Source organism: Phragmites australis, chromosome 5 (genome assembly GCF_958298935.1).
Source record: "Phragmites australis chromosome 5, lpPhrAust1.1, whole genome shotgun sequence".
NCBI lineage: Eukaryota > Viridiplantae > Streptophyta > Magnoliopsida > Poales > Poaceae > Phragmites > Phragmites australis.
This window is the reverse complement of record NC_084925.1, coordinates 7864055-7935891: the sequence shown is the minus strand read 5'-3', so window position 1 is coordinate 7935891 and position 71837 is coordinate 7864055. Positions and strand designations below refer to the sequence as shown.

The following is a 71837-nucleotide window of genomic DNA, read 5'->3' as shown; positions in this document are numbered from 1 at the left end:
ATTTACTTCACATAAAACGGGTAATATTCCCTCGACTAGATGGATTGATTGGTTTTCAAAGGGATCAACATTTAAAAAAATATTTTATATCTTCATAAAATTACATAGGGAAATAGAGATCTATAGATCGGATTGATTCATAAAATCATGAAGCCATTTTGTTTGGCAGAACTTTGTCTAGATCCATTATAGATCCGGAGGCCTGCCAAACACACCTGCTAAAAGACGTTCATGCTCCAGTACGAAGAGCGGCATTGCAAAGCCATATTTTGATTCATATAAATAATCTTCCAAAGGATATATGAATATGAATAATTTATATAACTTGTGAAGAGAGGCATTTCAAAGCCATATTTTGATTCGTACTGTCTGTATTTCTTTTGAGATCTTGCTCCTCATTGTGTCCACAAATGTGGCTAGTCAACACATGTGAAAAGTAAGTAGGTGATCGCACCAGTTTTCTCGTGAGGGCACGATATAACTATATTACATTATTCCGACTCTTACGAAAGCAATGAAATCATGCAGCGAAAACTCTCAACAACTCATCATCTTTTTTCTACGAAAAAACTTCAGATTAAGATTAAGTCATGTTATTACCGTTATATTATGCTTTCAGATAACTATGTTCCTGTAGTAATATAAGTTCCGTAGAATGTTGGGAAATATCTAGCGAAAAGCACATATTTTGTGCAATGAAGACCCCTACAATTTTTTTGCCCTCCACAAAACATGACATTATGTCCTTTCTTCATAATTTGTCAATGTCGTTTCTTACAAATAAATTGAGTTTGATCTTAAAATTTTAGTTGGTCGTATAATACCACCCCCTACGTATGATTTTTTTTTTGAAACTTCTAATCATGTTTGTTTCAATGATTCATATTGGTAATCGGAGTCACCAAAACAGGGGAAGCCTTCGGCCCAGAGAGAGAAAGAGCCAAAGGCGCAGAGACGCAACACGTGTTTGTGAGTGATGAGTAAACTAATTGTTCTCTGTCCAATCAGTTATAGTATCGACCTATTTATAGCCCCTAATCAACCACTCCGTGCCATAATTTACAGCGTTACCCCTCTAATTGTCACATTCTTGATATATTCGGGGGCATTTTGGTACCATTCAGTACATTTGCACATTTACAATTATACCCCAAACCGCTACACGGGCCCTCATGGCACCTTCGTCTAGCCTTGGCGATGCGTCCCGAGTCACCCTTCGATCTTCGCCTGAAGTCCCACCAGAGGCATCGCCTGCACTGATACTTGGCACCGCGGGTCGACCTTCGGTCTCCATGTGAAGGCCCGCTAGAGGCTTCGCCTGTACTGATACTCGGCGCCGCGGGTCGACCTTCGGTCTCCATGCGAAGGCTCGCCAGATGCTTCACCCGCGTTCCCTGAAACACAACTGTATTATTCGTCATTGAATAACCACCAGTGGACTTCGCCTCAGGATCCAATGAGGCATGTAAGATCATCCCCCAACAGTAGCCCCCTACAGGTAAGGTTCATCTTCGATGGGCCGAATCTGTGAATCAAATAATATAGCTGAACGTCGTCCCCTTCGGCCCGTTGAAGATCTCTGAGGGCTCATTTTACCTTTTAGCAGATAGTTGCCACATGCTCATCATCCTTTTTATTTATTTTTATTATTTTTAACTAATTTTATATATGCGAGGATGTGACCATTATGCCCTCAAACAACGACCAGGGCTCGATGGCGTGAGGTGTCTTCATCTCAAACCGAATCGTCTTTTACGGCAATGGTTCAATTTACGACGCATCTCGTTTCAACCGCCATAACACTCATTTTCACTGCTATAAAAGCGCTCCACCCGTCGCTTCAATTTTCACCGCTTGAATCTGCTAAAACTGCAACTCCCGTACGAAGACCCTCGCAGTCACACTTCTTTCCAAAGCCCAGCGCGGATGGCTCCGAGAGGCAAGACAAGTCGCCCGAAGACCTATGGGATTGGGAAATCCAAGGTTGATGAAGAAGTCATTGTTGGACTAGTGAAGGAGGGTTTGATAGGTAATGTTTTGAAGGTTAGGCTCCTGAAGGGCCAAGAGACTCCGGAGCTTGAAGATGACGAATCCATTGTCTTTGTTGACTACTTTCGAGCAGGGCTTCGCTTTCCTTGTGATGAGATGGTGCCCAAGGTTTTGAAGCTTTTTGAAATCTACCTCCATCAGCTGACGCCGAACGCCATCGTTCGGCTCGGCCTTTTCCCTTGGGCGGCGCATTCCAAAGGAATGAAAGCATCAGCCAGGGCCTTCGTCGCAGTCCACAGGCTCTATCATTAACTGAAGTTGGTTTTTGCGCGTAACATGCAAAGCGAAGCCCACTATGGCTGTCTGAACTTCACTTATCGCGTCGACCTGGCCACGCCAGTCGTGGCATACAAAAACAAATGGCCGAAGGATTAGACGATGTGGTGGTTCTACCACAAGGTGGGCTGAGAGGAGTTTCTCATGTCCAAGTGTGAAGAGGTGAAGGGAAACCGCACCCCCGATGTTCAGCTGAAGGCCTCTCAGAACGCGTCATTTGAAGCATTCATCAGGTGCGCGAAGCATTTGACCATGCGCTATCTTGTCAAAGTGTTCGTGGCATCCGGGGTGTGGCCCCTTAACTAGGGCTGGATCATCCCAAAACTTGGTGACAAGGACCTGGAGGGACTCTGCCGTCCCCAGCCGGACTTCCGAGGCTTCACAGGTATTCTCTTTTATCATGTTGTTAACTACACTTAGGTTCTGTTATTTCCTTACATTGTTTACTTTGTTGCAGACTTGATGGTGGCTGAAGTGGAGACTAAGGCCATCCTTCTTCTTGGGAAATTTACTCAGGGCGAAGCCCAACTCTGCGCCAACCAGGGCTTGGATTTTCGAGTCACGAGGCCTTGCCTATAAAGACATGCCGATGGTGACTATACTCTCTTTAGGTCAAGGCGAAGGAGAAGGCTCCCCGAATGCTGAGGCCGACGGAGAGTCTGCTGGTGGCAGCCAAAAGAAGTGGAAAATCGCCAACCCTTCGCCGCAAGCAGGTAAAAAGAAGAAGGGGCTTGCCTTGAAGAAAAGATCTCGCGAAATGGCCCTCGACATCTTGGGTGAGGAAATGACCCTCGAAGCCTCAATGGACATTCGAGCTGTGCCCCTTCGACAGGAGCCTCTGATGAGCACACAGGATCCTCCCTCCTCGCTGAAGCCTGCCTTTTCTACGCGCGTGGACCTTGCCACGCTAATTCTTAGCAACGAGGAGGATGAACTTTCTGATCCATGCGCTACTGCCGACATAGCGGGGGGAAGGGAAGCTGAGGAGGCCCAAGGGGTAAAAATTTCCAAAGAACCTGGAGCTGAATCAACCTCTTCCTCTTCATCTTCGAGCTCTTCGTTTAAGGACAGTTCGTCCGGAGGCCACAGGGCCACAAAGATCGAAGAGGAAAATACCTCGCCACCCCTGCCGCACCGTGGCAGAAAGGGGCTTACTCGACGTGAAGGCTATTGACACCGAAGCCTTCAAAATTTCTTCATTTGAGCCAAGCTCGGGGGAAGTTAATGACGCAAAGAAGATGTTTGGCAGCTTCGTTCTCCCCGAACTTAAGATTTCTCTAGCGCGAAAGCCCGTTGTCGAGCTCATTGACGCCTCCGACATGGCCATTGCAAAGGTATTTCGCATCACGACTTCCGCTTCTCTTTGCTTACTCGTTCTGACACCTACGAGCTATTGCAGGCTTTGCTCATTTCGCACACGTAGCACAAGAAGGTAGAGCATTCCGAGGCCCGCGCGAAGAATGTAGAGGCACAAAGGGCCCTGCTTCAAACCTGGGTGGAGAAGGCCGAGGCTCAAAAAAGGGAGTTCGTGCGATGAGCGAGGGAGGCAGAACTGCGCTTGCAGCAACTTGAAAAAGAAGTGAGCTCCCTTCGCTCAGGCAAACAGAGCATGGAAGAAGAGATCACCTATCTTCTCCATAATCTAATGGTGTCCGAAGCTGCAAGCCCTGTGCACCGCAGAAAAAGGTAAAGCGCAGTGGTTGCACGAAGAGCTGGATGAGGTGAAGGCGCTATCTGATGATGCCCTCATTGTGCTAGGAGAACCGGAGCCGAGGGCCATTGTAGCCTGCGAAGCAATTAGCAACACCTTCGATGGAATCGGTGCTTTGGCCATGCCTCCAACGCTTGACCTTGTCGGGCCGGGTGGACTTATTGGATGGATCTGCGAAACTAGCGGTAGCCTTTTGCACGTGGCCTAGCTATACGACGACTTCTGCGCCATGGTCTCAGCCAGGAGTTTAGTCCAGTCAATTCAGATGAGTGGCTGCGACCATTATGCTGCACTCTAAAAAACAACCTTCTGCTATCCTTTGGATATGTTGACTTCGGCTGTGTTGAGAGCATTGAAGGCCGCTGCACGAGTGTTCACCACCAACTACTGGTGTAAGCATGGTTACGAGCTCACCCTCTGGGAGGTGGAAATCAACCGCCAATGAGTACGATTTTTTCTTTTTTTTTTTTGGCTCTGGTTTTGAGATTTTGCCACCTACGTATTCACGGATGCTTTGTTCTGCAGGCAAAATTGAAGGATGATCCTTCCGCCAAAGTGACGACAAGGCAGTCGAAGAGAATGGGAAGGTGTGAAGAATGCACAAAGTGTTATTTTTTGGTTTTGAACATTTGGTTACCAATCAAAATATATTGTAATATATACGCTTTTAGTTATTGTCAATTGTTTTGACTGCCTTCGCTCCCTGTGCAGGTCCTCGCTTCGAACACTACGCAGATAGCCGAAGATGCTGTTCCCATCACTGTGATGCGGGATAATTTTTTTTATGTCTTGGTCTTGCTGGGACTCCTTCCACCGTCGCCACCCGACTATTGATTTCGGGAGGTATTGGAGAGCGAAGCGCAGGTCCTATGACATAAGGAATGCTAACTCCAAAGCATTCTGGAAGTCATTTAGCCCTTCGGTTTTAGAGACCTGAAGGGTTGAGCGCGAGGCCTGCAGGATTGCGCGCGGAGACTTTGAGCCTCCGCATATGTTCATCGATCCGAAGCATGAGCCGAAAGACGATAATCATGAATATCTACCCCGTCAATTTCAATTTTGCTACCTCCAAGGACCTTCGCAAATAGTGTGACATGACGAAGGCATGAGCGCCTTGGCTACATCTTCGTCTACCACTTCATCTAATTATATCAGGTCACCCTTGGATCCAACGATGCCTTTTCATGATAGCTAGGGCATAGCCTTTCAATTTGGCTTTAGTCATTGGTATAAAGATTTTGTAGATCCTGACATTGATGAACTTACTGAATAAAGTCGTTATCGATGGTCTTTCATCAATTTGGACCTTCGGCTGTATCGCGTTCGAAACGTGACCGAAAAACACTGTCCCCCTGACTTTGAAACTGTAGCGACCTTCGGTAGAACCGCACACGAAGCGCCATCTGGAAAATGCCGTCCCCCCCCCCCCCCCCCGACTTTGAAGCCGTAGGGACCTTCGGTAGAACCGTATGCGAAGCGCCAAGTGGAAAACACCGCCCCCCTCGACCTTGCGGCGATGGTTATCCAAGCTTCAACTTTTATTTTGCTGAATTTTCACGTTTTGTACGTTGTCCGTGTTTCGGGATTAACGTTAGGTATTATGTGCCTTCGGCGCAGGGAAGGCTTTCTCATCCCCCGAGGAGTGCGCAGCCTTCTTTGAAAGCTGAGCAACACTTCAGCTTTTTTTTTTCCTGAAGGTACGTTTTGCCTTCGGTGCGGGGGCAAACACTCTTTGCCCATAACTTTTAGTCGAGAGGTGTGCCGCCTTTTAGGTCGAGCAGCACTTCGGTTTTTTATTTTTTTCTCCCCAAGGTACGTTTTGCCTTCGGAGCGGGGGCAGACACTCTTAGCCCTTGACTTTTAGTCGAGAGGTGCGTCACCTTTTAGGTCGAGCAGCACTTCGGCTTTTTATTTTTTTTCTCTCCCGAAGGTACATTTTGCCTTCGATGCAGGGGCAGACACTCTTAGCTCCCGACTTTTAGTTGAGAGGTGCGCTGCCTTTTAGGTCGAGCAGCATTTCAGCCATTTATTTTTTCTCCTGAAGGTATGTTTTGCCTTCGGTGCGTGGGCATGCACTCTTAGCCCCTGACTTTTAGTCGAGAGGTGCACCGCCTTTTAGGTCGAGTAGCACTTTGGCTTTTTATTTTTTCTCCTGAAGGTACGTTTTGCCTTCGGTACGGGGGCATGCACTCTTAGCCACCTACTTTTAGTTGGGAGGTGCGCCGCCTTCTTTTAGGATGAGCAGCACTTCGGCTCTTCTTTTTATTTTTACTTTTTTTTAGCATTACACAGATTCATGTAACTGAATCATAATAACCTTGCCTTGTGGGTGAAGGCGCTGCAGAAAGAGATGCTTTAAAATATGGACAACTTCGAAGCGAGTGATAAGCTTCAAACTTTGCTGCAGGTTTACGCCCGTCTAAAGTCGAAAGGTAAGATGTCTTTCTTTGACATTCCATACCTTGACTTTTATGGCGAGTTCTCGGCTCGCCCTTTGTCGATTGGTGTGCTTCCTTCTTGTGAAGGTTTTCAATGCTTCGACGATGAATTATGCATAATTTTGAAAAAAGTACATGTTTTTTTATGGGGGTGATTCCATTTATATCAGAGTTTTTACAAAGGTTACTGCCTCGTTAAAAACGTCACACCCTGACAAAGGGTTCCCCCTGTGAGGAAAAGAGTCCAGCACCCGTACTGTTTTGTTTGAACTGCAAAAAAGAAAATTACATAAATGCTACATTGATTCATGTACGTCGACCGCAAATGCGAAGACTTCTTCTATGGTTACTACACATAAAACTTGCGAAGGTTGTCGGCATTCCAAGTGTGCGGAAGCTCTTCCCCTTCAATAGTGGCCAGTTGATAAGACCTGGGCCTTAACGACCTCTTCACCAAAAAACTTTCGTCCCACTTACTTTGCAGTTTTCCCACGGCCGAAGTATTGGTGAGCCTCCGAAGTACCAAGTCTCCAGGAGCGAACTCCTTCGAGGACACTTTCTTGTCTCTCCATTTCCTAGTTTCCTCCTGGTATCTGGTCAAGTTTTTGGTGGCCTCCATTCTCACTTCCTCCAGTGCATCTTTCGATTCTGGTTCTTTGTTCTGGGCTGATTCAGCCGTGACTCTAAATGATTTATTTTTACATTCCTCTGGAGTCATCGCCTCTTCGCCGAAGAGCAAACAAAATGGCGTGAACCCTGTTGGTCTTTTAATGTTGTTCTCACAGACCACAAGACCTTTGATAGCTCTTCCACCCAATTTCCTTTTGGCAGACCTTGTAGATGCCTTGAGACACCAGTTAAGACGATGTCGTTTGCCCTCTCCACAGCTCCATTTGATTGAGGGTGATATACTGAAGCGAAATGGACTTTAATTCCCAAACCTTTGCAGAATTTTGTGAATCCTTCACTGTCAAACTGCGTGCCGTTATCAACGATCACCTCGCGAGGAACGCCGAAGTGGCAGACGATATTTTGCCACAAGAATTTTTGGACATTTTGATGTTATGTTCACCAGCGGCATCGCCTCTACCCATTTCGAGAAGTACTCGACTGCGACAACGGCGTAATGCAAGTTTCTGGGGCGACTGATAACTGTCCGATAATGTTGATTCCCCACTGTATTAATAGCCAGACTAGTGGTATGAGTTGCGTATTTGTCGAAGGCCTGTTTGAACCCTTGGCCAAGTATTGGCACTTCACGCAGCTTCAGATTATGTACTCCGCATCAGAGACAACCTTCTGCCAAAAGAATCTTTGCCTGTATACTTTCCCGACGAGTGCTGATGTGCGAGCCACACAGTCCTCCATGTATTTCTCGAAGCATGTTTTGACCCTCTCCTTGGGATATGCATCGAAGCATTGGTGCACAAACTCCCATCTTGTACAATTCGGATCCCACGATTTTGTAGTTTCTGGCCCGTTGCACCATGCGCTTCTCCTCAACATTATCTTCGAGCTCGTAGTAACCACGAAAGTATGCCATTATAGGGGACCACCAATCTTTGCTTTCAATTATATTCACCGATCATGCCGCCTGCAAAGGGGCCTCGATAGCTGGCACCTTCACCTTCTGATAAAACATATTTGGTGGTATCGACAGATGTTGTGCTGCAGCCTTTGCGTGGTCGTCGGCCTCAAAGTTGTCATTTCTCGATATGCTCTTGGCTGTGAACCCCAGGAAATGCTTTTCCATGCTTCGCACTGTTGCCATGTACTTGACCAGTTCTGGCTCCTTCACCTGGAACGTCTTTTCAGTAAGGGACCACCTTGGAGTCTGTCTTAACTAGGACCCTTCGGGCGCCCAACGCCCATGCCTTATGAAGCCTGAGGAGAACTGCTTCGTACTCTGCAATGTTGTTTGTCAATCAAAACTCGAGCCTGGCGGCGTATCACAACTTCACTCCCGAAGGTGAAGATACTACCGCCGCCACGCCATCACCTATAGCCCCACAAGCTCCATCACAATACACGATCCAAACTGGGTCTAACGGTGCCTCATCTAGAGCTTCAGCCTGCGACGTCCAGTCTGCCACAAACTCTACTAATGCCTTAGACTTTATCGTTGTTCTTGCGACAGAAGCTATCATGAACGGTGCAATCTCTGTAGCCTATTTTGCAATCCTCCCTATAGCTTCACGGTTTTCAAACATGTCACGAAGGGGGTAAAGAGGTGGGCACTGTTATCTTGTGAGCTGTAAAATAATGACAAAGCTTTCGCGATGCCATTACTAGCGCATATGCCATCTTCTCCATTTTAGAGTAAAACCCCTTCGGCCCTGCCAAAGCCTCCAATAAATAGTATACCAGAAATTGCTTTAATTTGTCACCTTCTTGCCTTTCTTGCACAAGTACAACACTTACTGCGGTAGGGGATGCTGCTATGTACAGCAACAACTCAGCCTCGGGACCCGGGCTGGACAGGGCCATGAGCTTCGTCATATACTTCTTCAACTCGTCGAAGGCTTCCTGCTGCTCCATGCCTCATTTGAAAGGGTTAGATCCTTTTAGCGTTTTGAAGAAAGGTAGGCTTCGCTCGGCTGATTTTGCGATGAACCGGTTCAGAGCTACCAATCTCCCTGCTAGGCGCTGTGCTTGTTTCCTGCTCTGGGGATGTCTGATGCCAATTATTGCTTGAATTTTTTGAGGATCTACCTCGATGCCCCTTCGCGAGACTAAGAAGCCTAGTAACCTTCCTGATTGCATACCAAACGCATATTTTTCTGGGTTTAGCTTTAGACCTGCACTTCACAGGTTTTCGAAAGTTTCTCAGAGGTCATCGAGGTGTGTGTCTTCTCTGATGCTTTTGACCATTATGTCGTCGACGTATGCCGAGACATTTTTCCCCAGCTGTGATTTCAGCACTATTTGTACCAACCTGGCGAATGTGGCACCAGCATTCCAAAGGTCGAAGGCCATTCTTACAAAACAATATATACCGAAGGAGGTTCTAAAACTTGTTTTCTCCTCGTCCTCCTTGGCCATCCAAACTTGGTGGTACCCAGAATATGTATCCAAGAAACATAACATTTCACAGCCCGCAACGGAGTCCACCAGCTGATCAATTCATGGCAGTGGAAAGTCATCCTTCGGACAAGCTCTGTTCAGGTCTGTGAAATCTACACACATCCTCCACTTGCCATTACTTTTCTTGACTAGCACCGGGTTGGCCAGCCACTCAGAATACAACACTTCGTGCACCACTCAGGCATCAAGCAACTTTTGCACCTCAGCTTTCGATGCCTCTTCCCTCTCCTTTGAAGCCTTCCGAAGCTTCTACTTCTTGGGCTTCGCATTGGGGTCTACATTTGGAGTATGTTGAATGATATCTCTACTGACTCCTTGCAAATCCTTCGTAGACTAGGCAAAGATATCTTCGTTGTTGCATAGGAACTATATCAATCTTTGCTCAGCTTCCTCTGTGATTTCTGCCCCAATGACAACTTTTTTGTCTGGCCTGTCTCGACATAGCAACACTTTCTTGGTCTGGCCTTCGCCATTGTCTGTACTTGCAGTTGCTCTTCACGTCCTTCAGGATTTACCGAAGGTCCAGCCACTACGTGGACATTTCACCGACCCGGAGTATTTCCGACTTCAATTCTACGGGCCACTTGTTGATCTCCAAGCACTGTTATGACACCTCCGGGGCCAAGCATCTTGATGCACAAATATGCATGGTGTGGTATTGCTCCAAATGTATTTAGGACTCCTAAAATTGCATTATTGGGATAGTTGATATCAACCGCATCGAAGGTGATGTCCTCTGTTCGAAAGTTTGATCCTTCGCCAAATGACACCGGGATTGCTACTTTCCCAAGGCGTTGATTGCTTTCTCCAGCAGCGGGGACCCAGCTTGCTGAAGGTTACTTTGTTGCAAGCCCATCCTGTCTATAGCATCGGTGAAGATGATATCTGCCGAGCTTCCGCCATCTATGAGTCTTCTGTGCACTTCATTTCCTGAAATGTTTGTAGTAATGACGAAGGCGTCCGTATGCGGGTTATCTAGAACCCTCATGTCTTCCTGTGAGAAGGTAATGGGCACATGAGACCATTTCGATTGAACATACGTAGGCCCTACACTAACATGGTTAACCCTTCGCACTTATTCTTTTCGTTGCCTCTTCGATTCAGTTTCCTGATTAGATCCTCTAGTGATTGCCAATACAACATTGTACGCACGGTTTACTGTGCCCACCAATTTGCTAGTTTCTGGAGGGGCTTCGATTGCTAGTCTTGGCGGAGGTGGTGGGAGTTCTCCTTGGAAAGTCGTCAGCTGACCAATGGTATGGTCTGGCGGAGCCGAAGGTACAAGAATATATTGCTATGTCGGCTTAGCCATTGGTCACCATTGGTTAGCGAATGTTGTGCATGGGTCGCGGGTCTGATTGGATTTCCATGCTTCGCCCTGCCCAGAATGTGTGGCATGATGCACAACTCTTGCAGGGTTGTTTTGCTAAGCTTTCCTTCATGGCCATGACCTGTGGACACTACTTAGTTCTATGACCGGCACCTTCGCCATGTAACTCACAATATAATGTGGCTGGGTCCCGCGGATCCCGTCCTTGACCCCCTCGGCCTCCACGGCCTCTACCACTTCGGCCTCCCTGAGCTCCCCCGCCTTGTGCTTCGGTGAACTCTTGAGTGACCTCGCTTGGTCTGGAGTCTATCTAGTTGATTTCTTTTTGTTTCTACATGTATTCAAATGCTTCAGCTTTTTCGACATGCTTCGTCCTGTCTCTGGACTGGCCAGTGTTTGTGTCTCTGGTTGATGCATTTATCTTAGACATTTTTTATGTTGCCATCTCACTCTTCCTCCGCAGGTGGTCCAACTCGGACCTTGCGTATTCTTCCATTTTATTGAAGAGCACCTGCACACTCTCCGGCCTCTTTCGTATGAGCTTTCCTGCCAAAAGCCCCCCTCTGATGCCCTGAATAGCAGCATCGATGATGGTGTCTTCGCTCAAGCCCTTCACCTGGCAGTGAATATGAACGAAGCGACGCATATAACTCTGTAGTGTCTCTGTTGGCTGTGGCTTTAGTGCTAAGAGGTCGCTGGCGGTAACCTTCTCTGCTTGATTTCCTTGGAAATTACTATATAGGGCATTACGCAACTGCTCCCATGAGTAAATGGATCCTGGAGGCAACACGGAGTACCACAACCTCGCTATCCCTTTGAGCGCTAACACAAAGGCCTTCACTAGTGTCGTGTCGTCTCCTCCAGCGGATTCAACTACCGCCTCGAAACTCATAACGAACTCCTTCGGATTCGACTCTCCATCAAACATTACTACCCTAGGCATCTTGAAGCCCGAATGCCATGGTCGGTTCTGCAGGCCAACAGAGAGCGGTGATTCTGGATCACCCGCGCATGACCTAAGCCGAAGGTCCTGTGCCGACCGCGCTGCAACTACTGACAGAGGAGTCATGTGGCGAATCGGTTCATCTGTGCGCTGCGACATGTCAATATCTTCTTGCATTTTCTCTAGTGTTCTTCTAGCCTCATCGGCTAGCCAGCGATACTCCGTGGCCTTCTGACTCGCTATCAAGCTATCCAGTGTGTGCTTTTTCTGCGTAATCTACCTCTCCAATTCTTTGGCTTCTAGCCTGACTGTTTTTTCCTCTTCTATCTCATCTTTATCTTCATATTCTTTGAAGTTATCAAGGTCGTCCAACTCTTCAACAACATGTGCCTTTCCTCTTTCTCCTGCCGACGCCTCGAACCGGGCGCAAAGGTTAGCTTCTACCCTTCGCATTGCTGCTGCTGCTGCGTCTTCTTAGAGAGCTATTTCGTGACGATCTCGGTCCTCTGGGGGCACCTCACTCACATCATCGTGTCCTTGCTAGTTGTTGTCAGCTCCACTAGTCGAAGTGTTGACCGGCTCTGACAGCACCGAAGGGAGTGTGTCGGCCAAAGCCCCTATTGGGATCAGCTGCTCTGGCAATGTTGCTGATATACCAAGTGGCTTCGTCTTCTTTTTAGGCGGCATGGCTTCGAATTGTTCAATCCCCACGGACGGCGCCAGCTGTTGGTAATTGAAGTCACCAAACTAGGGGAAGCCTTTGGCCCAGAGAGAGAAAGAGCCGAAGGCGCAGAGACGCAACACGTGTTTGTAGGGGATGAGTGAACTAATTGTTCTCTGTCCAATCAATTACAGTGTTAGCCTATTTATAGCCCGTACTTAACCACTCCGTGCCATAATTTACAGCGTTACACCTCTAACTGCTACATTCTCGGCATATTCGGAGACATTTTAGTACCATTGAGTACATTTGCACATTTACAATTATACCCCAGACCGCTACACGGTCAGGGCACCTTCGTCCAGCCTCGGCGCTGCGTCCCAAGTCACTCTTCGGTCTCTACCCGAAGTCCCGTCAGAGTCATCGCCTGCACTGACACTTGGTGCCGCGGGTCGACTTTCGGTCTCCATGCAAAGGTCCACCAGAGGCTTTGCCTAACTGATACTTGGCGCCGCAGGTCGACCTTTGGTCTCCATGCGAAGGCCCGCTAGATGCTTTGCCCGTATTCCCTGAAACACAACTGTTTTATTCGTCATTGAATAGCCACCAGTGAACTTCACCTTAGGACCCGAAGGAGTGCGTAAGATCATCCCCAACAGTTCAGCAAAATATGTATGTTTATACTGGATATTTAGCCATAGGTTGTGAGCAGTCAAGCTTTCGTAGCTTTATCAATAAAAACACAATATTTTTTTTAAGAAAAGAGAGTGCTTTATTGTTTAACCAGAAGCATGATTGCGTACATTCATCTCGTAGTAGCTCTCTATTACAAACTGGTGCTTGTTCACGCCACACCGCACAAAGCATCGTTTGTTTAGCTGTTTGAGCGAGCTCCTGAGCTACCCTATTGCATTATCTTTTGATCTTAAGATCTTAATTTCTGGAAGAAGCTGTGTAACGCCCTTGGCCTCCGTGAAGATGCTGAATCACCCCGATACTGATTACCAGAAAAAGATTCCGTAATACTGATTTTTTTTCGTAATTTTCTGTGACATATCACTAAACATTGGCAAAAATAGAAAAAATAGACAACATATGTTACCGTATTTGCTAAAAGAGATAACATATCGACGTATTTACAAATCTAGCATTCGTATTCGGTATATCAAATTCCGGAAAAAGCATGGAACGGTGGGCCTGGAACATATTCGGCACATGCCATATTCGGCACCTCCGGTGCCGAATATGGACAATAGTGTCGTATTTGGCACCTGAGGTTCCGAATACGGTGCACAACCGTATTCAGTATGGTCCGGCTTGCTGCAGCGCGTCCTTCTTGTCTCTGCTTTCGGCACGCGGGCACGTCGTGTCATGTCGCCGTCACTTCATGTCTCTACTGTCCCGGTAATTAGTGATCCTTGCGCTGTCATTTTTCGCTATAAAATGCGAGCGCATCCGTGAGGAGTAGCATCAACGCATGCACGAGCCGCAATGCGAGAGGAGAGTAGAAGCGCGAGCAAAGTAGGAGAGGAAAGGAGAAACGGCAGCGCATCGCGTGAAGAGGAGAGGAGAAGCAGCGCAAGGTGAGAAGTAGCAGCAATGTGAGTAGAGAATCAACCCGAGGCGAGGAGGAGCAGCATCGCGAGATACAATAAGTACTTAAATTATGTTTTTAATTAGTACTTGCAGCAATAATAGTAATAAGAGTGTTTAATCCATTTAATTACATTTGTTCAAGTATTTTCTTAGTTTGATTATATGAATCTGATTATTTGCTTAGTTAGTGTAATAGTAATTAGCGTGATGTTGTGTAATAGTAATTATTTGTTTAGGTTAGTAGATTGTATAATAGTAATTAGCATGATTTTGATTAGTCAAAAAACTCGAGTTGAACAGAAATATTCGATTCAAATCACAATGCATCGATAAATTATCAATTGAATTTTTTAATTAATAGTGGTGTGTGTCAGTTTAATTAGTTTTTTAATGCAATCCATTAAAATAGTGATGTACACGTGAACTCTTAGCCTGAGTTAAATAAAAGAAGTAGCTATAAAGTAAAATAGAGGAATCTTTTAGTGTCTTGTACTCACCGTAGACTCCATTATTTTCCTCAGCTCACTCAGCCCAAAGAAATATATGAATAGGTTAACAGTACAGTGTCAATTTATAATAAAATTGAATATTTGCTCAATATAACTTTCATGTTAGTTTAAATAATATTTTAATTCAATATTGAATATTAATTATTTCATTTTTATTGAATAATGATGATTTAATTAGCATTGTTAATTACTTAAATTTTTAGCATGTGTATCGTGCAAATATATAAGTAGTAATTTTATTAGATGTACCTTTGTTTTAGCAGATACGGTATGTCTTTCCATATTTATTATAGAGAACGTCCCGCAGTTTTGCATGGGCGGCTTGTAACAATTCAGAACTGCCAGCACATAGAGAGTTCGGTTGAGGTACCTAATGACCTAAAATCACATGTTATGAGCCTTTTTCGTGTAAACCAGCGATCCCATACTGTTGTCCTGGAGGGTGTACGGCCACAGGTTGTTCCAAACAGCTCGGTCGTTATCAATACGTTGTTTGTGATGAGAAGGAACAACGCATGGGCTTTGTACTCACATAAGACATTGGAGGAGAACTTTGATATGGGGGTGTACGTAAACATAGTGGCACTACTGGTGCATGGTAATGCAGTGAGTACCATGGAAGGATCAGGTCAGCAGGTGATGCATGAAGAGGATGGAGGGTATGTCGGGGAGGGCAGTTCCGGTAGAGATGGAGCTAGAGTGGACCATTCTGACGTAGATGCAGGATGCATGGATGATGAAGACGGTGGTAGAGGGGATCAAGAAGATGCTGATAATGATGACCCGGTGCCGGCGATCTAGTACTTTTGTGGTGCTAGTTTGCTGGATTGTGCCGTCGTTGAGTATAACACTTTATCTAACTGGGATACCAGAATAGGGACATCCAGGTTGGGCAATAATTTCGTAACAAGGGGAGGTCGTCCACTTTATTAGCAACTATGCTGTAATGACAAGAACGAACCACAAGTGCTCCCGGTCTAACCCTACGGAGTATGAGGTCAAGTGTATTAAACATCCGATTTGTCGTTACTTCGTACGAACACATAAGCTAAAATATGAGAACTATTTTGTGATCAGTAGATAGAACCCACATACATGCAGTGAAAAGGCTATTAGGAATATGAGCCACACCGTTGATACGAGGTTCATAGCCCAACTCCTCATCACCCTTGTTGGCACGAATATTTGTTTATCGCCAAAATTCATTATGTAGGAGGTGCAGACTAAGATGGGTATGCTGATCAATTACCACACCACGTGGCGAGTGAAGCAGAAGGCGTTGAAGATGTTGTTTGGAAGCTTCGAGGAGTCTTACAACTATGCTCCGAGGCTACCACAGAAGATTGCCATGATGAATCTAGGGACTCAGTTGACGATGGCGGATGAGCCAATCAAGCGAGAGGACGGGTCATACAACACCACTGACCGATACCTCATTAGGTTATTTTGGTCCTTTGGACAATGCATCGAAGATTTCAGACATTGCAGGCCGATTTTATGCGTGGATGCCACATTTCTGAGTGGCAAGTTCCATGGTACGCTTATGACAGCGATGACGGCGGATGCAAATAATCAGATCATTCCTCTCGCCTTTGCAATGGTTGAGAGTTAGAACAATGATAGTTGGCTATGGTTCCTCACTTTGTTGAGGACACGTGTCATGGGCAACAGGGAACGAGTTTGTATCATCTCTGACCGCAAAAGGGCCTTCTGCATGTGTTGGATGTGCTGCATGATAGCACAAACTATTCCATTACATGACCTGATGTGGAGAGAAGGTGGTGCATGCGCCACTTGGGAGCGAACTTGTTCACAAGGTACCACAGCGAGTCTCTTGTAAAGAGATTCAAAGGTTTGTGTCTGCAGAACCAGCAGTCGAAGTTCAACAAGATATGGAGAGAGTTAAATGAGACCACTCGCAAGATGATGGCAAATCAACAAGAACAGGAGGACCATCTGCGAACGCAAATGGTTGGGAGACAAACTATCGTTAACCGTTCACATGCTACGTTTAGCCAGTGGATAGCGGGGAAGCCGACAGAGCGTTGGACCCTAATCTATGACACTCACAGTACCAAGTTAGCACTTAGAATTTAAATGATCATATTGAATCCTATCTTATGCAAATAGGCTTTCTAAAATTTTTGTATCTCATATTAGGTACACCATCATGACAAAGAACATAGCAGAGGCGTTCAACAATGTCCTAAAGGGAGTACGGGGCCTCCTGTTGTGTGCCATCATTGAGCTCGCATTCTATAGAACGACAGACTACTTTCGAGACCGTGGTAATGCTGCTATGAATTGCAGCATGTGGTTCGCACCTAAGGTGGAGGCAATCTTATCTAGAAGGAGGAACAAGACACACTTTCATCGGACGAGGATCTACGACATGACCAACAATGACTTTGAGGTCATGTGCCGCCGTATGTATGCTTCAGGGTATAGCGCAAGAGACATCATGCAACAATGTCAACTTGGGCCTCACGAGGTGAAGTGCACATGCAATAAGCCAAAACTGCACCATATCCCGTGCTCACATGTCTTAGCCGCTTGCAGGGACATGAGCGGCAATGACAGATCACAGTACGCAGCACCGTACTTCACGATAGATGCATTGAGGAGCACATGGCTTTCAAAGATACGGTCCTTCAACATTGGAAGCAGCTACAAAGCGATCGAGGGCCTATGTACGTTATCCCCGAGCACGACGCAAGGATCCTGGAAGGCATAGATCCACAAGGCTGCATGGTGATATGGATAAAGCAGATGCTGTTGACGGCCTACGCAAGTGCAAACTTTGTAAATAACCTGGTCATGACAGGAGGACATGTCCAACCCGGTAGTAAACTATCATGCACTATCGAACTATAATGTTTTAGAGTTGTTGCATTTTATTGAACCATGAAGCTTGTTTTTCACCTATTTATTGAACCATGAAGCTTGTAACATATTCTAATTTGTTATCCACATACTTATTGAACCATGAAGAGTGTAGTATATTCTTTTTTGTTTTTCACATATGTATTGAACCATGAAGCTTGTAATATATTCATATTTGTTGTTCACCTACTTATTGAATCATGTAGCTTGAAATCATTATCATGGCTCGTGTTGGTCTTCCTGAGCTTCTTTAGTAGCGGTACAACGAGAACCATAGGGGACGGATGATTTTTACAGGGCAAAAGGTACCACGATTATATGTGCTTTTTAATTGCCAAGATAATTTGCTACTAACTCAGTACATGTATTGGATACCTTTTACAGTTGTTTCGGTTGTGAGCCCAGAGTGTCCACATGATTGAGGAGTTGGACCCTTGATTCCACAAGCCACTTGCACGGGCAGGCTTACTACCTTTTGCTCTCATGATGGCCGGAGCTCCCATGGCGGGTGGTGGCAGGACACCTCTCCTACCGATTGAGGAACCATTGCTCACAGGTCTCATCGACTGATGGCGTCCTGAGATGCACACGTTCCACTTTCCTTTTGGCGACATGACAGTAACATTGAGGGACATGGCTATGCTAACCGGGCTACCAATCAAGGCATCCCGTTAGTAGTTTCGCGACCAGCGAAAGAACAATGGAAGGGTTACATTGAGGGCAGTAATTATTTTTTATGTACTGCACTTCAAATATTGTAGTGCTATTCAAGCTTCATTGATCATCTGTATCTTGTATGTTTGGTATGCCATATGACAAGAAGGATGTTGGCCTCTCAATGTCTTGGATTCATGGATTGCCACAGTTTGGTCCATGCCTACCGGATGCGGATGAGGCTACAGTTATATAGTAATATGAGGTGTACTTGTATGTCCTGCTGGAAGGCATCATGTTCTGCAACACGATATGCGATTATGTCATTCTCCATATTGTATGGTTAGCGAGTCAACTCGCTCCACATCCTTATGAGCCAACATCTTACAGTTGGGGATCTGCTGTGCTGGCTGCCACCTACAGAGGATTGTGTGATGCAACCCAGCGATCAAAGAAGAAAGGATTTGTAATAGGCTGCCTACACCTTTTACAGCTATGGAGCTGGGAGTACCTCCCGATTTGTCGACCTTGGGTGCTCAAGAGCTACTATCCAGTCCCCATCTCCGATAGCATTGTAGATGACATGAGGCCTACGATGGGGTATCGGTGGATGCATGCTAGGCTGAGATGGAGTCAGCAACAAGACCATGGTAGCTACTCCTGGGTGATCAGTGATTTGGACGTCCCTAGCGCAGATCTCGTGGAGTGGGATCCATGGCGTATGGCACGAGTGGCCGAAATTGCGACTAGCGGGCTCATCGCATCATGTTGTTGGCGTGAAGGCTTATGGATGACTAGATTCTTTTTGTTGTACATGAACAACATGGAAGTATATTCTTCTGAGAGTGTACAGAGATAGTTCGGGTACCGATAGGTGGTGCCAGTACCTCCCCCACGAGACGCCGGTCGGGCGCACGAGTAAGTGTGTTATTGTAGGTAGCATTAGTATCTTAGGTGATCAATATTAATATATTATAACTGTGTATGTCACGTACAAGAGGAGCGCACAGGGGGCCGGAGGCATGCGGGACTGGGCATCCGTGAATGCCGAGCACATACAGAGGTGGATAGAGTCAGCCGCGGTAGATGTCATTGTTCCTGCTGGACAATACGATGATAGCATCTACTGGGTGTACCTTTCGTGGTACCATCCGCACATGCGTACCACCTTACTCAGTGGACTTGTACAGCCGACCCCTAGACCGTTCCCCGAGAATCGTGCCCGTCTTCTTCATGTTGTGGTAGGTGATGCGGTACTTATAACGATTTTAATTGGTTAAACCCCCGTACTACTAACATGTCCCTCATCTTATACAGACCGAAGCAGCGTATGCGATGCATACGCAGGAGGAGCAAGCTTGTGGGGAACCAAACGGGTCATCAATGCGGAGGGATCAGAACCCTCTCCGGGAGTACATGGAAGAGTTTTTAAGGCTAATTTTGATGCATCACCTTCTTCTAAACTTAGATGTCTCGTTGCTAATGTTTCTAAAAATTTATTCTTTTGACATCTAGACTTGGTCATGTTGGTATAGATCATCTCACTCGAGTTAGTGGTTTAGATCTTATTCGTGGCTTGCCAAACTTAAGGGTGATAGTGAGTTAGTTTGCTCTTCTTGTAGACATGGTAAAATGCATTTAGGTTCGCATCCACCTATTACCATGGTTATAACAAATGCACCCGGTCAACTTTTACACCTTGATACTGTTGTTCCTTCTAGAGTACAATCTTTTGGAGGTAAATGGTATGTGCTTGTTATTATTGATGACTACTCTAGATATTCTTGGGTTTACTTTATGGCATCTAAGGATGAAGCTTTTGGTTATTTTAGAAGTTTAGTTCTTAGATTATCTGTTGATCTCCCAGGATCATCGAGAGAGATTAGAAGTGATAATGAAACAGAATTTAAGAATTTTTCTTTTGATCACTTTTGTGCTGAGAAAGGTATTGAACATCAATTTTCATCACCTAAAGTTCCTCAACAAAATAGTGTAGTTGAAAGGAAGAATAGAACTCTAGTCTAGATGGCTAGGACCATGTTAGATGAATTTTCTACTCCTAAAAATTTTTGGGCTGAAGCTATATCTACTTCTTGTTATGTTTCAAACCGTGTTTTCTTGAGATCTAAATTGGGTAAAACTTCATATGAGCTGCGGTTTGGACATAGGCCTATTGTATCTCACTTTCTAGTTTTTGGCTGCAAGTGCTTTGTGCTGAGATCTGAAATTTGGATAAATTTGAGTCTAGATCAACAGATGGATTTTTTCTTGGACATCCTGCTCATACTCGTGGCTATCGAGTGCTTGTTTTGAAGACTAACAAAATTGTTGAAACGTGTGAGGTTACTTTTGATGAGACTAGTTCTGGAACTAGATCAAGTAATGCAAGTATAGGTACACATATTCAGGGGGAGTTCGAGAGCATTTTTGTGGATGATGATGAGGTCGATGAGGATGAGATTTTAATTCTGATGATACAATCAGCTGTAGATCTCTTGACACCTTCGATCACTTTTGCCACAGTTGGACATCCTAAAGCTACTACATCATCTATACATATTGAAGGAGAAGAAGAGATTGCTTCTCGAGTGATAGCTCCTTTGCACATTCAGCGGAGTCATCCACCTGATCAGATTATTGGAGATTTGCATGAGCGAGTCACATGGTCCAGGTTTATTGATTCTAAGTCTCATGCTCATTCAGCTTTTGTTGCTTTTTTTGAACCCAAAGATGTTTCACATGCATTAACTAACGAATCTTGGATCAATGTCATGCATGAGGAACTTGAAAATTTTGAACGCAACAAAATATGGAAGCTTACCGCACCTCCTCCGGGTCATATACTTATCGGTACTAAATAGGTTTTCAAAAATAAACAAAGTGAGGATGGTGTTGTTGTTAGAAACAAAGCTAGACTTGTAGCTCAAGGTTTTACACAGGTAGAAGGGCTAGATTTTGAGGAAACTTTTGCTTCGGTTGCTAGACTAGAAGGCATTAGAATTCTTTTAGCTTTTGCTGCATCTAAAGGCTTTAGATTATATCAAATGGATGTCAAAAGTGTTTTTCTGAATGGCTACATAAATGAAGTGATTTATGTTAAGCAACCACCTGGTTTTGAAAATCCTAAATATCCAGATTATGTATACAAGTTATCTAAAGTTTTGTATGGTTTAAAACAAGCCCCTAGAGCATGGTATGATAGGCTTAAAACCTTTTTTCTTGAAAAGAGTTTTGAAATGGGAAAAGTGGACAAGAAATTGTTTGTGCTCAAGCATGGTAATGATCAACTATTTGTTCAGATTTATGTAGATGATATCATCTTTGGTTGTTCTTCTCATGCTTTGGTGTCCCAGTTTTCAGAAATGATGAGCAGGGAATTTGAGATGAGTATGATGGGTGAACTAATTTTTGGGCTTAAAGTCTAACAAATCAAAGAAGGTACTTTTATTCATCAAAGTAAGTATACACGAGACCTGCTATGATGTTTTGAGATGGAAAACAGCAAGGCAATCATGACACCTATTGGAGCAACAACGACACTTGATTCTGATGAAGATGGTGAGCCAGTTGATTAAAAAGAATATAGAAGTATGATTGGATCACTTTTGTATCTCACTGCTTCAAGATCAGAAATGCAATTTGCTGTATGCTTGTGTGCACGATTTTAAGCTTCTCCACGTGCTTCACATCGACAAGCTATCAAACGGATTCTAAGGTATCTTCATGAAACTCAAGATTTTGGTATTTGGCTTTCTACTTCTTCATCTATTAGCTTAAGAGCTTTTTCTGATGCTGATTTTGGAGGTTGTAGAATTGATAGAAAAAGTACATCTGGTACATATCATTTCTTGGGTAATTCTCTTGTTGCATGGTCATCTACGAAATAGTCCTTTGTTGCACAATCTACTATTAAATCTGAATATGCAGCTGCTGCTAGTTGTTATTCATAAACTATTTGGATAGTTGCTACATTTAAAGATTATGGGGTTAATTTAGATAGTGTTCCACTTTTTTTGATAACACTAGTGCTATAAGTATTGCTAAAAATCCTGTGCAACATTCTCGAACTAAACATATTGACATCATATTTTATTTTCTTAGAGACAATGTTGAAAAAGGAATCATTGAACTTTTTCGTGTGAATACTGAACACCAATTGTCAGACATTTTCACAAAACCTTTGGATTCTTCTCGGTTTACTTTTCTTCGGGGAGTACTTGGTGTTATTCATCCTATGTGATTGTTTTGAGGGGGAGTTCTTATATCTTGGAACTTATCAAAGTTTATAAAAATAAGAAAACAATGAAATATGATGAGCATCATATTTGATACATATATGACTTTTGAAGCCAGTGCTTATGCTACATAGGAGTTTTTGCACTTTCATATCTACATGTGTAACTGTGTAGTTTTTGTCATGACTTTTTAAATCGAATGATAACTTGAATTAATTTTTTTCATGGTTAAACTCTCTTGATTACTTTGATCTTTGATAAAAAATACTATATGTGAAAGAATCAAAGAAATAAAGAAGTGCTGAATAATAATTGATAGACAAAAGATCAAGGAAGTATGCACTGTTGCACTTCTTTTTTCGAGACTGCTTATCATTGCACTTTGATATGAACTTGGAAGAAGTCGTGTATGACCAAAATCATTGTCTTAAACTTCCGATTGTCTTTTTGACATAGGCTTGGCATGGCTGGATAGAATAAGTCTGATGATGCATATAATTCCTTGCAAAAGAATATAAGAAGTTCTTGACATCAATATGGGCATCTTGTTATATGTCTTTTTATTCAAAACAATGACATACTTTTGATATTCATGTTTTTGATAGCATATAAATTGAGGATTTGAGTTATTGAGATTGGGAGACCATGCCTTGCAAATAAATAATTAATTATACTTGATAAGTTGTGCTCACACTATATTTTCACATGTGTAGACGGGTTAGTGCAAGTATTCTTGATAGTGTGACTTGGTTGAGTATTTGTTATACATGTGGATGAGTTCTGATGCTCATTGAACTAATTGAAATAACAAGATTTGATTCTCTCTTTTGAATTTTTGATGAAATCATTGCTAAAGGGGGAGAGAAAGTTGCTCATTTTTGCTTCAAAGGGGGAGAGAATTTTTTTCTTCAAAGGATTTTTTTATTTTGATTTCATTTGCGCGGTTTTTGCTTGGAGTTTGCGCGGTGTTGCATGAACTAATCTTGAGTCAAGTCGGGAAGGACCTGTGCTCGTACTCGATTGTTGTTTGATTCATGTGCAGGTGTTGCTTGAAGGTGAACGTGGTCAATGACGAATCGACGAACTAAGTTCAGAGAGGAACTGAGGTTTGGCGACTGGGTTCAGGAGGAACTGAGGTCGTGGTGATCGAGGATGTCATGCGGGACGTTCAAGCTGAGAAAACAATGCATATGGAGACAAGGCTTCACGATGGATGCAGGAGACGATCTGATCGTGAGAGGACATGAAGACTAATTCGTGTTCAAGTCGGAGCAGACACGAGGGAGTCGTGTGGTGGCTGGACTTGAGACAAGAGTTAGTGTCAGAGATGGACTCTGAGTTGGTTACGTATATGCATTTATGCATGGGAGATATTGCATGCATGATTACGTAAGAGTTGTTGGCTAATTAGCTTAATTAGTGAAAGTTGTTTGTCCTCTTGTGATTAGAGGAGGATAGAAACCAGATTGAATACGACATGTAGTTGTAGTTCGATTCGGTCACGTTTGTGCGTGTGGCTACCCTATAAATAGATAGGTTTGTTGTATTGGGTAATAGGGCGTAGAACAACGCAGTAGAGAGATAGAGAAACTTGAGAGAGAGCTGTTTTAGGATTTCGTGGAAATGCTTGTTGGATGCTTTGGAGAGACATCTTGTAAACTCATCTATGCAATAAAAATCAAGTTTCGTAAGTTGATGATTCAGAATTTTCTCTCTGTTTTATATTCTGCATGCTCGGTTTTGGTTTTCAGTTAATTTCATGTGTCTATGAGTTTCATCTTAGTTTAATTCATCCAAAACCTTGCTATAATATCTAGTGTTTGATCTGAGAAAATTTCGAGTGGATTTGGTTTGTTCTCGAGTAAGTTTTTGTTAACTCGATTAGATTTTGATCTACTCGATACTGGTTAACATAGTTTGCTTCGATCAGTAATAACATTTGATCCACATATCCGATTTACTCGATACTTATTGGGTTAGTTTCGTATTTGAATCTAGTTTATGCTGACCAAATTTTAGAGCAAACCTACCAGCAGATCTTTCTGTACATCATTTTTACTAAAGCTTGTGCAATCTATTTCGAGTGGAATACCGAGTTTAAATCGAGTTTCAATTTGGGTGAGTTAATCTTTGAATTTGGTTTCCGTAATCATTCACCCCCCCTGATTTGGTATTTTACGCATATTCAATCCTATAGAGAACAACTCCTCTGAATAATGTTGTCTACACTGAAATTTTTCATGATATATCAGATCAGCATTGTTAGTTTGTGCTAGTATTCTTACTTACACTCAGTATATTCGGTTGCAGTTAAATATATCTATCTGCTAATGCAACTTTTACTATTTCAGGTTTAGCCAACAGTCCATATCCTCATCATGCTTAAGAATATCTTCACCTTTTGGATCTTCTTTAGATGGCACTTCCTTTTTACATGCTCTTTATCTTCCATACTTCTCAAAAGGTATTAATATATTTTTTTCTCAGTTATATATTCGTGTACCAGTCTTTTGCTATTTTCTTAACAGCAGGCTTTGTTTCTTGATCGCTTTCACTGCTAACACCTGTTTTGAAAGCAGTTTTTGCTTAGACCTACAATACTTCTGTCCTGCCAGCATGTTGCGTTTGCAGGTTACAGATTCCAGCCCTTGGCACAGAGGTAAATAAACACAGGCTCCCATTTGGGTAAAATCCAAAATTAGACAATATACCTAAGCGTATTTGCTGAAATAGATAATATGTAGTTGTATTTATTAATTTAACATTCGTATTCGGCACACGGTGTACCGAAAAAGCCATTTTCAGCACACGGTGTGTCAAATACTGCACTATTGCCCGTATTCGGCACATCGTGTGCCGAAAAACACTTTTTGGTACACGGTCATGTCACGTCTACTTTTTCGGTACACGGTCATATCGGTACCAAAAAAAAGATTTTTTGGCACACGGTGTACCGAATACGACACTGTTTCTCGTGCCGGATACAGTCTATTTTCGGCATACGGTGTGCCGAATACGGGCAGCAGTGCTGTATTCGGCACACCATGTGCCAAAAATGACTTTTTCGGTACACGGTGTACACGGTGTGCCGAATACGAATGCTAAATTAACAAATACGACTACATATTATCTATTTTGACAAATACACTCATATATATTGTCTAATTTTGAATTTTTGCCTCTCATATGCTTTCCTATGTATGTTCTCACCTGGCAACTTATAATTTATTCATGCCATTTCCATGTGTTGCGCTCCATTTGTTATTCTACGATTAGTGCTTAAAATTTTAGGCCTTTTATCCGGTTTAGTTCTCATTATCATTGTTCATCCCTCTGTTCTGCAACCTAACTATCTATCTACATCACTAAGCATGTTGTCACTAAAATATGTACCTCATAAACCAAAACATCTATAGTGGGCTAAATACGTGTTCTCTTCTTCACAGATATAGACACAGACAGATGCAAAAATGCTTATTCAGTAGAGCAAAGGTAAAACCCCACAGTTCCTACTGATGAATTATTACTTTAATTTCCTGCTTCACTTGCATCAACTTTAGCTATTTGGTTGTAGAGATTATGTTATTGCTTTGGAACAGAAACCCCAGTCTTCAGACGATTGCATTGATAATTTAGGCTTTTACAAGAATATTGTGCGTATTAAAATGAGTGACTACACAATCCTAAAAGTTTACAAGGAATCAACAATTACGATCTATGTACCCCTTATGCTTATACTGGAGTCTCTTTGTCTTCTTTAAACACAAGAAATGACATTAAGAAAGTAATCTGTTCTTCCTGGACAGAGTTACCTATTACGTAAATTCTTAAACTAGCTTAGTTCTATCTATGTTGTTACAGCCCAACAGAAGTGATTAGGAAAACTACCATCATGTACATACATGTTCCAACTTAAGGTCATCAGTTTCAAAATACTACATGTTAGACTAGACGCCTGTGTTTAATTGGACCCACCATTCTTTCACTTTCACCAACTTAGGTTAATTTTGTATTCTCTCGCAGCTATTCTTTTGCATTTGTTGTTTAAAACTACATGCTCCAGGATCCTTTTCTGTGGTTACATATGTCTCCATCGTGCTGAACTTATATCCATCATTAATTAATTCATTATTTAAGAATGAATAATTTTTTACTTTATTTTATCCCTATGATTACTGATCTTATAGACATCATTGTTCCACGACTCAAGCTGTCAAAGGAAGCTGGCCACGCCAAGAATGCCAATAAGGATGTAAGTAGCATTTGTATTTCCCCATTCTCCATGAAAAAAGTCCTTTTCCTGGAACGTTCATACATTTATGATGACTAATTTCCTCATGAATCAGCCCCATCCATGATTCGAAGGGGGAAAATGACATAGTCCTCCCTCCTGTTATAGCTAGATTATTGCAAATGTGTGTCATCAGACAGAAGGTCCTCTGACTATGCAGGTGCTAATTTTCTTTTTTCGTCGGTAGGAAATTCAGCTAGGGAAGCAATTTCATAAAGACAAAAATGAAGAGGCAGTATATTTCCAGTACTAGCTGTTTTTACTCAAGTGAACCTCTTTGTGCTGATATGATTTTTTTTTTTTTTGGCCGTGCCTATGTTGCGCTCACACTATATTTGCTTCTGCCTGTCCAGAAGTAAACGTGCATGCACAATGATCCATTACTTTGAGTCAAGAGAAGCGAGCAAGCATCACTGCACTCTTTTGTTCATGATATGCAATGTCAATATTTTCCACTTATGAGCATTCATGTTTTCAGCGGCGCTAATAATCTGTCTGCTGATTCTCTGCATAGAAAATCAGCCATTGCTTACAATCTCTCTTCATAGATGATTCAGTGTCCTATGTTTTTGTAGTGTACTGCCCCTGTACATTACCTAAACCCATATCCTTATGCAGCTGATACATTAATGTGTCGTACATGGATGTCTATAGTCATGTCGCTACCAATAAAGTTTCTTATCCAGCCAATATCTATGAATGATGTATGCATACCATATCTTTACTATCTAAAGGCCGTGGCCTTACCAGCTTCCGATTGGTCGTCCACATGTCTCGATCTCACCCATCAGATCGAAGGCCCAACAGATGTATACCGTCCGATTCTTCTCCTTCCCGATCCTTCTGCTTTCAATTCCTCCCCTTCCTCGGTCCCTCACCTCCATCCCTGTCCCTCTCGATGCGACCCTCTCCATCTCCTTCCCGTGGCCACCCCAACCATCGCTGCCGCCACTGGCTCCCGATCCCGTCGCCACACGACTGTCTCTTCGCTCGCGGCCTCCCTCCTCGCGCTCCTCTGCCCAGACCCAAGCCGTCTGCGCCGCCACCTTGCTCCTGCGCGCCTGCTCTTGCGGCCACCTCCACATCCTCCTGGTGTCCCACTCCCTCTCCTACACGCACAACGACCCCTTCCCTGGGGTGACCACAGGGTACCAACCGCTGCTCCCGCCGCACCACCACCACCACCCGAGCGGGACCTACTCCACCGCCAACGCCCGCCGCTTCGCCGGCGGCACCAGTGAGGGGTCCATGACGCTCGAGTTCGCCATGTCTGAGTACGGCGGCGGGCATGGCACCCTGCCGGAGTTTATGGGCGCCAACGCAACAAGGGAACTGACGCCAATCGCCCTCCATGTTTCTGCCAAAATTTGTCTTTGTGCATCTCTCCGGTGTATGGCTGCCCTCTGCTTCCTCATCGTTTGATTTGTGTCCTGCGCTTCCAATTTTTGGTGCCCATTTTTGCGTTCCCCTCCATCCCGTGGCCTCGATTTGATCAAGAGATCAATTCCTTTGCGGAGAAATTGATCACTTGTCTATATTTTCTGAAGGGTTTTTCTTTCTCTGGTCATTATACCCTTTTAGCTACAACATGTTTTTTTACGGGATGAGAACGTGATTTGTTACAGCTTCTTTTTTAGAATTTTAATATACATGAAGCAACATATGGTTTGAGACACAAACTGTAATATTGAAGCAATCTTAAAGTTCTATTCATAAAACAGAGTTAGCTTGCTATTTTCATACAAAGACACCGTCTTTTGCACTTACTAACTCTCTACCTGACATGATCACGATGGAAGAAATCTTATTTGACTTCGTAAATTGTGCAGAGTGAACTTTGTAGACATGGAACATTAGCCGCTGCACATTACCTTATAGCATCTGGCATTGTGGAGTGTAATGCTATATAGTTCTTGGCAAAATCTAGACGCCTAACAGCTAAGAAAGTCACTGCACTGAAGCAAGCAAGAACCTTATATCCTCCAGCACAACAAAGCACATCATTCTCCATTGAATTGGATTTCCCTGTATACCCAGTTACAAAATGCAATTCTGCAGATATATCATCAATTCCTGGGACTCTAAATGGTGCTTCTGTCATTAATGTGCTGAGAACGGTCTTTGTTGCTACTGATCTCATTGTAATTCTTCTTGCTCTTCTCTCATTGCTGAAGCTCTTGATTTTGACTGCAAGCACTCAAAGTCAATTCTTTTCTTTTCTGTTTAATCTTCAATTATATTTTCTTAAGCTCTTTTCAGACTAAGAAACATTTTAGTACATTGAGAAAATTCATTTGTCTTACTTTTCAGGTGGAACTTAGTTCCTGTGAAGAAGTTGTTAATGTCCGTCCTAACAGTGCTGAAATAGTCCAATGTGCTGGAAGAGGTGTCACCCGTTTCTTCAGCCCAAAATATGGATTAACTGAGGTAACATTCCAGCAAATAGGAATCTTTCACCTTAATAAAAAGGAATGTTTGAATCAGGCATCCGGCATCCCAGGTTCCGGTTCCTTCATAGCCGACAATGGTGTATTGTGAGAAATCACATGCCAGGCACCAGAAAACTAGTGTTTCTTGGATCCGGGGTCACACGGAGCCGTAGGCTTAGGTTCAGGTTCCCAAACCTTGCGACTTCACGAGATCACGGTTCGGTCACATGAAAACTGGCGATTCTTGGTGTTGTTTTCACCCATTTTGGCCTCGCTTAGCCATTTTCACCTGTTGACGAGGATCACGCGAAAACAATCCCAAAACAGGCGATTTGCCCTGTCGAAACGACAATTCTGGGCAAAAAACCACTTCTCAGCCCAGGTGCTCTGGCGGCCGGAGCACCACAGCCGGCCGGCGTCCAACCGGTAGGGTCCAGGGTGGCACGGTGCCGAGCCGGTCCCCAGCCACCCAAAAACCAACATTCGACTGCTCTCCAGGCCAGCCAAACCACCCCTCCCTACTATACCTTAGGGACATCCCCCTCCCAGGAGTTCGGGGGATTTTTTGGGTCTCAGGGCTCACTGTTTTGAGATTTTGCCTACGCCCCATTGTATTGTGAGAAATCACGTGCCAAGCACCAGAAAACTGGCGTTTCTTGGATCCAGGGACACAGGGAGCCACAGGCTCAGGTTTAGGTTCGCGAACCTTGCGACTTCGCGAGATCACGGTTCGATCACATGAAAACTGGCGATTCTTGGTGCCGTTTTCACCCATTTCATTCTCCCTTAGCCGTTTTCACCCGTTGACGAGGATCACACAAAAACAGCCCCAAAACAAGCGATTTGCCCTGCCGAAATGACAATTCTGGGCAAAAAATGACTTCCCAGCCCAGGTGCTCCGGTGGTTGGGGCACCGCCGCCGGTCGGCGGCCGGAGTCTGGCCAACAGGGTCCGTGGTGGTATGGTGCCAAGCCATCCAAAAACCGACGTTTGGCTGCTCTCCAGGCGAGCCAAACCACCCCTCACTACTATACCTTAGGGACATCCCCCCTCCCAGGAGTTCGGGGGGTTTTGGGGGTCTCTAAGCTCACTGTTTTGAGATTTTGCTTACACCCTATTGTATTGTGAGAAATCACGTGCCAGGCACAAGAAAACTAGTGTTTTTTGGACCTGGGGTCACAGGGAGCCACAGGTTCAGATTCAGGTTCAGGTTCACGAACCTTGCGACTTCGCCAGATCACGGGTCAATCACATGACAACTGGCGATTCTTGGTGCCGTTGTCATGCGTTGCCGCGGGTTGGTCCGGGTGGGGCCCGGGGCATGCGTAGGTCGCCCCGGCTGCGCTGTACACCGTATTTCATAGGTTCGGCCCTGCCGAACTGCCGTTTCTCACAGGTTTCGGCCCAGCACCATTTGGCCAGCTGTCCAGGCCATGGGTGGCAGCAGATCTACCGCGCAGGTGGGTCCTCCGGGGGTCGTGTACTCTCAGAGGCCCAGGACCCGCGTGGGCCCTTCTAGGCTGTCGGGTGGGCTCGTAGGTCCGTTTTGACCCATCTTGGCCGTTTCGTGGCCTATAGCGCACGATTTCGGGCATCCCGAGACCCTTGCCATGCCTGGGACCGTCTCAAAGTCCCGGTGGCCTATAGCTCATGTTTTTGGGACCCTTGCCACGCCCGGGCCGTGTTGTACGCCTAGTGCTATTTTCACACGTTTCGGCCATTCGGTGGCCTATAGCTCATGTTTTATAGCGTCCTGGCACGCCCAGGCCGTCTCGGTCTCTCGGAGCTGTTTTCATTCGTCTTGGCTGTCATGTGGCCTATAGCGCACGTTTTTTGTCGCCCTGGCATGCCCGAGCCGTTCGGTGGCCCATAGCTTACGTTTTTGGGCGTTTCGGCGCACCCGGGCCGTCTGGGCGTCCCAGCGCCGTTCTCACCTGTCTTGGCCTCCTAGCATCGTTTTCATCAAACTTGGCCATGCGGTAGCCTCGGCTGCACGTTTTCGGTCGTCCCCGCACGCCCGGGCCGTCTCGGCCTCTCGGTGCCCTTATCATCCGTATCGGCCGTTTCGTGCATTTGGGGGCACGTTTTCATCCGTCGCGGCTGTTTTCATCCGTCTCGGATGTCTGGTGCCGTTTTCACACGTTTCGGCTGTTTTGCGTCCTTGGACAGCCGTTTTCATCCGTCCTGGCCTCCTGGTGCCGTTTTCACCTACTTCGGCCATTTCGTGCCCTTGGGCGCATGTTTGTGGGCGTCTCGGCACAGTCGGGCCATCTGCCACGTCTGGTGCCGTTTTCATCCGCTCGGCCTCCCGCGTCGTTTTCACCCGTTTGTGCCATTTCATGCCCTTAGGTGCACGTTTGTGGCGTCGCGGCACGGCCGGGCCATTGCACCCTTGGACGGCCGCTTTCATCCGTCCCTTGCGCGGGTGGTGGGGTGGCCGCCGGTTAGGTCGTACCGCAAGAACGCGCTCGCCGATGTCGTGGGGTCCAGCAAGGCCAAGCAGGCTGCCAAGTTCGTCAAGCTGGTCGTCGACGGCGCACCCTACCTGCGGAAGGTGGACCTGGAGGCCTATGCCGGTTACGACCAGCTCCTCTGCGCGCTCCAGTACAAGTTCTTCTCCCACTTCACCATCCGTGAGTACTACCCACCTCTTGCTTTTGGTTCCTGCAGCTCTTTGCTCCGTTTGATTTGAGTGTTCCAGCTGATGAGGATGGTTTGGCTGGATGGCGCAGGGAAGTTCGCCGACGACGAGAGGAAGCTGGTGGACGCGGTGAACGGGACGGAGTACGTGCCGACGTACGAGGACAAGGACGGCGACTGGATGCTCGTCGGTGATGTCCCCTGGAAGTGAGCTCCTTCGTCCTCCTACTTTCCCCTAATTAGTCGATTATTGATGCAGTTCGTGCTCGAATGCTAGCTTCTGCCTATGTGCTTGGATGGATGCTTTTAGTGGATGATTACCGATTAGGATCTTGCACTGGTCATCAAATTGGATTAGGCAGCTTTGAATTGAGAGTGTTTGGCAGGTGTTGAGGTAGAGCTATACATTTTCTTGGAGACATTGGTTATTGTTCTTTGATGAAGTGTTTTGGTTGGGATTAGATTGTGCCATGGAGATTTGCAACGAATATGGTTGGTATGAATTGACAATTTCATTTTTGGTAGAAAGGCAACAATTCCTAGAAGGGCTTGTTTGGATAAATAAGGATTATACCCAATTCCCTCGGATTGGCACGGAAATTACTTCATCTTCCCCACCGATACAAAGTGATGGATCTAATCCAACCTATCGAAACAAGATCAAAGGCTGTGTTGCCTGAGTTTTTTTAACAACAGAGCATTTGTTTTAAGTTAGATTCCTAAGAGGTGCTCTTGGTTGTTGGCAGTAATGCATTTGAGAAGATGATTTACTTCTGGTTTTGCATGTATTGATCTAAAAAAGTGTTGTTGGAACTATATGGGGGATCTAAGGAATGGAGAGTTAGGAAGCACAATTTTTTTCTTGTACCGACAAGGTTTGCTATTTCCTTTTTCCCTTGTCAGCTCACTGCGATCAAACTGATCACAAAAAAATTACCTTTTCTGTCAAGCTTTTTTTTGTCAAGTTATAGCGTGCATAACAGGGAAAATTTTAATTTAATTATCCACACCACTTTTGCCTGTTTGTTTTTTTGAGCTTAGGTTCCGTCCAGAAACGTCGACCATGCAGATCAATCACAATAATTTCCTGTTTGATTCTTCTTGTACCATATGTGTTGCTATTGCTGTTTCTAGCTTTTAACAGATTAAGCAACTTTGATGTACAGTTTCTCTCCACAGCAGGGCAATTCATGAGGCCTATGTATGAAAATAATTCACTTCATTAAGATATGCTACTTTGGATAAGGTTATTTGTAGTTTTGTTATCCACTACACTTTGATTACACTGTTCACTGACAGTGTAGGAGCCTGTCTATTTGATTATTTGCATCTTGAGCTGCAAAATTATTTATTTGGCCTTGCCTACCTGTCAGTTGGTTCAGTACACTGAGATACGATGTCTTTCATTCATGCATTAATATGATTGTTAGTATAAAGCATGCACCTTTACCAGGTGCATTGAGTCAGAGTCCACTGTCATCGTTTATGTTGCATATACAGGCTACTCCATAGTTCTGTTTCTATTGGCTCTGCTCGGTTGCTTGGTTTGGTTTGCTTTTGTCGTCTGATGATGGCTCACGGTGATTTTTACTTCTGATCTTCTACTCAAACAAGATCGTGCTTCGATTTTCCTCCAAGGAAAGATTGCTCTGAAATTTTCCTTTAAAAAATGCTCAGCAGTTCTAATCGGATCAATATATCTCTCTGTTTTTTGCGAGAAGAAACCTTAATAAATAACATTGGTTACTGCAGATTAATGTAGTTATTTACCTAGCATGATGATGCTCTTTGAACTTTCAGCCAAGAAAGAAAGAGAAGGAAAGCAGCCTTATCAGCCAGTATAGAAATAGGTCAATATAATTCATGAGACTTAGCTAGCAAGTTCCTATTTATATTCGCGATGAAGAACCCATAAGGATGACGTCCTTAAAGGTCCTTTTGGTTCAATTGCTACTTCATGTGTTACATTACCTCTTTTTTTTTGTTATGACACCATATACAATATGCTTTTTGTTTGATCAGAAGAAAATTGGTTTTATCTTGACATGCATCACTAAATCAATTCCAGCAATTTCACTCTTTCTACCTCCCCTGTTGATAGTTGATATCTGCAGGAAAAATGAACAGTGCTAATTGCAAATCTATATCTATGCAGATTTGTACCTATTCACTCAACATTATTATGTTAATTGCAAATTTATCGTATGTAATTGCAATATTAATAATATGCAACTTCTAGGTATGGTATCTACAGTTTTTTGAAATGTTGCACTCCATGTTCTTTGTTGACATGGTTCTGGCATTGTGGCAGCCCTGCTAATTGTGTGAGTTAACCTCAAAGAATTGACATCTCTTTATGTCATATTCGATTTTCATGCGCTTTTTATATGAACTCTAGAATTGATAGTTACATGCAAATTTTTGCCCCTCAATACGTTCCCATTATACTATAAGTCGCTTAATGCTAAATTCCTTTGCTCTTTTTGACTAGGTGATTTTGTGATGCACCTTGAGATTGGAAATTGTGATGCAGGTGTTTTATCAATTCAGTATACATTTAGGTAATTGACATATACTGATTTGTTCTTTCCCTTTGCTCTTTATATTTGAGCTTGTTTTCCTATTTAACATTCATGCTATATCCAGTGATTAACTATTTGTTTGCACTACTAATGCAACCTATGGTAGTTTAGATCTTTCATGATATGGCCACTTAGCAGGTTCCATGTGAACTAGAGATCTATTTAATATTTCTGCTATATCCAATGATGAATTATTTGTTTGCATCACTAATTACGAACTCAATTCAAGTGTTGTGACAAAGTTTGGATCTAATATTAGGGTGTGGGCGGGGTCATAAAGGCATGGCCTTATGATGCCATTGCCAAATCTCTCTCATTATCACCAAAACTGAAGCACAAATGCTAGCGGCTCTCTGGAAGATATAACGATTGATTTAGCCAATTCATCTAGGTATACATGTTTATGAATTTTATTATCAGTAACCTACATTTTCAGTTTTAATGGCAACAACCTAGCACTAACTTTGTATGGATTTTTCAATCATCTTTAACCATTGTAAAACTGTAGTCTAGATAATTGGTTCAATTATTATTTATTGCTCTGTACAAGGTTCATATCTCATGGCCGAACGATCATACTAGGGGCAGTGATAAGGATATAAGTACTATTCAACTCTAATGGGATTCTGAAACAGTTAAATAATTATTAGAGCTGAGGTCTGTAATAGCATGTATTACTATATCAAAAATTTGCTCAGTCTATAATAGACATAGATTGCATGGTTCTTGAGGTCACTAAAATTTAGGCGATAATTATGGAATGGTCATCTCCTTCATATTGTACTTTATCTCTAAGCCACACCTGAATAACCTTTTCTGCTCTTAGCACAACAATAAAGGTTAATGGAAAAATAATTAACAATGCAAGGAAGTAAATTTAGTTGCTTTAGTGCATAGCTAAATCGTGACATTTTTTATTATTTATGTACTCAGTAACTACCATTTTAAAAAGCATGCAATATTATACCCTTTTATGTGATATCAAATTTCAGTTTGCAACATAATCACAATGGGCACTGCCAGTCTTCATACCTTTTGTATGCAGTAAAAAACTGAGACATCTTATCGAAAGGTGACCGGATATGGTTAACAACACATTATTTCTGAATGTTGAATTATTCAATAGCTACAAGTAACAATGGTGTAATTCTTTCATTCGCTTGATATCTGAACAGAGTCTTACAAAGTTGATATAAATCAGGTTCTAGCTCAACAGCAGCAACATCTTTGGTTTACTCATACATGTATTTATGCATGATTACTCATGTTGTAACCTCTCTACTTTCCACATATTAGTGCAAAGTGTTAGCTATAGATTGCATTGAAGCCCATTGAATCCCTATATTTATTCCTTTGCAAAAATGTTTGTTAAACTGCCTTCATTTCCTTTGGTCGCCTGATAGTGGGGGCACACGAGGTGTTCATCAAAGCTGAGCAACACGGAGAAGCCATGAAGGTGCAGCAAACGACAAGCATCTTTTCCATCACATTCACTTTTGTGGTGTGAGGAACCGTCCAAATAATATTCTAATTAATCACCAGGAGGATTATTATTTATAATCACAACCTCGATGATTAACCAGAATATCATATCGGTAGTCTCGGCACGTGTTTTGTGCACAAGATCGGAACACATGCTTTTTCAACATGTACATCACAACAAATTTTAAGAAAGAGCGAGTAATTAACATTATATTACAAGTTCTTAAGCATGCAACAAGTTATCACAATTTACAGCAAAAGAGAGCTAGGAGGAGACTAAAACTTGCTCAACTCCTAACCAGCAAAAGCACTAAGCAGCGGAAGACTGAAAGCTATACAACAAAAGGGGATGAAGTCATATACCCTTAGGCTCCATCACAAAAGCACGACCACCCAGAGTAGGATGCACTACTCTTGCCCACCACCTGCATCGGCGGGCATGAAGTAGCCAAACACCTCCTCTCCCTCAGTAACAGGAGTACCTGAAAGCACAGTCATGAGTACGAAGGTACTCGTAAGACTTAAACCATATAGAGCATATGTACATAGCTCGACTCCAAGGATCATGCATTGATCATTAGCAAGGATGAACCACAGGTTAAGTAAAACATATGCACTAAGCATCCTAGACATATGTGTGAGCGACTGAAACTTTACCAAAATATATGAAAACTACCCTGCATTTAACAACTGAACAAGTGTAATTACAACAACAGGTATATCAATAAGTAACAAGTGCCCACATCACCATCTCCCACATACTGAACCACAAACCATACTCGAAACTCTACGACTGGGTGCAAATGAAACAATAGCATGCTCATGACCGAGAGTGCGACAGTTTGAACTATTTATATACCCTGCAGGAGGATACTACTGGACCCACACGACTCGGGACCATACGGCTTGTGTCACCCGCTAAAGTGCACACAAGGGGTACCCGTGTCAACCTTTCCCAACCAGCCTCAACCGTGTGTGGCATGCATCGCTCGGCGCGGCGGTACTAGAACTACTTCCAAAGCAAACTAGTACTACTTACAAGCCCGCCCGCTCACACTGTCGATGTTCAGGCCCCACAAAGTCACAACTGCGAAGGTATTCAGCTTGCCTTATCATTAGATCGGCATGTGGTGAGTAAAGTAAGTGGTAAAACCAACTACCCCGACGATCGGCCTTAAACGATGCAAGCGGTCTACGGTGTCCGGTCTTCCTCTACCGGCCTACCCAGGAGAACTCCACATCCGGGCAGGACAAAACACCATCCTAGCACCGCCCACATCTCATCTCATACTCACCACTCACAAAACCATCTCAACCTCAACAAGTGTATGTAACCATAGGGAGGTCCTATGCTCGCAAACAACGGAACATGCCGTCGTTCGACTTCTATCGAATGACCTAAGCATGGCTAAGCATATAAGTCGAACTCATACCTACACATTGACAACATCTCAAGGCTACAAGGAATGTAAATACACAAGTATTCAAAGTAGAAGAATACAATCGGCATAGGTTCTACCCATTGGTACCCGACACTGACTTACTAAACATACATACATACATAAGGACATTTCATCAATTTTATACTTATCCAATTACACAAGAGGGATCAATATGCTTAGTTGCTTGCCTTGCTGTTCAGGTGGTTGCCCAAAATCTCCTTCGCTCTCCTAGAAATCGGCTCAACGTTCTCTAAAAAGAATAACGCGTGCAATGCCATGAGTATGGATGAAATGCAACAATACATGCCATAGGATGCACAAAACATGTTAAAAATGCAAACATGCGAGCTGGAATAAAATTGGGACTCAAACCAATTTGAAAAGTTACTGAAAGTGAACCTCTAGACATATGCGGACTATCCGCAAAATTCTGCAGAACATCCGGATATTTGCGCAACTCAGGCAAACTCTAGACTATCCGAACTTTTCTCCGGATACTCTAGACATGTGCGGACCCTCCAGACTTTTGTCCGGACACTCCAGACTTGGCTGAAAATGAGTTTTTCGACGATTCGTCGATCGATTCAACTCCAAACTTGAATTTATGCTACATACACCTGCGCATATACCATACCAAGAGTTCTAGACTAACTTTGCAGCTTAACCCTAAGAAAATCTTGAATACAATTCAAATTGCTATTTTTTAAGAAAGTGTGGACCCTCCGCACTTAGGTGCGGAACCTCCGCACATGTGCGGACCCTTCGCACTTCCCCGAACTCTCCTGATTTGGGGAAAAACTTGCCAAATCGAAATGTGATCATTTCCAAACTAAAGAGGAACTTGTTTGGGATGGATTATTGAGTCTATAATTCATTCATCAACCTAGTAACTCGATTCCTAATTCAAAACTCATCTAAATCCTCATTTTGGTCCAAAACCTTAAAAACTCATGAACTTTGCTAAAACTCGAAATTAACCAAACAAACCACGAATTCTTACCATGGGGAGCCTAAGAGACTTACTCAAGATGCTTGTAGAGCTGGGTGACCGTTGAGGAGTGGAGGAAATGGAGGGAAATCAAAGAACACCGGTGTTTCTTGTGCTTCAACTATGAACACCAAAAGACATCAAATCTGGCTCGAATTTTTCGAGAAAACGAAAATGAATTAGATGGATGAGTAGCTTATGACCTCTAGAATGCAATGGTACCACATGCATACCTTCAATCCTTCTCTAGAGCTCGGATTTGAGAAGAAATGGAGAGAGGGAGTGAGAGCTCTTGAGTGGGAGGGGGAGCTGCAGCTGCTGCTGCACGTGTGGGAGTGAGGGAGCAGGTGGGAGAGAGAGAGAGAGAGAGGGCAGGTGGGCTGCCCTTTGGAGTGGTTGGAGGGTGGGGCCACATGTGGGGCTCACAGGTAAGTGAAAAGGGTCTATTTTCGCTGCAAATTCAATCATTTTCCCTCCCAGATTTCTTTCCCTCATCCAAATGATTTCAACGAATTGCATCAGTATTCTAAATTATAATTACAGAAAAATTAAACATAATGCTTAAAAAGCATGATTATGCTTAATTGCGTGATTAAGAATTTGGGACGTGACAATTACCCTGCAACTACCAACTGATCATATGAAACTCAAACCACATTAGTATCACTGTATAACAAGGGCCATCTCGACCACCTCCCACATATCCGAACCACAAACCACATATCCGAACCATACAACCGAACCAACCACGAGAACTCTACGATCGGGTGCAAATGAAACAATAGCATGCTCATGACCGAGAGCGCGGTAGTTCGAACTGTTTATACACCCTGCAGGGGATACTCCTGGATCCACACGACACGAGGAACATATGGCTTGTGCCACCCGCTAAAGTGCGCATAATGGGGTACCTGTGTCAACCTTTCCCAACCAGCCCCAACCGTGTGGGGGCATGCATCGCTCGGTGCGGCGATACTAGAACTACTCCCAGAGCAAACTAGTGCCGCTTACAAGCCCGCCCGCTCACACCGTCGATGTCCACGCCCACAAAGCCACAGCTGCGAAGGTATTCGGCTCGCTTTACCATTAGATCGTCATGTGGTGAGTAAGGTAAGTGCTAAAATCAACTACCCCGACGATCGGCCTTAAACGATACAAGCGGCCTACGGTGTCCGGGTTCCTTTCCCGAACTACCCCCGAACTTTCCTTGAGGGCAGATGACACTCCTAACACCGCCCACATCTCGTCTCATACTCACCACTCGACCAACCAATACCAACAACCCAACACGGTAACCATTGTGAAAGTAATTTAACCTATAGTTCGTGAACGATGGGACGTTTCATCGTTCGACTTCTACCGAGGACCTATGCATTGCTAAGCATCTCGCATCACTTTTAAGTTAGACCTTATCATGAATAAACCCAGGCTACAAGGATATAGATCAACAATAATTCAAGGTAGAGACAATGTGATCAACATATGTTCTACCCATAAAAGCCCGACATCGACTTTCTATACATGCAAACCTATACATAAGCATAATTTATCAATATTTAGACTTTATTCAGTTCAACTGACAGGGTTCAATATGATAGATGCTTGCCTTGTTGTTCAGGTGGTTATCCAAAATTTTCCTCGCTCTCTTGAATCACTGGCTCGACGTTCTCTAAAAAGAATAACGCGTGCAATGCCATAAGTATGGATGAAATGCAACAATGCATGCCATAGGATGCGCAAAACATGTTAAAAGTGCAAACATGAGAACTAGAACAAAATTGAGACTCAAACCAATTTGAAAAGTTGCTGAAAGTGCAGAACCTCTGGAGAATTCTCCAGAACCTCTAGACATATGCGGACTATCCGTAAAATTATGCGGAATATTCGGACATTGCGCAACTCAGGCAAACTCTGGACTATCCAGACTTTTCTCCGGATACTCCGGACATGTGCGAACCCTTCGGACTTTTGTTCTCTGGACCTGGGCTGAAAATGTGTTTTCGACGATTCATCGATCGATTTAACTCCAAACTTGAATCTATACTACATACTCGAAAGCATATACCAAACTAAGGGTTCTAGACTAACTTTGTAGCTTAACTCTAAGAAAATCTTGAATATAACTCAAACTGCCATTTTCCCAGAAAGTGCGGACCCTCCGCATATGTGCGGACTATCCGCACTTTTATGCGGATACTCCGCACTACCCAGAACTTCTCTGATTTGGGGATAAATTTGTCAAATCAAAATGCGATCTTTTCCAAACTAAAGATAAACATGTTTGAGATGGTTTATGTAGCCTAGAATTCACTCATCAACCGAACAACTCGATTCCTAGCTCAAATCTCGTCTAAATCCTCATTATGGTCCAAAACCTCAAAAACTCATGAACTTTGCTAAAACTCAAAATTGATTAACCAAACCACGAATTCTTGCCATGGGGAGCTTAAGAGACTTACTCAAGATGCTTGTGAAGCTGGGTGACTGTCGGAAAGTGGAGGAAATGGAGGGAAATCGAAGAACTCTGGTGTTTCTTATGCTTCAACCAAAAACACCAAAAGACATCAAACCCGGCTCGAATCTTTCGAGAAAACGAAAATGAATTGGATGGATGAGTAGCTTATGAGCTCTAGAATGCAATGGTACCACATGTATATCTTCAATCCTTCTCTAGAGCTCGGATTTTGGAAAAATGGAGAGAGGGAGTGAGCTTGAGTGGGGAGGGAAAGCTGCAGCAGCTGCTGCACGTGTGGGAGTGAGGGAGGAGAGAGAGGGAGCAGGTGAGTTGCTCCTTTTGGAGTGGAGAAGGTGTGAGGCCGGGTGGTTCCACATGTTAGAGAGAAAGAGGTCCGTTTTAACTGCGACTCTAATTCTTTTCTCTCCCGAATTTCTTTCTATCATCTGAATAACTTTAAACGAATCTCTCTATAGTCACAAAACGAATTACACAAAATTAAACATAATACTTAAGAAGCATAATTATGCTTAATTATGTGATTATGGAATTTGGGACGTGACATGTGGTGGTGACGATGGAAACAAGAGGTGACCGCAGTGGCGCTCCTGCTGGAACTGAGGTATAGGCTATGGAAACGAACTGAGAAACTGGTAACATCACCAAAATCATCTAAAAAAATCAAAATAAAAAGTATTTGCTGGATATGGTTAAAATTAATGTGTTAAATTATACAGGTTGAATTTCTACACACTAAAAGATAGCATCAAGCTTTGTCTAGTAAAAACAATGTTAATTATGGAGGATATCCTAATCAGTAACTAATCAGTAACCAAACAAGTTTTAAATTTCTCAACTGATTTTGGCATGCAAATTTTTTATAGTTGCATAATTGCATGTTGAGAGCTGGTATGTAATTCATGTAGTCCATGCAGATACAAGGGATAAAATTGTCCTTGCCTCCTTAATTATTCTAAACAAGCTGCTTCTAAGCTTGTAACTCATACAGGGTAAATGCAGCTGTAGAAGGGCTTAAAATATTCAAAAGAATAATTATTATTTCTTCCCTCTGTAGAAGTACCAATAATTCGGAGCCATATATTCAAATTTATATGTGATCATGATTTTACCTTCAAACTTCTTTATCTTACCAAGTGAGGTCATAGGAAGTATACCAGAACATTATTTCGCTGTTACTACTTACTTTTGACTAAGTTTAATTGTTTAACAATGCCAAACCTGCTTTTTTTTGTGCCAGCTGTAGTAAGGAGTATACTAGGTTGCAACCTGTGCAAACTGCAATTTAATTATCTGTTTACGAAGATATTTTGCCTTTGGTTAATGCAACAAGGATAAATTCATCTCAGCGCACAGAAGTGATATATTTTCTATAGCTTATCAATTTGCTTTATGATTCTACATCTATACCTATGAAACCTCATATATTTTTTCTTTTCCATTTTAGATAATAACTGCACTACACTTCATTATATGGTTGCTCTACGGAAGTAGGCCATCTGATATCTTCGGCAAATTTGGAAATTTAGACAACATACGCGACCGTATTTGCGAAAATAGACAACATGTCGACGTATTTGCAAATCTAGCACTCGTATTCGGTATCTCAAATACCGAAATTTGAATTTCGGAAACTGAAAATCCGAAAACACCGTATTCGGCAACTGAGGTGCCGAATACGGCACTGTGGGCTGTATTCGGCACCTCAGTTGCCGAATACACCCTGTACTCTGTTGTATTCGGCAACTGAGGTGCCGAATACAGCCCACAGTGCCGTATTCGGCACCTCAGTTGCCGAATTCAGTACATCATGTCGCTTTCACGTCCTGTCGATGCTTTCGGTGTGTGCGTGCCAGCGGGATGCTGCTTTTGCGCTTAATAAAAGCCCTGGCTCGCAGAAGAGAGAAGGGAGAAGAGAAGAGAGCAGCAAAGGAGAGAAGGGAGAAGAGAAGAGAGCAGCAAAGGAGAGAAGGGAGAAGAAAAGAGAGCAGCAGTGGAGAGAAGAGAGTAGCAACGGAGCAACGCTAGGAGAAGCAGCTCGAGCAGAGGGGGCAGCCGGAGAGGATCAACGCGAGCAGCAGCCGCGCTCAATTTCCTTAAGGTAAGTTTTTAGATTACGTAGTTAATTAGTAATTATAATTAGATTTTTCTTAGTTCGTTCAGAAGTATATTAATCATTTCGTCAGTATATTGTTAAATTCATTCAAGTACATTTGATTAATTATATTATTTTGGTAAATTAGAGTATTTAAATTAATGATTTAGTTGGGTTATATAATTTTTATTAGTAAGTGTGATTAGATTCTTTACTTAATATAGTAACATGAATTTACGGGATTTAATCTAGGTAATTAGTTTTATTAAAGTAATATAATTACGTAGTTAATTAGTAATTATAATTAGATTTTTCTTAGTTCGTTCAGAAGTATATTAGTCATTTCGTCAGTATATTGTTAAATTCATTCAAGTACATTTGATTAATTATATTATTTTGGTAAATTAGAGTATTTAAATTAATGATTTAGTTGGGTTATATAAGTTTTATTAGTAAGTGTGATTAGATTCTTTACTTAATATAGTAACATGAATTTACGTGATTTAATCTAGGTAATTAGTTTTATTAAAGTAATATAATTAATCAATTAACTTGATTAATTAGTTTAATCACTTAGGTTTGGTTGAACCGTAGAAGATAGTGTCCAGTAGCAACAAAGATGCATATTAGTTGTATATTGCACTATTTAATTAGTATTATTTTTGTACTTATTATTTATTACATGTATATTTATTTAGGAGATACGGTATGATTTTCCATATTTATTATGGAGAACGTCCCACAGTTCTGCACTGGAGACTTGTAACAATTCAGAACTGCCAGCACATAGAGAGTTCGGTTGAGGTACCTATTGATCTAGATGGCCTGAAATCACATATTATGCGTCTTTTGCGTGTGAACCAGCAGTCCCATACTGTTGTCTTAGAGGGTGTACGGCCGCGGCTTGTTCCAAATAGCTCGGTCATTGTCCATACGTTGTTCGAGATGAGTAGGAACAACGCATGGACTTTGTACTCACGCAAGGCATTGGAGGAGAACTTTGATATGGCGGTGTACGTAAACATAGTGTCACGACTGGTGCAAGGTGATGCAGTGACCACTGTGGAAGGCTCAAGCCAGGAGGTGATGCATGAAGAGGATGGAGGGCATGTCGGGGAGGGCAGTTCCAGTAGAGAGGGAGGTAGAGTGGACCCTGGTGAGGTCGATGCAGGATGCATGGATAATGAAGACGGTGGTAGCGGGGATGAAGAAGCTGCTGACAATGATGACCCGATCCCGGCGATCCAGTACTTTCGTGGTACTGGGCTCCTGGAGTGTGTCGTCGTTGAGTATAACACCTTATCTAACTGGGGATACCAGAATAGCGACATTCAGGTCGGGCAACAGTTTCGTAACAGAGGGGAGGTCATCCACTTTATTAGCAACTATGCTGTAATAACAAGAAGGGACCACAAGTGCGCCCGGTCTAACCCTACGGAGTATGAGGTCAGGTGTACGAAGCACCCAAATTGCCCTTACTTCGTACGAGCACATCAGCCGAAATATGAGAACTATTTTGTGATTAGTAGACACACTCCACATACATGCAGCGAAGAGGCTATTAGGAATGTGAGCCACGCTGTTGATGCGAGGTTCGTAGCCCAACTCCTCATCACGCTTATTGGCACATAAATTTGTTTGTCGCCAAAATCGATTATGGGGGAGGTGCACACTAAGACTGGCATGCTTATCAATTACCACACCGCGTGGCGAGCGAAGCAGAAGGCGTTGAAGATGCTGTTTGGAAGCTTCGAAGAGTCATACAACAATGCTCCAAGACTGCTGCAGAAGATTGCCATGACGAATCCAGGGACTCAGTGGGCCATGGCGGATGAGCCGATCAGGCTAGATGATGGGTCATATAGCACCACTGACCGATACCTCATTAGGTTATTCTGGTCCTTTGGACAATGCATCGAAGCATTCAGACATTGTAGGCCGGTTGTATGCGTGGATGCCACATTTCTAAGCGGCAAGTTCCATGGTACCCTTATGACAGCAATGGCGGCGGATGCAAATAATCAGATCATTCCTCTCGCCTTTGCAATGGTTGAGAGTGAAAACAATGATAGTTGGCTGTGGTTCCTCACCTTGGTAAGGACACGTGTCGTGGGAAATAGGGAACGAGTTTGCGTCATCTCAGACCGCAACAAGGGTCTTCTGCATGCGTTGGACGTGCTGCATGATAGCACAAACTGCTCCATTGCATGGCCTGATGTGGAGAGAAGATGGTGCATGCGACACTTGGGCGCGAACCTGTACACAAGGTACCGCAGCAAGTCGCTTGTAAAGAGATTCAAAGGGCTATGTCTTCAGAACCAGCAGGCGAAGTTCAATGAGATATGGAGAGAGTTAAATGAGACCACTCGCAAGATGATGGCAGACCAGCAAGCAGGGGAGGATCAACTGCGGGCGCAAATGGTTGGGGGCCAAACTATCGTTAGTCGTTCACGTGGTACATTTAGCCAGTGGATAGCGGGGAAGCCGGCGGAGCGTTGGGCCCTTATCCATGACACTCATGGTGCCAGGTTAGCGCGTAGAATTGTAATGATCATATTGTACTGATTCTTATGCAAATAGCCATTCTAAAATTATTGTATCCCATGTTAGGTACTCCATCATGACAACGAACATAGCGGAGGCGTTCAACAATGTCCTGAAGGGAGTACGGGGCCTCCCGTTGTGTGCCATTATTGAGCTCACATTCTACAGAACGGCGGACTACTTTCGAGACCGTGGTAATGCTGCTATGAAGTGCAGCACACGGTTTTCACCTAAGGTGGAGCAAATCATATCAAGAAGGAGGAGCAAGGCACACTTTCATCGGTCGAGGATCTACGACTTGGCCAACAATGACTTTGAGGTCATGTGCCGCCGTAGGTATGCTTCAGGGTATAGCGCCGGGGACACCGTGCAGCAATGTCAACTTGGACCTAACGAGGTGAAGTGCACATGCAATAAGCCAAAACTGCACCATATCCCGTGCTCGCATGTCTTAGCCGCTTGCAGGGACATAGGTGGCAATGACGGATCACAGTACGTATCACCGTACTTCACGATCGATGCATTGAGGAGCACATGGCTTCCGAAGATGCGGTCCTTTAACATCGGAACCAACTACAAATCGATCGAGGGCCCTAAGTGGGTACCTTATCCACGAGCACGACGCACAGATCCTGGAAGGCCTAGATCTACGAGGCTGCAAGGTGACATGGATGAAGCAGATGCTGTTGATGGCCTTCGCAGGTGCAAACTTTGCAAACAACCTGGACATGACAGGAGGACTTGCCCGACCCGTCAGTAAACTATCAGCCCACTGTCAAACTGAACTGTCTTAGAGACTTTGTATTGTAAAATGTTATTCACCTGTTAGTTGTACTACTTATTGTGCATTATGTGGTTTGCACTGTACCCCTTTAGACAAGAAGTGACCATTGTATTGTAAATGTAATTTTATTTATTTATTTCGTGTTTCTTAAATATTCATGGATCCGTGTTTTGATGCAGAGACAGAGCGCAGGTAGTCAGTGAGCAAGAAATCTATGGCGGGATCCTCTAGTACAGGCTTTCCATGGACACCTGCAACGATCGCTATAGCACTTAATGCCTCCTTACAGGTTGTGCGCGAAGGAAACGATGATCCGTTAAAGGAGAACAACATAATCCAAGCCGTGGCGAAATTGCATGCAAGACCCATATGTTCTAGGTTAACCGCGCCACTCCAATGTGTAACCACCGAGGACCTTAGGGCCCTCTTGTATCACCGGCGTCAAATGTATCTGAGGGTCCGCGAACTGGCCGACCATCCTTCTGTGATAGGTTTCTCTAGGAGGCAAAGAACGATAGTAATGTCGCCAGACCAGTATGCATCCCATATTCAGGTATGTCATATAAACATTTGGTCACCCTACTTATCTTATTTCCATTGATTCGAACGGTCCTCTTCTGCGTCAGGCTTTCCCGGAAGACGAACAGTTGATCAACAAAGAAATCTCACACTTCTTGACGATGTGTATGCTCTTCGGCGGGGGTGATGCCTGGTTCGCGTAGAAGACGACGACAGTCAGCGAATCAAAGGGGTACAGAGGTGACCTCTACGAATCATCCAGATAATGACGAGGACGAAGACGATGACGATTTCATGCCCCCCATGCCTAGACGTTCGAACAGAAATACAGGAGAAAGTTCTAGGAACACTGCAAGAGGACGTTCACGCACAACATCGAGATGCCATACAACTGATAGGGAAATAGGACGTGGTACCACCTCGGAGAAACCTCAAGATGATGACGACGACGACGATTTCATGCCACAACGACCCCGCCCTCCGAGGCTTCCATCTCCGGAGGACACCGATGACCCTGAAAATGATGATGGATTTGCTCGTACTCATTTTTACAACTTCCCAGAACCACCTCGGAGACGACAACCATCTTACCTGGATAGCTTTGACCATCGCACCTGGAATTCTTACGCTAATTTGCGTCGCCACTTTCCTTCGCCCTAAGCATCTATTGTAACCCTATATATTTTATTCCCTTAAGGCATGATATTATGTTCTTTAGGCGTATCGTACATGATAATGTTTGTTGTTGTTCGCTCTTTATGTGTAACCTCTGTACCGGGTTCCATGCTACTTATGCTTTACAACTACTATTGTTTCCTCTGTACTGAGAATTTCTTAAATTAACAATACAGTGAATAAGACATAATAGGGATGACCTCGACATTAAAATCAATAATACATGTGTCATGACAAATTGTCCTGGCTACTCAACGGTGACGATGCCTCACACAATCTCCAGGCGTGTAAGCGTCTGGCGGGTGTGTGGCTCTCATCCCAGCAGCCTGCGCAGGCCCCTGCCTTGCGTGCCCTTGGTCGTCTTCATCATCATCTGCCTGCCCTGTGGGAACCCCACCGAACGTGTATCCCCCCCCGCTTACTCGGCTCTGCATGTACCATGCCGAAGGATCCTCGTGCGGAAGTGTGGACGGCCCTAGAACGTGCTCCGATGGAGTCCAGTGTGCCGAAGGCTCGCCATGCTGGTACCAATGTGAACTTCCAGGTTCATTGAGATCATGGGAGGACTGTCCGTCGAGTAGATCAGTGAAGGTGGCGGTCGCATGCATTGCAGCACCCCAGTCAAAAGCATTAGGGTCGCTCCAGCAAGGGGTCTGCTGCGTGTAGTCAACGACGTCCTCCTGATGAGAAGATGCTACAGCCGGAGGTGTCATCGTAGCCGGAGGTGCTAGTGAACCCAGCGTAACCTGCTCGGGCGCAGGAGGCTGCGTGCACTCCTCGGCCTCAGCACCGGAACATGAGACATGACGCGCCGAAGCTGAAGATGTATGTCGTGATTCTGACCGGACGGGTTCCTCACGAGCACTGGATGACCGCCTGCTGTGGGAGGACCGCCTGCTATGGGAGGCACGAGACGGGTCCATGGCATGTTGGTCGTACCCCCTCCATTGCGGGGCACACCCACCTAGACCACGTATAGCGTTTAGGAAGCGGGATCCTCTTGTCCTCATGTACTCCCGGAGAGGGTTACGATCCCTCTGCGATGATGACCTGCTTGGTTCCCCAAAAGGTTGATCCGCTTGCGTATGCATCTCATACGCCTCTTCAGTCTGTATAAGATGAGGGACATGTCAGTAATACACAGATTTTCCAAAGAAAACCAATATAAGTAACGCATCACTTACCACAACATGAAGTAGGCGGGCACGATCCTCGGGGAAGGGTCTGGGGCCCGGCTGTACAGGTCCGCTGAGTAAGGTGGCACGCGTGCGCGGACGGTACCAAGCAAGGTAGTCCCAGTACGTGGCCTCGTCGTATTGTCCAGCAGTAATGATGACATCCACCGCAGCTGATTCTGTCCACCTCCGTATGTACTCGGCATTCTTGGATGCCCAGTCCTGCGTGCCTCCGCCCCCCTTTGAGCTCCACCTGTACGTGACATAAACAGTTATAATTTGTTAACATGGATAACCAATGTACTAAGGCAACATACAATAACACACTTACTCGTGCGCCCGTCCGGCGTCTCGTGGTGCTGGAACAGGCACCACCTGTCGGTACCCGAACTGCCTCTGTACACGTTCTGGAGAATATACTTCCACGCAGTTCATGTACAACAAGAAGCATGTGGTCAACCATAAGTCTGCGTCACGGCTACAAGAGGATGCCAGGAGTCCACCATCTGCAATTTCTTTTACTCGTGCCATACGTCATGGATCCCAATCCACTAGATCAGCGCTAAGGATGTCCAGGTCACTTATCACCCTGGAGTAGTTACCATGGTCTTGCTGCTGACTCCATCTTAGCCTGGCATGAATCCACCGATACCCCATCGTTGGCCTTATGTCATCTGCAATGCCATCAGAGATGTGAACTGGGTAGTAGCACTTGAGCACCCAAGGTCTGGAAATCGGGAGGTACTCCCAACTCCATAACTGTAAGAGATGTAAGCACCCTGTAATGGTTGCCTTCCTCTTTGTTCGCTGGGTTGCATCACACAATCCTCTGTAGGTTGCAGCCAACACTGCAGATCCCCAACTGTAAGATGTAGGCTCATAAGGATGTGACGCGAGGTGGGCTGCTAACCATACAATATGTGGGACGACATAATCGCCTGCCGTGTTGCAGAACATGATGCCTCCGAGCAGGACGTATAAGTACACCTCATAGTGTTGCATAAGTGTATTCTCGTCCGCATCCAGTGGGCATGGACCGAACTGTGTCAGCCCATGAACCCAGGACATGGAGAGGCCAGCATCCTTCCCGTCGTATTGCACACCAAACCTATAAGATGCAGATGGTCAATGACGCTTTAATAGCACTGTAATATTTTAAATGCATTACATAACAAATAATTACCTATCTGCAACATAACCCTTCCACTGCTCCCTTGCGGGTCGCGAAACTATTAACGGGGCACCCCTTATTGGCAGCCCGGTCAGCATGGCCACGTCCCGCAGTGTTACTGCCATCTCACCAAAAGGAAAGTGGAAAGTGTGTGTCTCAGGACGCCAGCGGTCGACGAGACCTGTGAGCAGTGCCTCATCAATTGTCGGGAGAGGTGTCCTACCACCGACCTCCATGGGAGCTCCGGCCATCATGAGAGCGAAAGGTAGTAGTCCCGCCCGTGCGAGTGGCTCGTGGAATCGAGGGTCCAACTCCTTAATCTTGTGCACACTCCGGGCTCGTAACGGACCCAACTGCATGAGTTATCCAATACATGTACAGAGTTAGTTCGAAATTATCGTGGCAATAAAATAGCACATATAACGTGGTACCTGCTGTCCTGTGAATATCATCCTTCCCCTATGGTTCTCGTCGTACCGCTGCTGAAGAAGCTCGGGAAGACCACCATGAGCCATGATAATGATTTAAGGCTTCATGGTTCAACAAATAGGTGAACAACATATTAGAATAATCTAAGTACTCTAATTAAATAAACTAAGTACTCTAATTAAATAATCTAAGTAATATAATAACGTAATTAAATAATCTAATTTGTATAATCTCAAAACTCTAATTAAATAAACTTAGTACTCTAATAAAATAATATAAGTAATATAATAACATAATTAAATATTCTAATTTGTATAATCTAAGTACTCTAATTAAATAAACTAAGTACCCTAATTAAATAATCTAAGTAATATAATAACGTAATTAAATATTCTAATTTGTATAATCTAAGTACTCTAATTAAATAAACTAAGTACCCTAATTAAATAATCTAAGTAACGTAATTAAATAATCTAATTAGAATAATCTGACTACTCTAATTAAATAAACTAAGTACCCTAATTAAATATTTAAGTAATATAATAACGTAATTAAATTATCTAATTAGAATAATCTGACTACTCTAATTAAATAAACTAAGTACTCTAATTAAATAATCTAAGTAATATAATAACGTAATTAAATTATCTAATTTGTATAATCTAAATACTCTAATTAAATAAACTAAGTACCCTAATTAAATATTTAAGTAATATAATAACGTAATTAAATTATCTAATTAGAATAATCTGACTACTCTAATTAAATAAACTAAGTACTCTAATTAAATAATCTAAGTAATATAATAACGTAATTAAATTATCTAATTTGTATAATCTAAATAAACTAAGTACCCTAATTAAATAATCTAAGTAATATAATAACGTAATTAAATAATCTAATTAGAATAATCTGAGTACTCTAATTAAATAAACTAAGTACTCTAATTAAATAATCTAAGTAATATAATAACATAATTAAATAATCTAATTTGTATAATCTAAGTTCTCTAATTAAATAAACTAAGTACTCTAATTAAATAATCTAAGTAATATAATAACATAATTAAATAATCTAATTTGTATAATCTAAGTACTCTAATTAAATAAACTAATATAATTAAATAAATGTAATTGAACGGATTAAACAATCTACTACCGAAAGAACTAATCTATTTCGAAACTGACTAACCAAATAAGCTAATTACTCTAAATATTATTACTAACCTAAGTATTAAATAGGTAATCTAATAACTAACCGGTACGAAAGTGGCTGATCTCGAAGTATTAAACTGCCGCTGCTGCTGCTCGCGTTGCTCCTCTTCTGCTGCTCGCGTTGCTCCTCTTCTGCTGCTTTCTCTACTCGAGATGCTGCTCCTCTGCCGCTCCTCGCATTCCTTGCTCCCTTCTCTGCTCTGGTGCTGCTCTCTTCTTCGCGGTCTCAATTTATTTAGCTCTCCGCAGACCAACATGCATGCATCCTGCATCAATTATTGACCGGCCGGCCGAACTCACGAACTCACGGGATGCAAAAAAACGAACGACGTGACGTGACAAAGATTGATGTGACGCGGGAAAAAGAGGATGGGACGCCGGCCGGCTGTATTCGGCAACTGAGGTGCCGAATACGGCACTGTGGGCCGTATTCGGCACCTCAGTTGCCGAATACAGCAGAGTACAGGGTGTATTCGGCAACTGAGGTGCCGAATACAGCCCACAGTGCCGTATTCGGCACCTCAGTTGCCGAATACGGTGTTTTCGGATTTTCAGTTTCCGAAAATCAAATTTCGGTATTTGAGATACCGAATACGAGTGCTAGATTTGCAAATACGTCGACATGTTGTCTAATTTCGCAAATACGGTCGCGTATGTTGTCTAAATTTCCAAATTTGCCGATATCTTCTTACCAATGCATATATGCCACAAAAGATAAGCAACAAGAGTTGAAAAGCCTTGCCAGTTGGGAGTTTGACTACTTCGATTAGAAGCTAGACAAAGTACTTTCCTTATCTACAACTTTTTTTCCCCTAAATACCGCATAATTTTTTCCAAGACCACAACACGCTAGCATCGTTGGCCATCAGACGTGCGCGCCAACAGCTGACTACCACTCTAGTATTACCTATACATGTGTGGATTACACGGCAGAGCAATTACAACTCACGATTGCGCCAAGGCAACGCGCGGAGTAACGCGCGGAGTACCTGCTAGTTTATTGTTAAGTGTGGTGCTGTACGTTCTTATACATGTACACGGAGGCCGTTGGCCGTAACAATTAATCCCGAGCTAAGTCAGCTACAAACGTGCTTAGTGTCTAAAGACTAGGTCCTATACAACCATGTGTACACGGTTGCTAGCAGTACCATCACCCATCACCGGGCGTGCTTGGCGGCAGGTGAGACCAGGGGCTGCGCGGCAGCACATCAGAGGTGGTTGCAAGCTGGTCATGGAGACGGAGGTGAAGGAGGGCGACGGAGGACGACATCCCTTAAAGTCCTTCATTTTCTACTCATAGCAATTGTTATCTTTGATGGTTCACATATCACATGATCCACTTGAGGCTAGAAAAGAAAGGTAAAGTGTTCAGCTGAAGCACATGAACACTCTGTATATTGGTGCCAAAATCCTGAAATTTTTATCCTAGCAACTCCAATGTACATGTCTTCTAGTTTATCCTTTCTTTTCCAGATACAATTTTCCGGAGTCCAAAAGAACCAAACGAGAAATGGATCGGATGTCTGAAAAGTATGGATAGCGACTACCCGGCCTTGACTGACAAAACAAAATAGTGTGATATCATTATGACATTGCAAGGATAATGATAGAATAGATATACAAAAAAACCCAAAATAAATAACACCAACTTGCAACCCCTTTCGATGTCACCAACCCATCAGAATTGCAACAACAAAAGTTAATATATGCTGAACAAAAAAAGAGAGAAGAAGAATGCTTCCTTAATTAATTATGGTTCATAGCAAATTGACAGCCTTTTCTCTTCTTTTTTGCAAAGAGAAACGAAAATGAAAAACAAGAAGCATCACCATGGCACCGCGCAAGCATTCATGTGTGTAGCACACCATGACGAAGACAGGAACCCGATGGATCAGTGATCCGGGGTGCCGGCGGAGGGCCGCGGCGAAGAGGAGGAGGAGGTGGTGGCGATGGCGGCGAGCTTCTGGAGGTTGAGCTTGACGACGGTGTCTGTGAACATGCGCGTGTCCTCCTCAGTGTTGCCCTCGGGGACGTCGACGACGTATGACTCGACGACGACGCAGTAGGGGCCCGGCTGGAACTCGGTGACGGAGGTGACGGAGCGGTAGTTGCGGAGGCGGTGGTCGCCGCCGACGACGCGGAAGCTGAGGATGTGACGGTCGTCGTCGAGGATCTCGAGGCGCTCGGTGCTGGTGGAGGCCGGGAGGCCCGAGACGACGGTGACCTCGCGGACGCTGCCGACGGTGGAGCCGTCGCCGACCTTGAGGTCGCTGGACTTGATGAAGTGTTTGTAACGCTGCGGGTTGGCGAAACCACGCACGATGGGCCACACGACGGCGAGCGGCGCGTCCACGCGCTGCATCACCAGCGACGTGCACGTCCCCGGCGCGCGGCCCGGGAACGTGTGGTGCTCGCGCACCACGCCCTCCAGCTCGCGCTGCTCCTGCTCCGACAGACCCTGCCGCAGCGCGCTCTCCATGTGAGGTTCCATGCTTGCTTCTATCTTACCTTCTCTCTCTTGTATTATAGTGTTATCTCTCTCTCCCTCTTTCTCTAGGTAGGGCCTAGGGGCAGTGTGGAACCAAGGATGGCCTTTTGTTTGGGTTTAATTGATTGTTGGATGGGGACCGAGATCCCATGGAGTGCTGAAGGAGGGAACAGTGATGTGTATTACAATCTATTTCTAACCGTTTTATCGAAATCTAACGAGTCAGATCAGATGGTATAGTGTTCGAGGAACAGCTCAAAAGGATGGCACAGTAAAAACAAAATACTGTAGATACATGACCTTGATACAAGCCAAGTCATGGATTTACATTTTTTTGCGCTTTTGCAGTGCTAATACACTTTACTGTTTACCCTCTCATAAACTACTGTACCATCTACTACAGTGATCTGCATTTGCTTCGTCCGGTCCATTGATGGTGTCTCACCTTTTATGGTTGGGTTCTTTCGTTGTTAGTGGTTTGTTTTGGTTTGATTTAGTTGCATGTTCAGACTAAGATCACGTTTGGCTTGGATCTAACATGGCTCCTCTTTAGCTCAAAATGAACTACGGGAGAGAAGATCCTATTTTGAGGTTTTTGACCATGCAATCCGAATCTAGTTTCTTGAGAAGCTTGCTTATAGAGTCTAAAAGAGTAGCCAGAGTTTGGCCAAGCAAGGCCTAATTTAAGTTATGTGCTGGATAGCTTCTGACTTGGAGCCAAATGCATTTCTCGGAATGTCCACGAGTGAAAAATGCTTAAAGCACCTTCTGTCGTATGTAAGAAACAATTCCCTAACCAAAGTCAGAGTGTTTTTCGGTGAAATTTGAACAAATTTACGGCGATTCCAAACGGGGCCAAAGGCATGGATACGAATTTTTGTGTGCAAACTGGAAAGCCTTTGGTGTAAAAGTGAGGCTGGGAGTAAGGGGGACGGGTTTGATGGAGACGCAGTGCACGGGCGGGCGCGGGAAGATCGGAGGAAAGTTAACACATATCACGGAATCCTACAAGTCATTGTGCATGCATGCATGCATGTGGCAGGCAGAGGAGACCTTTCACTCAACTGATCTTCTAGGGTAGTTGTACGTGGTGTCACATCGTTGACCGTGACTGTTCATTAGTACTATCAACCTACTGGTTTTCAAGACAATTAAATCTTGATCAACTGGCAAACTTATATATTATTATTCCCTCCTGTTAAAAATACACGACGGTTTGGAGACGACACGGTTAATTTTTGCAACTATTTTCCTTCAGATATATTAATAGAATCCAAGAAAATTGTAAAAGGATATTTCAATACAAATATATATCTATATGATTAAAATTAATTAATGATTAAAATTTTAAAAATTTAATCGAATCTTATCTAAAATATAAGTATTTATGACAAAGAGAGTAGCATATAAGTATTGTAATGGTATATGATATATATGTCGATTCAGATTTAGAACTAGCTGATATCATTTAGAAACTGCTGTATCAAACTATAGTACGTGATGTTCTATGTATCGTAATCGTCCGATTATTTGTTTTTGTTGGGAACAAAAACAAATAATGCAAGTGGATGCACGGGTGCTTTGGTATAAATAGTGACGTGTTGGGAAAAACAGCAAGCGCACACATGCATGGTAGCAGTAAAAAAAGGCGGGTGTGAGATTTGCAGGGCATGTGAAAACGACGAGGTAAAAGCAGTTAGCGGAAAAATCTAAAAATAGATAACAAATATCATCATATTTATTAAAATAAATAATATATTGATGTATTTATAAATTTAGTACTGTATTTGACACTTAAACATCAAAAAATTGATTCTGGTGTCTAAGGCACCGAAAGCTCCTATACCGAATACGACATTGTTCACTATATTTGGTATCTCAGATGTCGAATACAGGTTGGTCCTGATTCGTCCTCACGCTGCATCTTGTCATGTGTCATTTCGGGGCTGAATAAAATACAGTAGCACAACTTTATTTAATTAGGGTACAAACGAATAAATAAAGAAAGAAACTTGATGAGTGAATATGTGTTATTTTGTGTCATCTTTCTTTATAGAGTGAAGTAGCTACTGATGATAGTATGGCTGAATAGAGTACAGTAGCACAATTTAGTTCTATCATGGCATGAATAAATAAATAAAGAAAAGAACTAGATGAGTGAGTGTGGGTAAATTTGTTTTAACGTAATTTTGTCGATATTTTATTATTTCATTTAATGTATTTGTGTAAGTAATATTTTAGTGAAGTAATGTTGTGAAGATACAAAATATAATATGTTGAACAATAATAGTTGTGAAGTACGATTATCATATAACACGGTATAGAGGTTACATGCGTTGATAAACATTACATGAGGTATGGGGTTTTTCGTCACTACGCGAATAGACTCTAACCATGAAGAGATGACGATAACAAACGTTGATATGTACGGTACGTCTAAAGACTAACTTAATAGCGTGCTACTGCTAAACCAAACATACCTTAGGGAATAAAAATAGACCAGGTTACAATAGATGCTCTCTACTGAGTGCACCTAGAATATTTGCCCTTTCGCAGGGCATAGGAAGCGCGACAGGCTCTCTTCTGCTTCCTTTCCCTCTCTCCTTCGCATGCCTCAGCCGCGGAGCGCTCCTTCACTGGTTTCCTCATATGCTCCTCCTCCTGATGCTTGAGTCATAGTTCCTCCTGCTGTTGCTTGTACTCCCGACGTTCGTACGTTTTCCTCCTCCACCGCATGGTCATATCGACCCACCGCTTCTAGTGCGTATTTTGCTCCATGTCTAGCCATTCCATGGAGTCATAGATAGGTGGAGGAGACTGGATAAATGAAACAAGAGTGTAGATTAGTAAGACATGGCATAAAATCGTACAGAAAGTGCCATATTAGTGATATACGTCGCTATACTGGTGGGTACTTATACGGTCTATATGGAGGCTTGTCATACTAGAAGTTGGCACATATGAAGAAATATAGTCCATAGGTATATATGTTCTGGGACTCGCGAAGCCTACAAGTATCGCCACAGAAGCACATCGAGAGTTCGACCCCCGAGTGATGAAAACCCCCCAATGTTTCTTGGATGGGATTGGTGGAGCTGAGAAAGACATTGCAGTTGAGAGAGCTGAGGAAGGAGTGGTCTATGCATGGATGAGGGCGGGGTTATTTATGGTGGCTGGAGACTGGTGCATGGGCTTGGTTGGGGGCTGGAGCATAGGATTCCCTGTGAAAGCCGAAAAAGTTATGGCATTGATGCTTAGCAGAGATTCCCTGTAAAAGCTGATTCTTGGTGCGATCATTTCGTTCTGCAAAAGTTTAGCAATGAGTTATTGTTGCCTTTGCATAGAGGTATAGAATCCTATAAAAGCATTTCCTGTGAAAACTATTGATTTTGAGTGGGTGTAGAAGTAACATCTATCCCTTTGGTCTTAATCTAAAGTCAAAACCTGCTTTAGCATTCAACCTAAAGCAAGCACAACCCGACGTTGAACGGTTCATACAGTCACATTGTTGATTTTAGAGTTGCAACTAATGTTAGTCCCCGAGGTGCTGGTGATACATTGGCGTGTCTAAAGCCTGAGTTCACAAATACCTTTCATATGTTGGAAAGAATTGTTCTTGGATAGTACATTAATATAATAAACTTATCATCACATTGATTAGACAAATAGTTCACAAATAGTTCATAAATAAAATAAATAGTCCTGCCTGCCATTTGTATATTCATAGTGCATAGATGTTGAATACCTATATCATCTCAAGACGGCGGAGGAAAGTGGCAACACAAATTAGCTAAAGAATGCCAGTTGTGCGAGTTGAAAGGATCTAATGGCCTGAGAGGGGGGTGAATAGAGTACTAATAAAAAAAACTAAACCAACTACTGAATTCTAGAATAAAGAGCAACCTTAGCCTAGAATGAATAAAAGCAACTATACGACTTAGCAAGCTAGAATGATGAGCACAAACATGCAAGCATATAGAACATAAGTAAAGTGCAAAATTGACACTTGCATGAATGAAATTCTAGAAGCAAAATGTGGAATTTAACAAGAGTAAGGAAAGGGGACACCGAGTTTTTTCCGAGGTATCGAAGAGTTGGCACTCTACACTAATCCTCGTTGGAGCATCCACACAAAGATGTCGCTTCCACTTGAGTTACTAAGACTCAAGTGCTCACTAGTGATTGTCACTTCTCTATCTCCGGATTGGCGGGCATCAAACCAAGTACACGAGCTTCCCGGAGCTCCCACAAGACCTCCAAGAGCTCACCGAGAACACCTCCAATCTCCACGACTGGGTAGGTGTTGCCAACCACCAAGAGTAACAAGCTAACTAGTTCACTTGATCCCTATCAAGCCTAAACAACAGCTAGATGCACACTCGCTAATCTTGAAGTATTAATGGAGTCTTTAATCTTCAATTAAGAACTTGCAAATCACCTCAAGTGCTCTCCCTTGCCTCTAGATGATACACACTGTGTATGAATGCTTCTGGGTTGCAAAAGAGATGAATAAAACCAAATGAGGGGATATATATAGGCTAGAGGTCCAAATCTAGCCGTTGCCCAACCAGTCATTTTTTTTTGAACACCGGATGGTCTGATGAACACGCCTCTGTAAGCACCGGATAATCCGATGAGTTTACTTTTTCCACACGCTGATCTGATAGTTATCAGTAGCCGTTGCAAAAAGCTCTGGTGTTCTTCCACATAGCATCACCGGATAGTCCGGTGAGTTATAATTCATTTCCTTCGAAAATACCAAGCTTCTGTTAAATAGTCCGATGATAACTCTTCTAAGTCACCGAACAATCCGGTCAGTTTAACTCAGATTTTTTCAGAAAAACAATCCTTCTATTAAATAGTCCGGTGTATGCGTCATTCAGATCACCGGACAATCCGGTGCATGTAACTTCAAATTTCTCTGAAAAATGACTCTTCTGTTAAATGCTCCGGTGCAAAATTCCTCCCATCACCGGACAATCCGGTGGGGTCATTTGAAATCTTCACAGAGAGGAAAAATAGTCCGGTGAGTATAATCTTTCTCACACTGGACAATCCGGTGAGAACAAACGTTCTGGAACTCGTCCAATTCAATCGACTGTGAGTTCTAACTTCTCACCTTCTCACCCATAGGATTTTTTGAGCTACCTAGTGCTAAAATTTCGCAAGTGTGCATCCAATTATGTCTAGACTCAACTAGGTCAAACTACAACACTTAGTCCCCTTTATAGTACGGTCAAAAGACAAAAAGAGACATATGTCTACTCTAAGTGTCCTTCATCACCTTGTGACACTTAGAACTAGAAGATCCTTAATCTTGATGCAAATATCCTTTGATTGGCCAAAAGAATTTCATGAGGGACCAAGAAAACCCATTCAATCATTGTGAACTAAAGAATTTTGATTCCCTTCAAAACATACACATTAGTCATAATGATACGATTGTCATTAATCGTCGAAACATTTACCACTTAATTAGGGGCCTAGATGCTACACCAGTTAATACTATCAGGGTAAGATGGTTGTCGTCTCCGAGGTAGTAAAGGGAAGTTGTAAGGATAGGTACAAGCAAATTCACCATTATTTTTTGGGTCATTAATGTCCTCCAGAGATAGAGGCCTCAGAGGGAGGGGTTGTTGTGGCATGAAATCATCGTTGACATTGTCATCTTGTGCTATCATGGTAGTAGCATGTCCTATTTCCTTGTCAGTTATATGTCATCTTGATGTGGTGCGTGAACATCCTCTTGCAGTGATCATTGAGCCTTCTCCTGTATTGCTGCTGGAACATCGAGGCATTAGGGGCATGAAATCATTATCCCCATCATCCTCGTCATTTTCTGGATGAGTATTAGAGGACGCCCCTGTACCCCTTAGGTTCGCTGACCACATTGTCTTTTATGCGAACCAGGCATGACACCCCTGCAGCATATACATCACCAAGAAGTTTGTGACGTCTTTGTTGATCAATTGTGCATCTTTCGGGACCGCATAACACAAAATAGGAGCATTCGAATCAATGAAAAAAAGATAAGTAGGGTGAGCACATAGGAAACTACAAACCTGAATATCGCATGCATACTGGTCGGGCAACATCACTATCGTTCTTTGCCTCTTAGAGAAACCTAGAACAGAAGGATGGTCGGTCAGTTCGCACACTCTGAGATACGTTTGACACTGCTCGTGCAAGAGGGCCCTAAGGTCCTCGGTAGTTATATGTTGGAGCGAAGCAGTTAACGCCGAACAGAATGGTCTTGCATGCAATTTGGCCAAGGCTTGGATTAAGTTGCTCTCCTTGAAGGGATCATCCTTTCCTTCATGCACAACCTACAATGAGGCATTAAATATTATATGGATCATTACATGTGTCCATGGAGTGCCTGTACTCAAAGATCCCACCATATATTTATTAATCCTTCACTACAACGTTATGGCTCTGTATCAAAGCATGAATCCTTGATTATTTAAGATTAAACAAGTATAAATATCATAATTATTTGACAAACATTACATAAATTATGTGCTAGAATTATTTGACAAACATTGCATAAATTAAAAATAATTAAATTAACAATATAGTGAATAATACATAATAGGAATGACTATGACAATAAAGTCAATAATATATGTGTCATTAACAAGTACAAGTGCACCGAACAACTGCACTAGCGACTCAACGATGACGACACCGCATGCAATCCTCAGGAGTGTATGTGTCTGATTTGTGTGTGACCCTCATCACAGCAGCCTGCGCTGGCCCCTACCTCGTGTTCCCTTGCTCGTCATCATCATTGTCCTGCCCTGTGGGACCCCCACCAAACGTGTATCCCGCCCCGCTAACTCTGCCCTACATGTACCATGAAGAAGGATCCTCATGCGGCAGTGTGAACACCCTTAGAATGTGCTTTGACAAAGTCCGGTGTAATGAAGGCTCACCTTGCTGGTACCACTGTGAATCCCTAGATGCATCGGGATATTGGGGGTACTATGCGCTGAGAAGATCGGTGAAGCTGGTGGTTTGCATTGCAGCAGCCCAGTCAAAATCATATGTGCTACTCCAGTCAGGTGCACAGGATGGGTCCACAGCTAATAGGTCATACCGGCTTTATCGCGGGGCATAAGCACCTGAACCACGTATAGCGGATAGGAAGCGGGACCCTCTCATCCTCATATAGTCTCGGAGAGGGTTCCGATCCCTCCGTGTTTTTGACCCACTTGCTTCCCCAAAAGCTTGTTCCGCTTGTGTATGCATCTCGTACGCCTCTTCGATCTGTATAAGATGAGGGTCATGTCGGTAATACAGAGGTTTAACCAATAAAAATTGTTATAAGTATCCCAACACTAACCGCAACATGAAGAAGGTGGGCACGATCCTTAGGAAAGGGTCTGGTGCCTGGCTCTACAAGTCCGCTGAGTAAGGTGGCACGCGTGCACGGATGGTACCACAAAAGGTACTCCCAGTATGTGTAGCCGTTGTATTATCTAGCGGCTGACTCTGTCCACCTCTGTAGGTGCTCAACATTCATGAATGCCTAGTCCTGCATGCCTCTTCCCCCTGTGCTCTCCTCCTGTACATGATAGAAAAAGTTATAATTTATTAAGATGGATCACCAAAGGTAATATTGCTACCTACAATAACACACAAGTGTGCCCGACCGGTGTCTTGTGGGGGAGGTACTGGCACCACCTATCGGTACCCAAACTGCATCTATACACGCTTAGAAGAATATTCTTCCACGTTGTTCATGTATAATAAGAAGCATTTGGTCATCTATAAGTCTGAGTCACGCCAACTATATGATGCGATGAGCCCTCCAGTCATAATTTCAGCCACTGGTTGCATACGCCATGGATCCCACTCCACGAGAACAGCGCGAAGAATGTCCAAATCACTAATCGCCTGGGAATAGCTACCATGGTCTTACTGTTGATTCTATCTCAGTCTGGCATGCATCCACCGATACCCCATCGTACGTCTTATGTCATCTACAATGTCATCGGAGATGGGAACTGGATAGTAGCTATTGAGCACCCAAGACTAATAAACCGAGAGATACTCCCAGCTTCATAATTGTAAGAGTTGTAGGCAGCCTATAACTGATCCCTTCTTCTTTGATCACTAGGTTGAATCACACAATTATCTGTAGGTTGCAGCTAGCATAGTAGATCTCCAACTTTAAGATGTTGGCTCATAAGGATGTGACGTGAGCTGACTCGCTAAAAATACAATATGGGGGATAACATAATCGCCTGCCATGTTGCAGAACATGATGCCTCCCAGTAGGACGTACAAGTACATCTCATAGTGCTATATAATTGTAGCCTCATCCGCATCCTGTGGGCATGGACCGAACTGTGGCAGCCCATAAATCTAGGACATGGAGAGGCCAACATCCGTCTTGTCATATTGCACACCAAACCTACAAAATACAGAGGGTCAATGAAACTTGAATAGCATTACAATATTTGAAGTGCATTACATAACAAATAATTACCTATCCTCAACGTAACCCTTCAACTACTAATTTGCTGGTCACAAAACTACTAACATGACACCCCTGATTAGCAGCCCGGTCAGCATGGCCACGTCCCTCAATGTTACGTCCATCTCGCCAAAAGTGGAACGTGTGCATCTCAGGACGCCACCGGTCAACGAGACCTGTGAGCAGTGGTTCCTCAATTGACGGGAGAGGTGTCCTGCCACCACCCGCTATGAGAGCTTCGGCCATCATGAGAGCAACATGTAGTAGTCCTGCCTGTGCGAGTGGCTCATGGAATCGAGGGTCTAACTTCTTAATCGTGTGGATACACTCGGCTCGTAACAGAAGCAACTGCAAAAATACATGTACTGAGTTAGTAGCAAATTATCATGGCAATTAAAAAGCACATATAATCGTGGTACCTATTGCACTATGAAAATCATTTGTCCCCTATGGTTCTCGTCATACCGCTGCTGAAGAAGCTTGGGAAGACCACCATGAGCCATGACAATAATTTCAAGCTACATGGTTCAATAAGTTGGTGAATAACAAATTAGAATATATTACAAGCTTAATGGTTCAGTATGTATGTGAATAACAAATTAGAATATACTACAAGCTTCATGGTTCAATAAATAGGAGAATAACAAGCTTCATGGTTCAATAAAAAATCATCGTATGTGATGCCAATACCAAACGATATATCACAAAATAAGTAGTATGACTAATAGGTGAATAACAATTTAGAATACAAACCATGATTGTGAATAACTTCAAATAACAAACTAAAATGCAAAAACTCTAATACACAACAGTTCAATAGTGGCCTGATGGTTTACTACCAGGTTGGGCATGTCCTCCTGTCATGGCAAGGTTGTTTCCAAAGTTTGCACTTGCGTAGGCCATCAACATCATCTGCTTCATCCATGCCTTCCAAGATCCGTACGTCGTGCTCGGGGATAAGGTACCCACTTAGGCCTCTTGATCACTTTGTAGCTACTTGCGATGTTGAAGGACCACATTTTTGGAAGCCATGTGCTCCTCAATGCATCGATCGTGAAGTACGGTGCTACGTATTGTGATATGTCATTGCCGTCCATCTCCCTGCAAGCAGCTAAGATATGAGAGCATGGGATATGGTGCAATTTTGGCTTATTGCATGTGTATTTCACCTTGTGAGGCCCAAGTTGATATTGCAACATGGTGTCCCCTGGGCTATACCCTGAAGTATACCTACGGTGGCACATGACCTCAAATTCATTATTGACCAGGTCGTAGATCCTCGTCCGATGAAAGTTTGACTTGTTCCTCTTTCTAGATATGATTTCCTCCACCTTAGGTGCAAACTGCGTGCTGCAATTCATAGCAGCATTACCATGGTCTTGAAAGTAGTCTGCCGTTCTATAGAATGTGAGCTCAATGATGGCACACAATGGGAGGCCCTGTACCCCCTTTAGGACATTGTTGAACGTCTCCGCTATATTCATTGTCATAATGGTGTATCTAACATGGGATATAATAATTTTAAAAGGGCTATTTGCATAACACATGGTACAATATGATCATTTAAATTCTATGTGCTAACCTGGCACCATGAGTGTCATGAATTAGGGTCCAACACTCTGCCAGCTTTCCTGCTATCCACTGGCTAAACATAGCATATAAACGGCTAACAATAGTTTGTTTTCCAACCATTTGCGTTCACAGATGGTCCTCCTATGCTTGTTGATCTACCATCATCTTACGAGTGGTCTCATTGAACCTAGAACGAATCGAACTCGAGTAGCTCGTAAGCTTCAAGCTTTTTTGACAGTCCTACCCTCAGGTGGGGAGGCAAAAGGATAAGGTTATAGAAAAACTAAAATAACCGGTTGCACACTTGAGGGAGTTAGGGTTAGTTTTGGAATGGACTTAGGCTGCTCTATCAATTGGGACTGGGGTCTATTTAAACTGGGTAAAAAAAAAATTAATCAGAATGGACTAATTTTGGTTTGGGCCGAAATTAGCAAAATTTTGCCTAATATTTTTCCCCTAATACGCCATCATTCCAAGAAATTGAGAAATTATGCTAAGTAATGGAGTATGGTCGAAAATTTGTTTTGTTGATCACATCATGGCAGCTGCAATTTATGTACATTTCAGTAAAGAACACTTGTAATTTTCATCCTGCAATTTGGCATAACCGCACTAGATGCGACTAAGCAGAAATTGAAAGATATTGGCATTAAGCAACGCAAACTGACCTTAAAATATTCAGTCAACAAGTTCAACTGGAGCTTCTTGGCGCAGCTGAGTCCACCGAGAAACGTCATCGTATTCCCGATCTCGTCCGCCTGCTTTGTACTCCCTCTTCATTCGCCATCTTCTTGAAATCATACATCTCCTGGATGTCGGAAAATGAGTAGTCTCCATCGGTGTCCGGCCATGGTGTCCAACAATACTCAGCCCAGTGGCAAAGGGGACTCGACTCCATCGTATCCAGCCGCCGGCGCCTTCACTGAGACGCAGATGTTAGAATTATTGAGATCGACTCATAAAATAATTTTTAATAAATTTTAAAGTCTCATATTATGAAGAGGTAGTTTATATTGAGGCTCACTCTCTATTAATACCATATCGCTAATAGAGGTAGAGATAAAAGTTTTCTTTATATATATATGTAAAGATATGCATCTCATTAAATACATAAATAATATAGACTGCTAATTGAGAATAGCCTTAAAATTAGGAACGCTCTCATTACATAGGTCTACATAAGAGTTAGGGTTTTGTCTCTTTCTGTTGTGTAGTCTATTCCATCCTGACAACAGCGTGCATCAGTAACCGAGAAAGCAGGTCTCTAAACCCTCGCTTTTGAGTTCTTGCACCAGAAAAGGACGAATAAGGTTTTTGGGAAGTGTTTCACGCAACTGCTCAAGTTCTTCACCACAGCTTGTCTTCCTGCTCGTTTGGACGTCACCCGTTGTCATTGTCAATAAATCTGGCGCGTCGTCAGTAGGATCAATCGTGCCGTCAACACGGTGTAACCAGTATCTTCAGCAACCTCAACAACATAGGATCAGTACATAAAAACTATGCTACTTGTACTTTATTTTCTACAGTTTCTAATTTTGAGTATAATAAATCTAATCATATGTAACACTTTCGTATACATACCTAGATTATGCTACGATAGTACGATCATATCAGTTTATATATCTATTTCTACTTATAAATTATTTATAGATTAAATTAAATATAAAAGTGCTTAATATTCCAACAGCAGAGCGGGCGGTACGAGCAGATCTCGAGCTTCTCGAGGCACGGCGCGCGTGTGACGACGTTCCTCGCCTTGTAGACGTTCCGGATCTCCAGATGCTGCATGGCGCTGCACCGCGAGATCATGCGACGGAGGACGCTGCCGAGGGCGTCCATCCAGCGCTCGGCATCCTCTCAGTAATGAATAGAAGCCAACAAAGGCACCTTCAACGTCTCCTGCCAGACCACCTTCATGGTCAATCGATCAATGAATAGAAGCCAACAAAGGAGGTCGAAATCAACAACTACGGCAACTTCCTGCTGGAGCCTGGAGCTGGAGGTCTCGAAGATCATATTCGCACACGTACACTACAGGAATGACACGTATAATCAAGGAGTCGAATGTACGTCTATCTATATAATAATAATATTCTAAATGAATAAATAAGGATCTGTCTGACTAATTTTTTGTTATAACTATCGGTCACTTTTTTTTAGCCTTTGGATTACAATCAATACATCATGCGAGCCAAGCATTAGCTTGGGTGGTTAATGGAGGGGGTTGTATTCCTATTCATTATAGATCAAGCATTATATTTGCTCTATGTGTATCTCATCAAGTCAGAATATTCTTTTAGTGGTAGACGATATATCTTTCGATAGTAAGATATCTACGATGACTTCGTCAATCTCTAAATTTTGCATTTCTAATTTTGATAGATGTTATATGAGTATGTAAGTATAATATTACGAGTGTATGTAAGTCTACGTGTTGTAGTAGCTTTTTAAAAAAAAGAAATCCAACACACCATAGCCGCCATGCACAAAACGTTGTGAAGTATATGTGCTTAGTTTTCTTATCGGGCCCGCCATTATCTGGTTGTGAGTGTTTTTTGTTGTCGGGCCTGCATTAGTGGGCTGGACCCGTTAACAGGTTGTGGCCTACTCTAAACCGTTTTGTTAATGGGCCCAGTAGACAAATTTAACCTGTTAACGGGTTGTGATCTTCTTGCACGCCCGTTTTTATTGGCCCTATTTTGGAGCCAGTTTACAACAACAGCCTGGCCCAAAGTAATTATGTGCTCGGTTGAGCCCAAACACAAAACTACACACAAAATAAAAACAAAAATCCAGCAAACAGAAAACCTAAACCGTCAAGGCGGACTCAGAAGAAAACAACGAAAGTGTACAACAGATCGAAGGCGATCATGGAGAGGAGAGGAAATCACCTCGCGTCAAGCCTTGGATTAAAGGCCAAGAAGAAGAATCCCAGGTTAGAATCTTCATGTCTTGCTCCAACAACTCTTGCTTTCTCTTAGATCTAGAAATTGTGCCGAGATCACAACGTGATCTGCACCTAGGAACACATAATTATGAACTGCAGCACATAAACTTCACAAGGAACCATGAAGATGAAGTTACATGAAGTTAAAAGGAACAAAGGTGGGCTCACAGATCTAAAATAGCATGAAACCAAATTTTCTTGTAAAATGTTTACTGTTTTGTATTACTAATGACTAATCATCACATGTTTGTAGTGTATTAGAAGTTACTATTACCTAGCAATGGGATGCAGTTCCAAGAATAGGCCTGTAAACAAATCTACCAAAAAGGTATACAATCAACTAAGCAACTAGGAATGCAATTTTCTCTGTTCACTTAGTAGCATACTATGATTTACATAGATGCAGGTAGTTCAGTGTGGAGCACACACTTCGACAAGATAAGCCAACCATTGACAATCAACAACCTATATGCAGTGCTACCGACAAGGTATACATACAACGCAACAGGTATACATACAACTCAAAGGTAGAAATTTCACATGAAACAACATGCAAGATGATCCGTTGCTAAAGCAGTTGGACTGGTGTTTCACCTCTGTGAATTGAACCCTTTCTTATCCAAACACCCTCCTGATTCTGATGTCAAAGCCAACCTCTTATCACATTCCTTGCTATGTTTAGATAGGCACATCCATCCCAAAGACAAAAAAAAAATCAGATTTGAGAACTTCTGGGTTGATCAGCCTGGGTTTGTGGATGTAGTGCAGAATACTTGGAGCACTAACTCAACTCTCAGCAATAGTGCCTCCAGAGTGGCAGCAAACCTTAAGTTGGTTAGAAGGAACTTGAAAAGATGGAGCAAGTCCATATATCACATCAACAGCATTATCAAGGAAAGCAATATAGCCTTGGAAGTCATGGACAAATTGGAGGAGCTTAGAACCATGTATGTTCAGGAGAGAAATTTCAGGACAATATTGAAGTCCCACATTCTTACATTGCTAAAAGCTAAGAATGATTACCGGAGGAAACAATACACCATCAAATGGGTCAAGCTAGGATATGAGGACAAAAAAAGTTTCCATGCAGATAAAGAGATACAGAATAAACACTATTACCAGTACCCAAACAGAAGATGACAGATTAATCTCGAAGCATAACAAGAAGGCTACAATGTTTTGGAATGAGGATTAGAGGGGACATTGCAATGGTTTTTAATCTTTAGGAACTGATCCCAAGCATGGAGAACTTGGAGCCCCTTTCTGAGCCTTTCTCCAGAGAGGAAATTGATGTTGTGATAAAAAAAACTTTCCAATGATAAAAGATTGGGGCCGGATGGTTTCAATGGTTTATTCATAAAGAAATATTGGTCCATTATCAAAGATGATTTTTATGCCTTAATCAAATATTTCCAAGACGGGGAACTCGGCATAAAAGCCCTAAACAATTCCTTCATAACCCTGATCTCGAAGAAGAATAACCCAGAGTCAACAAATGATTTCAGACCCATTTCGCTCCTAAACATAGCTGTCAAGCTTATCACTAAGCTGCTTGCCAATAGATTTCAATCCAAAATCACAGATCTGGAGCGCACCAACTAGTATGGTTTCATCACGGGTAGAGCCATCCATGATTGTTTGGGTTGGGCCTTTGAGTACATCCATCAATACCACCAGTCCAAGCAACAATTGGTGATTGTTAAGTTGGACTTCGAGAAGGTCTTTGATACGGTTGATCACTCTATTACTCTGAATATGATGCAGGCCATGGGTTTTGACACCAAGTGGAGAGCCTGGATAACTGAGATTCTTTCTTCTAGCTCTTTGGCTATCCTACTTAATGGGGTTCTAGGGAATTTCTTTCACTGCAAAAGAGGGGTCAAGAAAGGTGACCATCTCTCACCTCTCCTCTTCGTGCTGGCATCTAATCTTCTGTAGTATATTGTCAATGAAAGTAGAGCTAGAAGTCTCCTCACCCTACCCCTTCATGTTTCAAATACATTAGACTTCCCTATCATCTAGTATGCTGATGATATAATCATAATCATGAAGACCTCGCAAATGGAACTCATGTGCCTTAGAAGTTTGCTGAATATTTTCTTCTATTGGTACTCTTCCCTTCACCTACGTAGGACTTCCAATGGGTACTACCTGGCCAAGAGTGGAGGATCCGACTCCAATGATTAGTAAGATTGAGAGGAGAATCACAGCAACTTCTTCACTTCTTAGGCTCGTCGGCAGACTTACTTTAGTAAACTCGGCTCTCTCTTCATTGCCAACCTATGTCATGTACTCTTTCAAGTTACCCAAGAAGGCCATTGAAATTATTGACACAACCAGAAGGAATTATCTTTAGAGAGGTTAGGACGGGTCTACAAAAGGAAAGGCGTTGGTTGCTTGGCGGAAGATTGCACCCTGAAGGATAAAGGTGGGCTCCCATACAATGCAATATTGCCTTCGGCACCTATCCGAAACATTTGGACTTCAAGGTGTTCAAACAAAATTAAAGTTTTCATGTGGCTCCTCTTCAAGGATAGGCTAAACACAAGGAATATCATCAAGCACAAAAATATGTGGATTGAAGGCAACAACTACAATTGCGTGCTTTGTAGCCTCTGGGTGGAAGAGACGGTGTTCCACCTGTTCTTTGAGTGCCCCTTTAGCACTAGTTGGTGGGCGAAGATTGGATTGTCTGGAATCGGTCCTCAAATTTCTCCTCTATGTTGGAGCAGACAGCTCATCATTTCCATTAGCCTTTCTTCATAGAAATCTTTGCAACTACGGCGTGGGAAATTTGGAAAATGCAAAATGCTAAAATCTTTCATGGTGATCAGCCCAGGACCCAAAAATGGAAGACCAAATTCTGTGATGTTGTGCATTTGCAAATGCACAGAATAAAATACCCTCTTCTTTCCTTTGTTTCTCTATGGCTTAGCGCGTTTATATAGGTGTTTCCCTTTTATCTCCTTTTTTTGTCTCTGTACAATTTTCTTTGTTTTGGCATTGTTTTCTTAATAAAGCTCTCCATTGTATGGCTCTTTCCCTATAGTAGTCATTAAATTTTTTTTGCAACAATATGACTATAACGTACACTTGTGCAGTTAACTAATAGTGTCAAAGACTCATCAATGGAAGATGGTGAGATTGGTATTCAGAATCAGCATGATGTAACATATCCAAAAGATATTATGAATAATTGGAACAATGCAAAAAAATTACAGGTACATTTCAATTTTGTAGTATATTCAGGATTAATTTTTGTATTTGCATTTAGTTTTATACATATTAAAAAGAGGTACAATAAACTTGATTATGCATTACATGTATGTTTGATTTACCATCTTCCCTTTGCGTATATTTTCTGCAAATTGGAAACAATATAATGAAGCAAATCTAATGACAACAATGGTACCACAGATTCTCAGGAACAAGCAAAAGGTGATGTAACTCAAAATTCATCAACAACTAAAGTTGTGTATGAAGAGGAGCAAATGAACATGAGCCATAACCAGATTATTGAGGTGAGAATGTGCACATTCCTATGACGACAATTTTATATTTAATTTAAGTTCTTCTCTACCAAAAATATATAAACATTATGTATAAGTTGTACTAGTACTCGATAATATTACAGCACAGAAATATTATATTTATACTACTACTGTTGTATATAAAATCATAATACCTTATATGTAATTTATGAGCTAGCGTTGCAATTTGGAATCCTCCTTTACTGTATGTCATGATGTAGGTATAGTTATGATGCTCAGAGTTGTACGGCCACACAAAATCCAGATGATCAAGTAACAGTAAACAGTGTCATTTTATATTACAAAAACAAAATTTATACTACCACTATCACTGATATAACTTTAGAGTATCGGCTTGTTTCAAAACCAAAAAAAATAAAAATTGTATTATCACAGGGAGATAGTAGGAGCTACATAGAATTATACAACAAATGAATTTCAATGTTCAATCTACAAACAAAGTATTTCAAGTAAAAATTTAAAGTGTTGTAGATATATGTGAGGCAAACAATAGCATGGCAATGTAATCTTACTTTGAATATTCTCCTTTTCAGTCGGCTGTGGCAAGTTTCGCACACCTTCTGCAAGCACCAATTGATGATGAATTGATTGAGGTAACAAAATATCAACATGGACTTGAAAAAAAATCATTTATATTTCTAGCATTAGTAATTCATTTTGTTTACCTTTTCATTGCACCACAACATGTATTCTCACAGCAGGCAGAATTGATTAAGCATTACCAATCAACAACACATCAAATCTGGAACAAGCAGGTTCAGAAATCCAAACAACTGATCCATCCATGGCTTCTGCAGATCTACATAAAACATCATCAGCTGTTGTCCAGTTAAACAGCTTTGCTGATAAAGCTAATGCAGAAGGATAGCTTATAGAAGCACAAAGAACAAAGAACAATGGAACGGATACATGATCAAATGAAGAACAACAAATAACAGAAGAAGACAAAGAGATTTTTAGACACAACGAACATGTCACAGCTACGATATCATGCAATCAAGAGGGGGAAAGCCACCGTGTGTTAGACCCACTTGAATTGCCCTCGGTTAATTGAATGTGCAACTGCTCTGAATAGTTGAGAGCTAACATATGGCATCTCGAGGCATTCCACATGTTGATCCTCAACTAATATCTGCAGCTCTCGAGCAACAAATTCAATTGAAACGAAAGCAATCAATGGTGTTCTGGTATGTGCTTCATGATAACTACCAAGATTAAGATATTATCATGAACATACCGTTTTCAATATGAATACATCACAACATGCTCATAAACATATCAAATCTGAAATTATATTTCAAGTTTGTGAATTCAATACAACAAAGTTAAAGTGATAATGAGAGCAACAAATACTATAATTTTCAGCTCTCAACTTCCAACACATGAGCACTAGATTAATGTAGCATGTCAAGGTTTATCTAGCACATTAGCATGAAAATTGCAGCGGAAGGAAATTTTACAAGCAAAAGCAGACGGTGGCGCCATTTGCCCACAA

General features: G+C 43.0%; 5 protein-coding genes across 15 annotated transcripts; 3 read left to right on the top strand and 2 right to left on the bottom strand.

Annotated features, from left to right (window-relative positions):
* The first annotated feature begins 27464 nt into the window (after positions 1-27464).
* On the top strand, positions 27465-31035 carry LOC133918664 (uncharacterized). Its single transcript, XM_062362650.1, has 3 exons — positions 27465-28050; positions 28971-29087; positions 29161-31035. Exons 1-2 carry the CDS (start codon positions 27468-27470, stop codon positions 28979-28981), a joined length of 594 nt encoding a protein of 197 aa, XP_062218634.1. The 5' UTR covers positions 27465-27467; the 3' UTR covers positions 28982-29087; positions 29161-31035.
* A 76-nt stretch (positions 31036-31111) lies between these two features.
* LOC133918662 (auxin-responsive protein IAA15-like) lies at positions 31112-53183 on the top strand. Of its 11 annotated transcripts, none has more exons than XM_062362639.1 (7): positions 31113-31722; positions 31822-31936; positions 33969-34053; positions 34221-34290; positions 34571-34702; positions 35715-35767; positions 53101-53183. In XM_062362639.1, the coding sequence occupies exons 1-4, from the start codon at positions 31209-31211 to the stop codon at positions 34230-34232; spliced, it is 726 nt and encodes a 241-aa protein (XP_062218623.1). In that variant the 5' UTR covers positions 31113-31208; the 3' UTR covers positions 34233-34290; positions 34571-34702; positions 35715-35767; positions 53101-53183. The 11 variants fall into 11 exon arrangements, with proteins under 11 accessions (XP_062218628.1, XP_062218627.1, XP_062218623.1 ...); XM_062362638.1 differs by lacking the exon at positions 53101-53183 and adding an exon at positions 42144-42169; XM_062362640.1 differs by lacking the exons at positions 35715-35767; positions 53101-53183 and adding an exon at positions 42144-42185.
* On the top strand, positions 44405-46710 carry LOC133918660 (uncharacterized). The gene is made up of 2 exons (XM_062362636.1): positions 44405-45319; positions 45402-46710. The coding sequence occupies exons 1-2, from the start codon at positions 44448-44450 to the stop codon at positions 46093-46095; spliced, it is 1566 nt and encodes a 521-aa protein (XP_062218620.1). The 5' UTR covers positions 44405-44447; the 3' UTR covers positions 46096-46710.
* On the bottom strand, positions 48221-51667 carry LOC133918659 (serine/threonine-protein phosphatase 7 long form homolog). Its single transcript, XM_062362635.1, has 6 exons — positions 51347-51667; positions 50091-50189; positions 49672-50012; positions 48820-49596; positions 48498-48741; positions 48221-48422 (listed from the first exon to the last, which is right to left on the bottom strand). The coding sequence occupies exons 2-4, from the start codon at positions 50172-50174 to the stop codon at positions 49023-49025; spliced, it is 999 nt and encodes a 332-aa protein (XP_062218619.1). The 5' UTR covers positions 50175-50189; positions 51347-51667; the 3' UTR covers positions 48221-48422; positions 48498-48741; positions 48820-49022.
* Positions 53131-53947, bottom strand: LOC133918663 (abscisic acid receptor PYL9-like). Its single transcript, XM_062362649.1, has one exon. It carries the CDS (start codon positions 53791-53793, stop codon positions 53194-53196), a length of 600 nt encoding a protein of 199 aa, XP_062218633.1. The 5' UTR covers positions 53794-53947; the 3' UTR covers positions 53131-53193.
* Between the last annotated feature and the right edge of the window lie 17890 nt (positions 53948-71837).

Excerpts from the sequence above, each read along its gene's own strand:
- LOC133918659 (XM_062362635.1), bottom strand. The coding sequence starts at position 50,174 with ATGGCTCATGGTGGTCTTCCCGAGCTTCTTCAGCAGCGGTACGACGAG. Across the intron at positions 50,013-50,090 it reads TGATATTCACAGGACAGCAG|TTGGGTCCGTTACGAGCCCG; the intron begins GTACCACGTTAT and ends TAACTCATGCAG. Across the intron at positions 49,597-49,671 it reads AAGGGTTATGTTGCAGATAG|GTTTGGTGTGCAATACGACG; the intron begins GTAATTATTTGT and ends TGCATCTTATAG.
- LOC133918662 (XM_062362639.1), top strand. The coding sequence starts at position 31,209 with ATGTCTGGTGCCGTTTTCACACGTTTCGGCTGTTTTGCGTCCTTGGAC. Across the intron at positions 31,723-31,821 it reads CTTCTCCCACTTCACCATCC|GGAAGTTCGCCGACGACGAG; the intron begins GTGAGTACTACC and ends TGGATGGCGCAG. Across the intron at positions 31,937-33,968 it reads GTCGGTGATGTCCCCTGGAA|GTATGGTATCTACAGTTTTT; the intron begins GTGAGCTCCTTC and ends TGCAACTTCTAG.
- LOC133918663 (XM_062362649.1), bottom strand. The coding sequence starts at position 53,793 with ATGGAACCTCACATGGAGAGCGCGCTGCGGCAGGGTCTGTCGGAGCAG.
- LOC133918664 (XM_062362650.1), top strand. The coding sequence starts at position 27,468 with ATGTATACCGTCCGATTCTTCTCCTTCCCGATCCTTCTGCTTTCAATT.
- LOC133918660 (XM_062362636.1), top strand. The coding sequence starts at position 44,448 with ATGGGGGAGGTGCACACTAAGACTGGCATGCTTATCAATTACCACACC. Across the intron at positions 45,320-45,401 it reads CATGACACTCATGGTGCCAG|GTACTCCATCATGACAACGA; the intron begins GTTAGCGCGTAG and ends ATCCCATGTTAG.